Below are 60,948 nucleotides of genomic sequence, written 5' to 3' on the forward strand. Positions count from 1 at the left end.
CAGGGACAAAAAATCGGGCATTCTGACTAGAGACTGGCCCACCAGGTATTAAAGCCATAAAGCCTTTAAATGAAAACAAACGCTGTTGTTACAGTGATGTACAGTCTTGTTGGTATATGTATGATTTCTATACATTTTATGTCAGATAAAAACTTTGTTCGCAAGATTCAGATAATTATTTAATAAAAGCTAGATATTTTAAATGAGAATAAGAAAGAAAAGTATTTCTTTGTGCCCCCCTTTCCCTGTTAATGCCCTACCTGGCCCCCTGGCAAAACTTTCCTAGACCCGCCCCTGCACAGTTACCAGCTGTCAGCTACTTATCCTGGTCCTGATCCTGGTGTTATTTGTCTCTCAGAAACAGTTCATAACTTCCCTTCAACTCATTCATGTCACCTAAAAGGTAAACCTGTTTCTCCATCACCTGTTCAGCTCTGATGATTCAGTAAGGACATCTCCTGGTTTCATCTTCATGTTTCCCTCTCACCACATATCCAAACGAACATCATGACCAGCAGCTTTACAGCTGTGGCTCCAGCAAACATCAGCTGATACTAGAAATTAATATTAAATAAATTCTAACAACAGCTGATCAAGCTTAAACGTGCTGCTGTTGTTTAGCGCGACATCCACTGGTTTCCTCTTTCTGGTGCAAAGTGGGCGATAAACAAACAAGAGAGAAAAGCCGATCAGCTGATCATTGATCAGTTTCATGATTGAAGTAAGAACAGGAGAGAGAGGGGGAGAGAATGAGAGAAGAAGATGCAGCTGACAGCATAAAGACACAGAATAACTCCAGCTTTGTGTCTTTTTTTCATTACAGCTAAAGTACGGGACAAACTGCGTCTCTTCTCAGCTCAATACGAAACACGTAATATTTTCTCTGAATGAGGGACCATTCCATTTTTAAGGAGCCGTTGGCAACTCTACTAACTAAACTTATGAATAAAATAAAGTTCACTATCAGTAACATCATAGCACCCACCCAGCTGTGTAGAAACTCCGTCTTGCTAGCTAGTACGCAGTAGGAGTTATTGTAACTGACTTTAAAAAGTCAGCACAACGAAAATAAACTCCACCTAAACTTGGTTTATATCTGACCCAGATAGACTGCAGCTCATAACTTCTTACCTGAAGTTCAGTTCACCTGACACTCGGACCGGCGGCCGCCTCGGGTCTCTCCTCCTCCTGCCTCCCCTTTCTCTCATCCACCTGCTGGCCTCTGTGGAAGCTCCGCCTTAGCCACCACCAAACAACTGAGTTATTTTTACACATCGGCCAGCATCTGGCCAATCCACCACCTCTCATTGTTCATGCTGTTACAAAAAAAAAAAAAAAAAAGTCATCAGCCCACCGGGCGTATGCCCGATGGCCAGTCCAGCAATGTTAACCTGCAACCAAATCTGCAGCTCCATACAGCAATGTTACGACTTGGATAATATAACTCTTATGTTAGCTCCCCCCAGTAGCCTACTGTCTGAAATATTCGACGGTTGCAATAATTCTTTAAGTGTTATTTTTTCCTTGGTATTCTAATTTCACCGAAGTTTACTAAACTTAATATTACTTACAGGGACATTTATTCTCTCCTCATTTTCTTTCGCCGAAAAATTGTTTTCTGCGGTGCTGTGGTGCTTGGCTCTCCTTCCTTTGCTAACGTGATGCTCATAATGCAGAAGCCGATGCTGCATTCACTTACACTCGGATATCTGAGCTTCACTGTGAAAACATAATCGTACATTTGATATTTGATTGAATTTTATTGTTTTAGCTTCGGGGTGGCACCTGGGGTGGCCAGTCTGGTTGGGGGGGGGGGGGGGAGTGGCCTGTGCCCCCCCCAGGCCACCCCGCTGGACACGCCACTGGATTTCCCTGCAGGACTTTTCTGTTTCTGGTAAAGTTCTGCTAAAGTTTGGACATTTAGTGTCACAAAAATCAGTTATTGCTGTTTTCAGTGAGTCTCAGGTCGCGACAAATTATGGAGCTGGGATGGCTATTATTATTCTTTTTTATATTGGAGACACTGAAAACCATCCACCAACTTTCACTGTTGCAGGATTGTTTTAGATACTGATCTAATCTCAGGTTCTGAAAATGTATTGTTTTTTTATTGTTCGATCTTTGTCGGAGTATTTGTGTGTTTTATTTCTTTGCGTTTTCATGTTTGTTTGTTTTTTAAATAAATGAGTAAAAATGACGGGGCGTGTTCTGACGTCATTACGCTTGAAAAACGAGCCTTCCATATTTGGTGTCGCCTTCCTGGGACAGCTCCACGCTTCATGATGCTGTGCATGTCTCGCATGCTGCGGCGGGGCTCGGCCTTCGCCGCGCGGCTTGCACGGCGGGATCGGGCACTCAGTTTGGCGGGTCTTTCGTGCCGGCACTACAGCACCGAGACGGCTCCTCACATCCCGGGAATGGAGTACCAGGTATGCTGCGTGACCGCCGCCGTTCGTGCTCCAGCCGGCTAACGAGCTAGCTAACTGAGCAGCGAGACTGTTTCCGAAAGTTTGGAGGTAGTTTTCGGGCTGATTGGAGTTTGATGGAATCATGGCTGACAGGAGTGCGCTTTGACGGCAGGGAGAGGGGGGCAGTTAGCTGCAGGCTACCCGGACTCGGCTGTTACACGCTAGCTTGGACAGCTATTAACAGCTCGCGATGAGACTATCAGTGTCAGTGGCTAAAAGTCTGCGCTGGCACGTGCTGTGGTATTTCTGTGTAGCCATGTTATTTCTGTTAGTTTGACTCGTGCCATGCTCACCTGACCTTTTCCTGGATGAACTCAGGTGTTTTTGATGTTTCCTGTAATATTAATGGGAATTTTCCGCAGTTTCAGAGCTGGGAGTGTCAGAGCTGTCCGCAGTCTTATCCCCACTTTATGCAAAATTGAGGAGATAAGACCCTTTTTATCTCCTCGTGCTGCTGCTTTCACGAGCATTTGGCACGTAAAATTTTACACATGGCGTCCATCATGGGTTTCCTGCGGCCAGATATTAAAGAGACTCAATGAATGAGTTTATTGTCACTGCAACAAAATTATCTTTAAGGATTTTCTGAGTCTGTTTCAACTGTAGACTGTATGTGAAAGATGGAAGTAGTTGTCCATTGACCTCTTGGTGTTGTTATGAAACCCGGCAGGCTCAGGGTGGATCAGACTGCCTGCTCTTTGGTTTATGGTCGACGAGGCGCATATCCTGTTTTAGGCTCCACTGTGACTGTAATAATGACCATAATTCATAAAATAACACATTTTCTTCTGTAAGACTTTAAACTCCTGATTGGCCCAGTAAACTGATCAGGAATGTGTTCACTGCCGTCACAAATCAATTAATGCTGGTTTATACACAACCAGAGGAGTCGGCACCTGGTGGTGATCAAACAAGGTTTAAGGCACTTCTGTATTGGTCTCAGTTTCTAGATTCATTTTAGACACGATCTGTCAGAATTCTACAGAAATAATTGCTTAAAAAATAAATTTTTATTAAGCAAATAAACTTAAATATACTTTCTGTAGTTGCCCTCTGCAGGTTTAAATAATTTGGACACTTCTGATGTTTCCAGATGTGTGCTGCTATAAATTAAAACCCTCTATAAAATTTTTACAAAAGAAATTAAGAGAATATGAAGAAATGGCTGCTATGACTTCATATCTTTTTTTTCTGCCTAAATGAGTGTGGACCAAACCACTCTGATTCATACAAGGGTGGAGTTCATTTTAAGTAATTAAAAATGTTTTGTTTTCCATCTATCACCTTTGACCCAGAAGCCTGTAACCACTGAGATTACACCCATGCCTGCAGCTAAACAAGATTTCTCTTTACATTCCTGATCCACTGCTGGGCTCGGCTCCCTGGGATTCACACCTGTTTTTTGTTTTGTTTTTTTTTTGTTTTGTTTTTTTTGTTTCATTTTGTTTTTGGTTTTTTCAGAAAACACAACAACACACCTGAGTTGTAGGAGACACCACCTGGTGGTGGTATGGAAGGGTGTCTGGTAGCTGTTTTTTGAAAGGCTCGTATGCTGTTAACTGTCTCCTGTGGCTGTTTTTAAACATTTCCACGTTCTCCATCTGTCATCTGTTCACCTCTTGTTGCTTTAAGCTGTCAGAACTCTTCCACACCTACTTTTCACAACACCTGTGCTTCGGACTCTGGCCAGGAGAACAGTTCATTTGCATGCAGAAGTGAAAAAGAAATGTGGCGTCTCTGAGACAGGGAAATGACACGGAGTGAAAGCTTTTCGAAGAAAGCAGTGGTTGGAGTCATAAACGTGTTTGTGTTGGTGGTGGATGGGAGCATACCTGTTATAAAAGGTGATCAAACGTTATCAAACTGGAGCCAGTGATCTAACCATGGATAAAGACAGGACTGCATAAGAGCAATGGTGAGCTGGAAGACTTCATTCTGCTTAATTTCCAGCATTTCTGCTGGTGTGTTTTTGTTTTTGTTTTGTTTTGTTTTTTTTTGTTTGTTTGTTTTTCTATTTCTGTGTCTGATTTATATTTATTGGTTTTAAAGTGGAAGGCTTGAGATGTTTTTCATGCTGTGAATCACTATCTTTTAAAAGTACTGGCTTTTATCTTCTTCTTTTTTTTAATTGAGTGTTTGAACTCTGATACAGAGGAATTAGGTAAATGGGATTGCGGATACATGCTGAAGTTTCGCCGTGTTTATATGACGTCTCAGTTGTAATTTGAGAAATCTGTGCTTGTTTTTATTTGCATATCTCAATAACAGTTCATCCGATCTGCTTTAAACTTGGCTGTTTAGTTGTCGGGGTCTCGGCAAACTCGGCGCTGAGATTGAAGTCATTCAGCTCTCATAATCTAAGGAGCTTGGAAAGAAAGTTCTGATGGCTTTATTTTTTTTATCGTTAGGGTGGCTGCTGCTGCTCCACTCTGTGTGTAGGGGGAGGGACTCACACTGACATTAATGCATTCCTGAAATTTTAACTCCCAAAGTTTAACTGATAAGATTTGGATACTGAAGCTGTCATTAATTCTGCTTACAGGTCTGACTATTTCATTGATTCCTGATCAAAGCAAACATTTATCTCTAAAGACAAAGAGATTTGAAATGATGTCAGAACACTCTCCAGCTCTGATTAAAGGAATGAATGAGTTGTTAGACATGTGAATCTGATGGAGTGGACAGTTTGAAGCTGACTCTTCATTCCCATCCCATCTTCCAAATCCAGTCAGATTACAGCGCAAAAAATATCGTCACGTTGAATATTTGCTTTTGTAACAAATTATTTATGAACAGAATCCTTGTCATTGCTCCTGTGAGTCTCATGGGCTTTTTTTGTGGTTCTGAAAAACACAGGATGGTAAAAAAAAAATTATTTCAGTCTGTCTGGTCGGAGTGGCCTGAATTTAATCAGACTGTGAGCACGCTTTCCAGATTTTCATGAGCCTGGGAGTTGTTTAGCTAGATTAAATTGATTTCAAAGAACCTGAGAACAGGAATAACTGCTGGCTGCTTGAATAATCATTTATAAAATAAAGCTTACATTGACCTGCTGCAGCTTCTTCTGGTGCAAACAGTTGTTACATGAACGTACCTGAAAGTACAGCCGGACCCTGGTTCAACTTTAGTTGATATCACTTCAACACAAAACGTAAATACTTTGCACATAAAGTCAGAGCTGCTGTTTCTTCTCATTCAGTTTAAATTCAGTTCATTTTGAATATATGAGACATTTTTCGTTTTCATATATGAGACTGCTGAAACCTGTAAGATGGATCTGACATGAGAAGAGGCTTAACATGTTGCCCAGATGAAGACGGGTGGCTGATGCCATGTGATATAGAATAAATAATACTGTGGCCATGTTTTGATTCTTGTAATTTCCATGTTCATGAGTCCACTTGGGCCAGAGTGATGTAAATTTCATCATCAGACATTAACCATGTGGACTTAGTTGTGAAGAAGTAGCTTTACACTGCACCAGATACTGCCAGTGTCCACGGTGAAGCATGAGCTAAGCATTAGACCCTGCCCACACCCCCACATGCCGCAGGTATCTCTGTTACAGAGTGACAGAAGAGCTGCTGTTGTGCTGCTCATCAGTGGTTGGTTGGTCTCAGCCGGTTTGCCTCACAGGTGTTGTTGGGCTGGTGGTTATACCTCTGACTCTCACTGACCATCTCAGCATGAAAGATTTCTTTGCTCTGCTTGTGTGAGAGTGTCATTTTTACCTTCTGACATGTGCAGAGGAAACAAAGCATCTGTCACTCTTTAAGTCAGACTGATCCTCATCCTTTCATTCAGAAACTCTTTCCTGCAGATTATTGTGATTCCATCCTCAAACATTTTTCTTTCACCTCAGGACGCCATTTGCACTCTGAACACGCTGCAGACAAATGCCAGCGCCTTGGAGCAGGTACGACGAGAGCGCAGCAACCCTCAGCTGCAGCTGAACGCCATGAGAGGCTTCCTGGAGCGAGCCGGCCTCACGGTGAGCCAATCAGGGCGGAGAAAACATTTAGAATTACAAACAGTGTTACAGTAGATATGGCCTTCAGTGTTGTCTGACGTGTGTGTCTGTGTGTGTCAAAGGTGGACGAACTCAACCATCTCAATATCATTCACGTGACTGGAACAAAGGGCAAGGTGAGCTGATGTGTGTTACATAACTGTATGAAGATAAGTATTTCTTTAGAGCTATGTTTTATTGTTCTTGTATATCAGTCTCACTCAATACTCAGTCATATCTTGAAATCAGATTTAGGTCTGAGATAAAGAGGCAGCCTTGTACAAACACACCCTGTAATTGGACTTATCTTAAAAGTAACTCTATAAAATATGTATAACAGTGGGGGGAAATAACCCTCTAAGGTTAAAAAGGGAAAAAAAAAAGAAAAGAGAAAAAAAAGCAAATTTAAATGGATGAAGTAAGATCCAGGAGCTCAATAATATAAAATGCTATGGAAAAAAAAAAATAGAATTTATGCAAAAAAATCATGTCGCTATTTATCAGTTATGGAAAAAATGAAATGGAACAACTTACAATGTTAAACTTTAAATATATTTTATTGCATTTATTTTTAAATACAATATAAAGTCATGTAAATAAAAAAAAAAAAAAAAAATGCAATAAAAAACGTAAAAATATAATTTAATATGATTAAGTTGCAAAAATTATTTAAGAATTATTTTTATTTTTCCGCTGTAAAACATAAACATACAGTCGGGCAAAAGTGCAGGATGTAGCAAAAAGTATACAAGCTATAATTTATGTATGCAATTTTTTTTTTTTTAAATTTTGAATTTGTTCATTTTTTTTTTATGGTTTAAACAGGTTTAATTTAATTAGTATAAAACTGTAAGTAAAAAGTTTGATTTATAGCAGGAAAACATGGTAAAAGTGATGAGTTTATATTTCCTGACTCACAGAGAAGGTGAGGGACACAATTTCATACATTTCCTGGATTGCTTTCTCCATTCAGTTAAATTTGCTCAGTCATTCAGATGTGTCTGGTGTTTTTGGTACGTTTCCTGACTCTAAAACTCTGAATTCATGAGCATAAGCAGGCCTCATCTGTCTGCACACACGTTACCAACAGGATGTGATGCCAAAGGTTTACTGACAGTGCGAGTCCAATCCAGCCCTGCAGATCTTTGTAGGGCTTGTAGTGATGTGTGGGACTCTGTTTAACCTCGCTGTTTTCTGTCCTGTCAGCGCCGAGCTCTCGTTATGCAACTTGAGAGCAGAAGGTCAAACAAACATGTTGGCAAATGTGTATTCATTAACCAGCTCAGTCGAGGGTGCTTTCAGACTTCACTTTTTATTTATTTATTTTTTTAGAGGAAATTTACAACAAAGTGCTGTTCTGTCCCGATGGAAAAACCCAGCGATGACTGTTTTGTCTTTCAGGGCTCGACATGCGCGTTCACTGAGCAGATTTTAAGAAATTATGGCTTCCGCACAGGATTTTACAGGTAAACTCAAATCTAAGTTTTATTCTTATTTTGTCAGGGATTTGACTTAAAGCATCCACCATGTAACATTAAAGATGTGTTGCAGCTTTTTGTGATGTACACACAAGATTTAATAAGAAATAAAATCCATAATTAGCCGTGAAGGATCACTGCCCTTTCCCTCCCGAACTGCAGAGCTGGTCCAGATCATAAAGTGTGAACAACATCCACATGTTGCTCTTTTTTTTTTTCTTTCTTTTTTTTTTTTTTTGGGAGAGACATACATGCCTCTCCAAAAAAAAAAAAAAAAATGGAAAGGAAAATGAAGTTGGTGACCATTTGTGAGCTCCTCTGAAGCTCTTAAAATGTGATCATATTGATGATGCGGGTGGGTGCAGGTGTGTAATGTTGGTTCGACTGGTTGTGTTGAAGTGTTTGTGTGTCTGAAGCTGCGTGTTTGTGTGCAGCTCTCCACATCTGGTGCAGGTCAGGGAGAGGATTCGGATCAACGGGCAGCCAATCGGAAAAGACCTCTTCACTAAATATTTCTGGCAGGTTTACGGGCGACTCGATGAAACAAAGGTGGGTCTGAAAACGGGAGCGCAGACAGTCACTGACCTCTGTGTGTGTGTGTGTGTGTGTGTGTGTGTGTGTGTGTGTGTGTGTGTGTGTATAATCTGTGTCACAGGTTGTAATTGAGTTGGTTTTAAAATGAGGCTCCTCAGGTCAGAATGAGCGTGAGCCTCATGTGATGGGCAGCATGTGTTGGTCACGTTACCGCCCCTCAGTTCTACCCTTTAATGTACGCAGCTGCAGGGTTTCCCACAGAATCAGAAAAGCAGTTTTATTTTATTTTATCCTTTTAATTTTTGCTTTTTTTAAAAAACTCCTAGTTCTTATTTCAGATAAGTCTTTTTTTCCGTCTGCTGGTCCCTGCCAAGGTTATTATAGATGATGATTATTATTATTCATTATGAATATTATAGGTTGTTGTGTTCTGTGTAATAACTGCATTAAATAGCCAAGATTTTCCATAATACGACCTGTCTCCCCATGTGATGTCTGTGTTGTGTATGTAAGGTCGGGGGAGGGGGGGGTCCCATTTCGCTGCAGGGCAACTTGCATGTGGCAAATAAAGGCTTTCTTGACTTGACTTGACTTGACTTGAAGATTAGAATTATGGATCAGAAAGTTCATTATTTTATCTTTTGGCTGTAATCAGGCAGTCTTAGTCTTTCTCTCTTCGATCCCCTCAGGATGCCCACGGAGGGACGATGCCGGCCTATTTCCGCTTCCTCACCATCTTGGCCTTCCATGTCTTCCTCCAAGAGAAGGTAACTTCAGAGACGGCCAATAAACACACTTAAAAAAAATTATTCCTCACTTAAGTGGTATTAATGTGCCTTAAATGCAGACACCTGTGCAGTTTCCTTTGTCAGTGAATTTTAAAGCTCTGATCTCAGATTTACTCCTGGTGTTTTCTTTGGATCTAAACGGCTTTTCTCTTTGCTCAGGTGGATTTAGCTGTGATTGAAGTTGGTATAGGCGGCGCGTACGACTGCACCAACATCATAAGGTGAGATTCTTCATTGAAACTTGAGTTTCAATGAAACTCATACAAGAGTATTATACTGGCCACAGGGAGTTTTTGTTTCTAGCACAAACTGAGCACTTGTAAAATGGGCCCACTGCCAGGCTCATGGTAAATAAACATTAGCATGTGGTGCTATGGCTCTGATTGTGCACACTGGTGTGTACCTTTGATAGAAAGGAATATGTGTCTGATACAGTGGTCCCTCATTTATCGCGGGAGTTACGTTCTAAAAATAACCTGTGATAGGTAAAATCCAAGTAGTCAGCTTTATTTTTTACAATTATTATAGATGTTTTAAGGCTGTAACACCCCTCACTACATACTTTATACACTGTTCTCAGACAGGCATCAACATTTTCACACGTTTCTCTCTTCTTTAAACACTCTCAAAGTTCAAACCTTTGTAGAAAAATAAGGCCAGTATTATAGAATAAAACTAAAACGTTTCATCGACATTGTTGTGTTTGTTGGGGAGAAAACGTACAAACATACAGTACAGCACTTCGGGGTCACACTTCTAGCGATCGAAGATTTATGTAAATTTGACAAGCTGAACACATTCTGTACTGTACAGGAGACACGGCACGAGATTGACAATGGTCCACAAAATTACGGACAAAAAAATCCGCAAAACAGCGAGGCTGCGAAAGGTGAACCGCGTTATAGCGAGGGACCACTGTATTTTGGATTTATGAAAGGTGGACATGGCTGCATTATCATGGTCTCATCTCTGCTTTGCAAAGTCCCATTTTGAGATCTGTGTGGCTCTAACTGGAATCCCTGAGCTGGAATCCCTGTGCACCGTGGTTGTGCTGTTTATGCCTTTTGGAGGATTTTAATGCAGTTATGTAACAAAGAACATGGCTACCATGCAGTTAATTATGTCATCAGAAAACAGTGGGTGACGTCAGAGGCTTCATCCATCATTTCAGTTTTATTTAGATGATTTTTATAAAAACGTGCGAGCCTGTGGGGGATTGGAGTTTCACAACTATTCCTGCAGACAGATTAATCCACTTGCGGTGCTCCAGAGAATAATTTCAGATGTATGCTTGTTGTTTCATTTTTGTTTTGTGGGTTCTGTGTTTCATATGTTGACATTCTTTCTAGTAGGATACAGTTAGTGTTCAGAGATGGAAAATAAAAATAAATAAATAATTGTTGTTGTTATTATTATTATTATTATTATTATTATTATTATTATTATTATACAAAAAATCAACAGATTTGTCAATGAATTGCCAAAATATTCCACCATCAGGAAGCCTCTGCAGCACACACATCTCTTGGTTTAACTGTGCTCTGCTGACTATAGGAGTGTGTGCAGTCATGCAGGTAATATGCTTCTGACAAGAAATGCAAACGTGCACCATTTTGTGCACTTGGTTCATTAGAACTGAACAACAGTGCAGTGAGCCTGAAGGTGAAATTAACACGTGATCGCGTGCAATTTGAGTCCTAATCTAAAGGCAGTGAGTGCCACAGACCTTAAAAAGACTTGGAGCAAAAATTGGGGGCAAAAAGTAGACTAGTCTTCACTTATACGGTTAGACTTCTTTTTCATTTGTTTATTATTAGCATTACTTTTACAATTCGTCTTTCATGAGGTAGAATAAAAAAACACTTTATAGTTGCTTGAAAAACTTTGAGGCGCTTTTAACCAGCGTTTCTCGTCCTGTGCGGTTCCACAGGAGGCCGTGGGTGTGTGGCATCTCCTCTCTGGGCATAGATCACACTCAGATTCTCGGAGACACCGTCGAGAAGATCGCCTGGCAGAAAGGAGGCATCTTCAAGGTGTGTCTGTGGTTCAGCTTGAACCCGTTATTTCTTTTTAGTTCCTGTTTGTAACTCTGCATTATTGTGTTTGCAGCCTGAAGTCCCCGCCTTCACCGTCAGACAGCCAGAGGGCGCCATGCCCGTGCTCAAGGAGCGGGCCAAAGAGATCGAAGTAGGAGTCCACTTTCAGTCACATCACACACAAAAATGAAGCTTCAGTTTTATCTAACATGCTCTAACTGTTGTCGCAGTGCCCACTGTGGGTGTGTCCACAGCTGGAGGACTACCAAGTGGACTGTGGACCTTTGCACCTGGGCCTTGCAGGGCAGCACCAGCGCTCCAACGCCTCCCTCGCCCTCCAGCTGAGTCACACCTGGCTTCAGAGGAGGTGCCTACCAGGTGTGATTAACGTTTATACATAAATCCTAAATATCCCAAATGTACATAAATTGAATACTGCCTGAGCCTCGAAACCATGTAGCTGAACCGTGATTTTTTTTTTCTTATTATTATTATTATTTTTTTTAATTTAATTTAATTGTTTAAATGTAAAATCAGTGAGAGGAGGTTGGTCTACATTGATGTCAGCTGCCTCACGGTAAACGGATCGTGCTGCTGTCACTCACTGAAGAGAGCACAAACAAAGAGCAGTGCTTCTGTGGCAGAAAGTAGCTGATGTCTGTTGTGCTTTCAAAAAAGTTGCTAAAGAAGTCAGAAAAATCTAAATAAAACTGATGAGGATGAAGGGGGAACTTGAGGTTCACAGGGTGAGGACAGGTTTGCATGATGAGATCCACAGCATATAACTTACAGGACTCAGATGTAAAGTTTCTGCCTGAACCCCTGCCTGTATTTTAGCTCCATCTATCTATGACACTGCCTCCATCATGCTTCACAGAGGAGATGGTGTGTTCAGGTTCAGATGCAGTGTTATGTACCCACCACACACAGCGCTTGGAAGTAGGTCAAAAAATTCCTGCTTCCATGTGTTTGCTGTGCTCCCTTCATGGCTTGTTGCAAACGGGACTTTCTTTAGGGGTGTGAGTGAAGGGGTTAGGTGACGAGAGTGTTGATAGAAACCTGTCCTCTCTCAGCAGATCACAGCTTTCCCGTCACCACTGTTGAAAACAACGGTACACTTCAGGCGCCTGCGTTCAGTCCCAGCCCCATCATGGTTAAAGGTGAGTCCTGCTGAGCCAGTCAGCTGCCATTACAACCAGATTGTCATTCAGTGAGGTAACTGTGTGCGTTTGCTCTCAGGGCTGGCAGATGCTAAGTGGCCCGGCAGGACCCAGACCCTGAAGCATGAAGAGGTGACTTACTTCCTGGATGGAGCTCACACCATGCGCAGCATGCAGGCCTGCGTTCAGTGGTTCAGAGAGACTGCAGCTGAGCACGAGAGGAGCGCCAGGTGAGCAAGACTTGTTAAACTGCGTGCCAAAGACCACCTCAGACAGCCACGCTCTCTTTAAATCCTAGAAGTGTTTCTGCAGGGAGGTTTGTACTTCACATGCTGATTTGATGCCTCAACATGTTTGTTTTAGTGGAGCTGTGGCCAGAGTGCTGCTGTTCAACGCGACAGGAGAGAGAGACTCGGCTGCCATGCTGAAACTGCTGGTGGTGAGTACAGCTACTTTAATACACAGACATTCATGTAGAGAGGAACTGATGCCTATAAATAATTCTTCTGCTGTTTTTTTTTTCTTTTTTTTTTTTCTCAGACGTGTCACTTTGACTTTGCTGTCTTTTGCCCAAACATCACTGAAGCCATTGCTTCCTGTAACGCAGGTGAGTACTCTGAATGGGATGGAATTTCTGAAAGGAGAATAAAGAAACTTCTTCCATTCACAGTACATTTAAAAAAAAAAAAAAAAAAAAAAAACACATTTAAACTGTAGAAATTAACTTAAAGAAACAAGAATCCTAGAAACCTGACCCAGACGAGGGATCCCAGAGTCCCAGCATGGAGGTATGCATGGCGACTGGGCCTTAACCCATGAAGCCTCAACTGGAGCAAATCACATGGGAACAGTCATCTGTGGCAGCAGTCCATTAAAAATGACATTTGACGGCCACTCGGTACCCTTCATTATGAACTGTGACACCTCACTATATATCAATAAAGGCGTGGTTTTAAGAACCTTTACAATAGTGTCCAGGTTGTTCAGAGTGTAGCTTCATAGGCAGAGACCAGCCAGACTAACTTGTGATGCACATCCAGTCATTTTGTTCATAAGCAGCATGAAATCTAATAGAAACCACTCTGTTCAGGAAAGGGCTTCAAGGTTACTCCCAGTTGGCTTTCAAGGGGAAAGGGTTAATGGTCACCTGCACAGTGGGAGTGAAACCTAACATGGCGCGTTCAGGAGTGACAGCCTGTGCATGCAGTTTGTCAATGATAAACATAATGACCGAGCATCAAGGTGTCCAAAAGAACACCAGGACACATTAGTTCAATTCTCGATCAGACCTCACGTGTCTAGAACAGTCGGGTGAAAACGGGAGCTGAGCTGGTGGTGCTGTTAGATCAGGTAGTGGGACATGATGCTGGCCAGGCCTGGTGTAGTCACATGGTATAGTGAGGATGCACTGGGAGTGTCTCAGTCCAGGAAACTGACTGGGACATAGAGTGGACCATGTTCCACACCTATTGCCAGATGCCAGAGATAAAAGAAGCTGTTGAGGATAGTCTTAGTTGGCTTGTTGGACTCCGGAGGCTGCTGGCAGCTAACGAGGGCCAAAAACAAAACTCGGGTGCAGGAAGAGTTCAGTAAGGGCATGGAGCAAGAATTTAGTCTTAACCTCTTTCTGCAGATTTCTATACCACAGGATTTATCGGATTTGTTGTTTCCTTCTCAGACCAGCAGAACTTCAACGTGTCAGTGGAGAACATGCTGACTCGCTGCTTGGACAACGAGAGGAGCTGGCGCCTTCATAACCGGCTGGGTGATGACGAAGGCACCCAGCTGCTGATCCAGGACAGTCTTCCTCGTTTACCTGAGCACAGAGGGGACACCTTGGTGTTCCCGTGCATCCTCAGCGCCCTCCAGTGGATCACGCAGGGCAGGGACTCTGTGCTGGCCGACCCGGCCAAGTCGACATTGCCGGTTAAACAGAGTGTCACGGCCAAAGCCGCTCCCCTCCGTGAGGCCGCCGAGATCCACGTCCTCATCACCGGAAGCCTCCACCTGGTGGGAGGAGCTCTCAAACACCTGGACCCAGCTTCCTCTAAGTGACCATTTGCACATGTTTACACTACTGTGGGAAACTTACCTGGACAGAAGAAGGTTTTTTTGTGCTTTTAACATTTCAGACTTGGGGATTTGTTTCTCTGAGAGCTAATTATGAGGACTGAGGCAGCTCCAGCTTCACCCTGAGCCTTACAGCGCAGACGCTCCAGAGTGTCTTCAGTCTTACTTGAAGCCAGATGTATTTACATGAGCTGTAGATGCTACAAAGAGCTGAGCTGGTCAAACGGAATGATTTAAACTGCATTAATTGTTTCTGACCCTGTTGGGAACGTTTAATTATCACATTTCAGAGATCTTTAAAAATTGAGAAATATTTGCACATTTTCCTTTGTGTCACTTTGGTTGCACAGTGTGCTTCGTACATGTGGCCTCCTCTTTGTAAATGTATAAATCTGGTATCAGATGGATTCACGAGTTTAAAATCTGTGTTACGTTTCTACGTCTTATTTAAATGGGCCTTAATTTAACTTCATGGTCAGACTGTGACACATGCAGTCGGTGTATTTAAAGCTAAAAAGTTAAGACCTTCAGCCATATCTGTTCAGACTCTGACTTTTATGAGCACAAAATGAACATCACTGTTTTAAGTTTCACCTGAAATTCACTTCTGTGGAAGCTCTACGATGGAATCCGCTCACATCTTTAAAAACTGAGCCGGTTAGTTTATGGAGACGTTGTGCCAACCATGGTTTAAAACTTTGGTGTCCTTCTTGGTCCTGCTGATGGGAAATGTTTTACAGACACAGTCCACGTCTCCGCAGTGTGATCCACAATAAAAATGGTTACAAAACAACACCTGTGAGCAGTCTCCTATTATTAATACAGGCACACAATTACACACAATTAACTGATCTGAAATCAGCAGGTAGCTCATTCCAAAGAACAGGACCACTCGATACTGTATGCAAGGTTTGTGAATATATAATCTGTACATCAGTGATGTGCAGTGACTTCAACAGAAAAGTTAAGAGTAAGCCCCCACCACCACCACCCCTACAGTTTAACAGGAAGAACTAGACCATCTTGCTGCAATGAGCAGGAACATCTTTACCTTCACGGAAGAATTAGCGCAATTCTTAGAATTGGAGTACTAGAGGGTTTTGTTTTCTTTCTTTTTTTTTTTAAACACCATTCACTGAAAGAAAGGAAAAATAAATCACCATGAAAACACCTCGATACATGCAAAACTATATATATTATATATTATACATTAGTATGAGAGAGAGAGCGCTTAAAATGTCATAAAATCATATTCAGCAAGAAGAAATGGAAGTGAGACCAAATTTATTTTTGAGCATGCAATCTATTGAAAAAACGCTTAAACTGAAACAGGCTTTTTACAGATCAAAAGTTTAGGACCACACTTCCAAAAAAACCCATAACCTCCCCGCCCCCAAAACACAAATCAAAGTTCCAAACATGAACTCAGGAATGAGTTGTCCATTTTTGTAAACTTTTGCCATCCATCCCCAAAGATTCTCGATTGGATTTAGATCAGGGGAACATGTAGGATGGTCCAAAAGAGTGATGTTATTCAGACTCAGAAGGGTAAATTAATTCAAATTAAATCAAACAGAAATAAATTCCTAAAAACAACAAAGAAACTTCTTGGGGGGGAGGGTTTTTTTTTTCCATTCCACTGATTGATTTACTGCCTGGCTTTGCTCCTGGGATTCATCTGGTTTGTCGGGTTAGAAAGATGCCACATAGAGTAGAGATCTGTCAGTCACTACATGCTTCCACACCTTAAACACCATAACACACACATTCTTTACTTAAGTAGAAGTGAAGATATGTGTGTTTAAAAAAATGCTCAGGTGAAAGTCAAAGTACTGAATCAACTTCTTTTCTCAAGTAAAAGTGAAAAAGTACCGGTACTGAAATGTACTCAAAGTAATTAAGTAAAAAGTAGCTGTTTAAAGGACAATGCTATCAGACATTATTATGCAAAGCTAACTGAACCTCATGCTGTATTAATATAATAATAAAATAATATTAATGCATGGAAGTATGAGTGGGGTTCAGCAGGTGGAGGAACCCCAAGTTCACTTGTAGTAGCTCAGTGTGGGGACAAGAATTGCTGCTCAATCATTTCTACTGTGAGCTCCAGCAGATGGTCTTAGTGCACAGCCTGTGATCACAGTTAAATTCAAAAATATTTCACAAGCTATCTGGGCTGATGTCCTTACCCTACACTCACAGCATACAGTTAAATTCAGTGAGTGAATCTCATCATCAGCTTAAGTTTGAATTCATCTCTGCTGTGTAACCGAACTCTGACCGGGAGCTCAGAGCTTTACTGTGAATCCGTCGCAATAGTGCAAACTACTGTTTATCCTGCACTAAACTGCACAGCATTTTCACACAACCTTTGAATAAAACAAAGCTGTAGACCTCAGCTTGTTTTGCAGGACGTTTTACAAAATGAAACCGTATAAAACTTCACACCATACAGACCCGATATCTGATTTAAAAATTAGGACTAACATGCAATCTTTAAATTAGCAGATGATCAAATGTCACTGAGCAGCCCTTACCTTTAAATCTAACCCATCTTCTTCCTCTCCTGTCCTGTCCTTCTTACATCTTTCTCCATCTCTGAGTGAAGTTATCTCTCATTTTGTGAAATCCAGCAGCTGGACCTTTACCTCGCAGACACGGTGTGACTAACAGTTTGTGTGCTTGCTGATTTTTGTTGAGCTGATAAAAACGTTGCATTTAAAATTACCTGCCGCTAGAAAAACGTTACTCCCTTTATGCTTGCTCCTCTTCAACGCTGTACTGCAAACACAGCTTATCAACATCTGCACCAAAAGTGCCGTTCAGGATCATCCCAACCTAATTTAAACCCCTGAGTTTATGGTGCTATGATAATGCATAAGTTATGTGGGTTTTTTGCCTCTTTCATCTTTTTGAATGTGAGACGCCTCGCTGATGGATACACTAATAAATTTGTCTATTTGTTATTGTTACCTCCTTTTAACCTCACATCAGTTTGAAGACTCACAGTAAAAACTTCCTTCAAATGAATTAAAGCTAAAGTAATGAGCCTGATTTGAAAATGTAAAGAGTAAAAATAAAAGGTTGACAGAAAAATTAATACTCAAGTAGAGATACCTGAAAATTCTACTTAAGTACAGTGAAAAGTATTCTTACTTCATTTTACTACACGCCTCTGGCAAAAATGATGCTTTTCTAAGGTGATAAATATCTGAAAGCCCCAAAGACAGAGGCGGGGTCTTAAAGTGGACGGATAAGTGCATACCTGCTGTAACAGAAACTGTCACAACGGTGTCAGACTGAAGCAGCGCAGCCATGGATACAGAAATGGTAAGCTGAGGTTTTCTTCTGTTTTAGTGTTTTATAGCAGCTGTTCTATTATTGTTACTGTGGAGTTGCTGCTTCAAGGCAAAGGCTGGTGCTGTCAGGGGTTTTTGTTATTGGAGAGGGACACGGCTCTCCAAAAGTCGGAAATCTGTGGGAGAATTCTGCACTGGCAAAAATGCTGGAACCTCCAGAGAAGAAAAATCTTGTTTTAAAAGAGAACTTAAAAAAAAATCATTATTATTTTTTTTTTCTTTTTTCACAATTTTGCTTTTTCAACTTGCTGATCATGAAGCATGAATCATTCCTTGGTTCTCCTTTTGGAAAGGTTCCCTTTCCCCTCCTAAAATCTAGTAGGAAAACAGAGACTCTTTCACGTTCTGTCACCGTTTGATTTACGTTTCAATCAGACTGTCCTGACATCCTGATTTTCATCATTTCATGCAGACATTTTTCTGTGCAGATGACACCTTTTTGTTTCTTTTGAACTTTTCTGTCCTTCCTTTTGTACTGTTACCACAGGACGCCATCTCCACCCTGAACACGTTGCAGGTCTATGCTGCCACCCTGAAGGAGCTACAGAGCAAACGTCACCTGCAGCTAAAGACCATGAGAGGCTTCCTGGAACGAGCGGGCCTCACGGTGAGCCAATCAAAGCAGCAGTGACATCAGAGATTACACACAGTTACAGTAATTATCACCTTCAGTCTTAACTGAACTACATGTCTGTGCTTGTATGCATATCAAAGGTGGATGAACTTGACCGTCTCAATATCATTCATGTGACCGGAACAAAGGGCAAGGTGAGCTGACATTTAGGTGTTCTTTATATCAGAAAGGCCCTTTCTGTGGATTAATTAGAATTAAGTTCAATTCAATTTGATTTATATAACACCAAATCACACCACAAGGGGCTTTATACTGCAAGGTAAAAACCCTACAATAATACAGAGAAACCCTAACAATCAGACAACCCTCTTTGAGGAAGCACTTGGCAACAGTGGGAAGGTAAAACTCCCTTTCAACAGGAAGAAACGTCCGGCAGAACCAGGTTCAGGGAGGAGCAGCCATCTGCCTCAACCGGTTGGGGGTGAGGGGAGGAAGACAGGACAAAGGGCACACATAAGAGTGACCTCACGTTAACACACAGAAATCTCACATTTGTCTTCCACAAAAAATAAATAAACAAATAAATAAAAATCTCTGAAACAAAAAATGTGCTGTGTGAAAATCAGAATATAAAAGCTATGTGAGACGAGTGTGTGGTATATAAGATCCTGGCTTTACTTAATTAATTAATTAATTAAATTATATATAACCCACATTTACATCATGAATCCAGATGATGACTGTTTGTCTTTCAGGGCTCGACGTGTGCATTCACTGAGCAGATTTTAAGAAATTACGGCTTCCGCACAGGATTTTTCAGGTAAAGCATGGTGCTTACTGAATCAGGTGGTTACTGCAGTGTTACTGCATAAAAACGTGCTTTGTTTCAGATTTCTGTGCAGTCCTTAGAAAGGTTTAAATAAGCTATAAAATACAAATACACACCCATAGTCAGCCATAAAGTCTTTTTGTTATTTCTACATTTTAATGTAACAGCTGTCCAGATGTTGGGGTTGTGCTCTTCTCGAGTAGTCTGAACAGTAAAATGGGTTGTTTAGTTTTTGTAATCAGATTACTCTGATATTACTCTGATATTTTGAGCAGTTTGAATATAAACACACGCACAAACAGACACAGGAGGAATTAGATGGAGAGACTGACAGGTAATAACAGGCTTCAAATATTTTTCCAAGACCTGAACATGCATTCTTGGGTGCAGCTCTCCACATCTGGTCCAAGTCACAGAGAGGATTCGGATCAACGGGCAGCCAATCGGAAAAGAGCTCTTCACCAAATACTTCTGGCAGATATATAGACGGCTCGATGAAACGAAGGTGGGTGTGAAAAGAGAAAAATAGAAAACTAAAATGCCACCTGACACTGCCCCATCCACTGGACCAGATGTGACACACCCTATGGTGATCTGGTTCTGGTAATAACCTGCCAACCCGAGAACCTGAGTGGTGTCATAGAACCAATATCTCTAAAACTGGGCAAATCACACCAAACCTTTCTAAATTGAAGAGGGAAATGATGTAAATTAACTTTTGGGGATGAACTGACCTTCTAATGTGGATTCAAAGCTGTTAAAGGTATTTTCTCTAATTACCCTCCACAAATTTTTGCCCGAGATTTGACCACCAGGGGGCAGGCTTGTAACGTTGGGTTTGTTGAAAAGTTTTCAGTCATGTTCTGCTGTGGGGTTTTTTTTTTCACTTTTTGATTTCACTTTAGTCCTTTAGGGCGGTGGTTCTAAAACTTTTCACAATGAGTACCACCTCATAAAATATATGACTCTTGAAGTGCCACCCTTATGACCGACATTAAAGTGCAGTAGTATAGGCCTATTTAACACCACATACAGTTTACACGGACACTTTTATTTCTTATATGAATGTTATTTATTTTAACTGTCATAAACAGGATGTGACAAGTGATAATAATAACAACAACTGTACTGCATTAAAACATTCGCAGCAGGTGGGATATTCAATCTTTAAGTGATGACCTGATGAACCCTGCTTCTGGGTCCAAACTACTCTGCTTTTATTAAGGCTGTTGTGTTTTTAACATGTTTTAATGCTTTGTATTGTTTTCTTTAATCTGAACAAGCCTGTAAAAAAGTCAGTGATCACTATCGGTTTTTATCATCACTATTCATTTTAAAGCTCAGTTTTTAAAACCTTACGATGTAACTACAGCCCAGCCCATGCAGCACTATATTAATGACTAACCTCGTATTGCAGTTGTTCTAATGACTGAAGTTTGCTCCGTTTACAGCATCCTGCCATGCAATTACGTTTGTCATTAACCATCGGGAACCCTCATGTTAACTTTTATCTAGTGGATAAAAGTTAACGTTCATCCTACAGCTTCACTGTTTATATTATGCTAACATAGCTGTGTCGCTAGCAATCACATAGCACATCATTATATACCAGCTAGCCCAACTTCAGTAACCCTACAAACGCCACTGCTGTTTAGTTTTCTGTCTTCATTTATGTCAGAAGTGATAGCAGAGCTGTACGTTTTAATTTTTGCTGTGGCAGTTAACCTGCCGGATTTTTGGCTTCACAACCCTCCTTCGTGGTTTGTGCACTTCAAAGCTCAGTGTGCGCTTCGTGGCGTTTCAGCCGACGACACGAAATACCTTCATGCGGTGGCCTCGCTGGATCCGGGATCCCACCACACAAGGGAAATACACGGCTCTCAAGCCGCTGCTGCTACGGCACTACTCCCTCTCCAATGCAGGCCGAGAAACACCTCTCTCTCTCGGGCCTTGGTGATGGTATCGCTCTCGAGCTCATGGAGAGCACGCTGTCCTTGCTAGGAATGGGTGACCAGTGTTGGTCAAGTTACTTGAAAAAAGTAATCAGTTACTAATTACTGATTACTTCCCCCAAAAAGTAATCCCGTTACTTTACTGATTACTTATTTTCAAAAGTAATTAATTACTTAGTTACTTAGTTACTTTTTAAAAACACGATTTACAACCTGAATAGGTGATAAAGCAATAGATCTTTCAGCCCAATTCTACTTTTTCTGCATAATCCATCATACAAAATGTAATCAAATGGCCGAAGTCTCTTTTTAAAACTTGTTTTATTAGTTTTAATCTTTTAATTTTATGCATCAAGCAAAAATTAAATTATATGCAACATTCTCTGACTGGAAGAAATTTGTTTAACATTTAAACCTATTTTCTGCACATTCCAGCACATAAAATAAAATATTTTTTGTGTTTACACTCAGTCTTTCAAATAGATGCAAGTAAAACACAGCAGAAAATAAATAAAATCAAAGACTCGGCGGTCCTGTTGCTCTATTTTCACCTGTAAAGCAGGAGTGGGGTAGGCGGAGGTTTGCCCTGGTGCAGGTGTGCTGCAGCGGTCAGTTGAAGAATCCACGAGTTTCTCTGTGAATTTCCCATTACGTGGTAGCGTACTCGGTGCTTGCTTGGAAGTTCAGGGTTTTTTTTCGCTGTAAAAAGAAGTTTTCTTCCCACGCAGTGAACAGCGGACACTAATGTTTTTGTCACTATTTATGGAATCAAACTCAAAATAAGGTCAGTACTTCCACGCTTTAAACGCTGCACGCTCATACTCTCTCCCGCACTCGATATATTATCCATTGTTGATCTGCACACAGCTGTTGTCACGAACGTTGCACTCGCTTACGTCACTGTCATGAGACATTCTCGCAAAAAAATCACGGTTTTAGTAACGCAGTAACGCAGCGTGCTTACGGGAAAGTAACGGTAATCTAATTACCGTTTTTGTAATAGTAATCCCTTACTTTACTCGTTACTTGAAAAAGTAATCGGATTACAGTAACGCGTTACTGCCCATCTCTGTGGATGACAGCGGATTCCTCTTCACTCACGTCTTCCTCCGACAGATGCCGGTGTGAGCTGGCCTCGCCAGCTCCCTGCTGCTGTCCGCGAAGGATTACCGCTCACTCGCAGAAGAAGCGGATGGCATTCTCCTGGCTACCAGGAGCTTCGGCATCCAGGCAATAGTTCCTGACTCACCGACGGCATCTCCCACACCCCCCCACCAATTCTCCTGGGGGCCTCCGAAAGGCTGCTTTTCATAGAGGACTCACGCTCTAGAAGGCGTATTCTGGTTTACTCCGGCTCCCAGAAGAGCCTTGGGAACTGTCATGTCGTCTTTGCATACCTCCACAATGGTATATTATTTAATCTTTAAAAAAAATTGGAGATTTCCCGCGTACCACCAGAGAGAGCCTAAGTACCACTAGTGGTATGCATACCACAGTTTGAGAATCACTGCTTTAGGGCGATTTCTTCGAGAGGTTTTGTCTTTTCCCAGGCTTGATTTGCCTGTTTTAGTAAAGGTTACAATGACTCTTTGCGCCATCTTGTGGTATAACTCGGTCTTGCTTCAAAGTACAGTTTTGATCTCTTTAACATAATACAGACATGCTTTAGATATGAAAATCAGACCAGCCCCTTCTTCACTTCTGTTACTTCTAGAAGTTTTAAAACTATATTAAACTCTGGAATTTAAGATAAGAAACTTTAAATGATGTTAAGATTTACCTAAAAGTGAGCAGGATAGAAAATGTCATCAGAGGGACAGCGTAGGATATATTGGACAAAGGATGATTAAATGGACCTGCCAGGCAGGAGGAGAAGAGGAAGACCACAGGGAAGATTCATGGGTGAAGTGAAGGAGGACATGAAGAGGGTTGGTGTAACAGAGGAGGATGCTGGGATAGGGTGAGATGGAGGCAGATGATCCATTGTGGTGGACCATGAAAAAATCAGCTGAAAAGAGAAGTAGAAGAAGCCATCACTTTTAATAAATTTGAGACCGTATTTGAAAGGTAACATCTTAAAATAAATTAAATTAAAACCCTCAGACTTATGACTATGTGATAATTTAGAAAAAATTAGATAAAATATATAATCTTTGGTGTATAAACAAGTAGATTGAAGAGCCTTTACTTTTTTTCCCTTTAACCTCCTCAGGACGCTCACGGAGGGACGATGCCGACATATTTTGGTATCCTTACCATCTTGGCCTTCCATATCTTCCTTCAGGAGAAGGTACATTGTCAAAAGCAGCCAGAAAATGTTTATATGGAATTTATTCCTGACACATGTTATGTATGCATGTATCTGCCCTACAGGCAACATTAACATTAGATTTCAAAAGTTTATCCAGAAATGAGCCCTTCTGGATGTGTATAAGAAAAGCTTGTGTGTAATTCTCAGAGCTCAGATTTACTTGAACGATAAGTCCTGTTTATTTCACCAACAGATGGTTCTTATTTACTATAAACACTCCTTGGATCTAAATGACTCTTTCTCTTTGCTCAGGTGGATTTAGCTGTGGTTGAAGTTGGTATCGGCGGAGCGTACGACAACACCAACATAATACGGTGAGATGTAAACTTAGCAGAGCATAAGTCTTTGGCATAACATGCAAAATATCACAAACAATGGAAAAGCTTCCAAATCAAAACATAAACTAAAATGGTACCAAGTGGACACATTTAAAAAGCCTTTGTCATTAGAGTCACTGGAGTCTGTCTTCTTACACTTTTTGCTGAAATACAAAATTATTTTTAATGTTCTCAAAATTACGTCTGTTAAAAAAAAAAAATTGACACTATTTACATTTCTCATTTATATAGGATTAGATTTTTCTTATCGTTGTGTGTGTGTGTGTGTGGGGGGGGGGGGGGGGGGGGGGGGTGTAGTTGATTTCTCCATCTTGTGGTACTTGTTGCTGTTGCCGGTGCTCATTTATGTTTATGTCTGCTGCCATGCTCAGTGTACAGTCTCGGTTGTCACTATGATCCCTGCGTGTTTCAACAGGAGGCCGTGGGTGTGTGGCATCTCCTTCCTGGACATAGACCACACTGATATTCTGGGAGACACCATCAAACAGATCGCCTGGCACAAAGCGGGCATCTTCAAGGTCTGTTCACATTAGGAGTGAGTCACTGTTTCAGTCTGAATGCGTGATTCTTTTAGTAATGCTGCATTTTTGTGTTTGCAGCCTGGAGTCCCCGCCTTCACCATCAGACAGCCAGAGGGCGCCATGCGTGTGCTCGAGGAGCGGGCCAAAGAGATCGGAGTAGGAGTCCACTTTCAGTCACATCACACAGGAAAGTGAAGCTTCAGCTTTCTATAGCTCTCTCTAACCTGTTGTTGCAGTGTCCACTGTGGGTGTGTCCACAGCTGGAGGACTACCAGGCGGAATGTGGACCTTTGCACCTGGGCCTTGCAGGGCAGCACCAGCGCTCCAACGCCTCCCTCGCCCTCCAGCTGAGTCACACCTGGCTTCAGATGAGGGGTCTACCAGGTTGGGCTGATGTTTAAACATATATCCAGAAATAAATAAATAGTACAAAATAATGCAAATAATAACTGCAAGCTTTGGTTAGTGAACCTTCAATGTACCTGTCCTCTCTGAACAGATAATAGGTTCCCCTGCAGCACTGTTAACAATGGCGGGATGCTTCAGGCGACTGGGTTCATTCCCAGCCCCGTGATGGTGAAAGGTGAGTCCCGCAGAGCCAATGAGATAACAACAGGACCCACCCAAGGCCAGCTGATGTAACAGTGAATGCGTTTGCTCTCAGGGTTGGCAGATACCGAGTGGCCCGGCAGGAGCCAGACCCTAAAACATGGAGCGGTCACCTACTTCCTGGATGGAGCTCACACCCTACACAGCATCCAGGCCTGTTCTGAATGGTTTAGAGAGACTGCAGCTCAGCACGAGAGGAACGCCAGGTGAGCTAAAAAAAAAAAAAAGATGTGCTAGAATTTTTAATTTAAACATTTAGTCTGGTCTCCTTTGTTAACAATATGGACCAGAGTGTGTGTTCCAATTGTAGGTGGATCTACAGGAATATTTTTACATCAAATGCTATGTGATGTGACACTTTGATGTGTTTGTGTTTCAGTGGCCCTGTGGCCAGAGTTTTACTGTTCAACGTTACAGGAGAGAGAGACGCAGCTGCTTTCCTTAAACTCCTGGTGGTGAGTAGTTCTTCGAACCTGAATGCATTTGTAGGTATGTTGGCAAGGACGTGACAGTACGTATAGAGTTGAAAACTTTTTTTTTGCATGTCTTGTTTCTTTGCAGCCGTGCCACTTTGACTTTGCTGTGTTCTGCCCATGCATCACCGAAGTCGGCACCTCCAGTAGTGAGTTTGCTGAACCTGTTTGCACCTGTACAGATCATTCTATATGAAATCAGTCTGGACGCAGTATCAGAGTGTCCAGAGGTGTGCAGTTGTAATCTAATCTTATCTGAAGCACATTTTTATAGTTTACTTGTGTGGAGTTGGTGTTGGAGTCATTGTTTCCAGATGCAGATTATGCAAGAAGAGACGATTTTATCCAGTGAATAATTCTGAGCCAAAAACCTTGAACTTATTCTTTCACCTTCTTCTTCCCCCTCAGTTCAGGAGAAGAAGTTTGACATGTCTGTGGAGGAAATGCTGACTCGCTGCTGGGACAATGAGAGGATCTGGCGCCTCCATAACCACCTGGATGACAATGGAGATAATCCATTGCTGATTGAGGACAGGCTTCCTAGTTTACCTGAGCACAGAGGCGACACCTTGGTGTTCCCGTGCATCTTCAGCGCCCTCCAGTGGATCACACAAGGCAGGGAAACAGTGCTGGCCGATCAGGCCAAGATGACGCTGCCGGTTAAACCGAGCTTCACGGCCAAAGCTGCTCCTCTCCGCGAAGCTAGTGAGATCCACGTCCTCATCACTGGAAGCCTTTACCTGGTGGGAGGAGCTCTCAAACACCTGGCCACAGCTTCCTCCAAGTGAACAGAAGTGTTTTTATTTGCACAACTGGGAGGGATTTGCTTCTAGGGAAGAGGGTTGGGTGTGGTGTTAGTTTTTCTAGACTTAGTTTCCTGAATCTGATTATTTTCTCTGTACGGTATGAAGGTAACTTTTGCGTATATTTTTGTAACAGTGGCCAAAACTCAAGTTTGTAAGTGTGACTGGATTGCAAATAAATGATCTTTTAAAATGTAAAGTTTTTGATCACAGACTGGATAATCTTGCCTTCAAAACTTTTCTCTTATTTGCATCACTAAATGCATCGGCTTCCTCGTTGGTTCCAAGTCACAGAGTTTTGCAAGCTGGAGTCTATGGGTAATTTTGACCTTGAATCCCAGTATTTGATCAGAGTAAACATGAAACTAGACAATATGCTGTGATACACGGATGTAAGATGACATTCTGCTGATCTGCAAACGTTTTCATTCACCCATCCAAATGATTGAATTCAGGTGTTCCAATTACTTCCGTGACCACAGTTATATAAATTCAAGCACCAAGGCATGCAGACTGCATGTTCTCTGCAGTGATGAGTCAAGCTTCTCTTTTTGGAAATCCGATGGATGAACCTAAAATGCTGAGCTGGTTCAAAAAGTGCTTACAGTATGAACTCGAACATTTAAGAAAGGACAGAGCTTCATCTCCATCAAGGAGTTGTACCTCAGCCTCCTATTTGCAAGGTCTTTAAACACCCCACTATACTAGATACCATGCTGTGCCTGTGATTAACTTCATGAAATTAGACAATTCTGCTCTACATCTGAACCACAGGGGACACTCAAACACATACTCACATTAAACATTTGTGCAAAACAGTCGTATGAATGCTTAGTTCTGAAACTCTTCTTAACTCACTCTAAACTGAACCTCATTAAATGTTAAACCCTGTTTGTCGGCAGCGCTGAAGACAGAAAAGTGGAAAAGGACCCCGAGTAACAACTGGGTGACAATGGATCAAATCTGGGTGCTGGGTTACTGGCAAAAATGCACAACACAAACACACATTCTTCCAAAAACACACACACTGGAAAAGAATCTGAAATAATCAACTGATTAAAAAAACAAGTGGTTCAAAAGCACAAAACACTAAAAGACAAATCAACACAGGGAACAAACCTAAAGCAAAAAATGCAATGGGAAAATTAAAAGGTACCAAACAGGTGCAAAAAAAGAAGAAAGAAAACATGGTGTTCCACATATGATGTGGGGTAATACTGAGGTGGTACATTAAAAGTAGTGATGGGGGAAAACAAAAAGGTTGAAGCTTCTAAACCAAAGCAACCACGACAAAACGGCACAATATAAAACAAGGTAAAAGTAAAAACAAAAAACAAAACAGAAATCAAGTCCTGAAGGTAAGTCCAAACTTTTCATGTAGTGTAGAAACAAATAGTTTTCTTTACCCTGAGACATAAAAGCAGCTTCAGAGCTCGGCCCTGCACTCTGAAACTAGCTCCACATATCCAGGATCTATTTTCTTTGTCCAGGTTTTCTTATCCTAACATCAGCAGCCACGTGAAGCTCGTCATGAATGGGATAAGTCAACCCAGGGTTTGTTAACCTCGCTGCAAGAGTGCTGACATGAAAGAGATGATGCTGGCAGCATCTGACCAATCAGAAACAAGGACAGAACTGGTGGCAGCAGAGGCTCATTTTACAAAGGAAACTGTAATACCAGGACAGTGTGGGACACTGATTTATTTATTACGACGGTCAAATTTGATGTGTAACAGTGCTACACTGTGGTCAGAGAGGGTATTAAATTCTTACTGAAGAGAATTACCATTGATGATCAGTGGGAAAGATTGAGACAGTTGAAGTGCCTGGAAGTATCCACATGATGAGGGTTCAATCTCTGCATGGGAAGACAGTTATTCAGATGTGTTAACCACTAGACCCACAAACAAAAACCAAACTGTTCCAGTTAAAGTTCCAGCTAATTCTGTTTACTTAAACCCAAATATCTGATTTTTTGTCATTTTTCAGCACATCACTAAATCTTTGTGATCTTCTTTCCACCTTAAACACTGAAAATGTTGAGTGTGACCTTGAAGAGCGCAGAGCTGACAGAACTTTTGTTTCCTTCTGGTGGGGAGCTCTATCTTCACCATCTTTAATCCACCATCCCATCCCAATCTACCATTTTTGGTCGATTTGTGTCAGTTTCATGATAATTGTGAAATTTTTTTTTTTTTGCTTCTTGTCTTCCTTTTTTCTTAATGCACCTTGTCTTCTACCTTTTTTTGTATTTGCACTTTGTTTTCTTGCTTTATTTAGTCTTTTATGCCCCATTGACAGATGGTTTTTCCTTTTGCTTTCAATCACCTTTCTATGTTAGGGTATTGGTGACGGTCCCCACATGTCACGTGGGAGGCCAAAGTTCAATTCTCTGATGAGGTACTGTTACAATATTAACAAATATGAGTTGACTCTTGGGGTAAAAAATCTCCAAAACACTGACATGGTATTTGTTGCCATGTAGACTACAAGTTTAAACATGAAACAGAGAGAGAAACATGGAGCACCAGACTCTGTTAGCTTTTTCCTCCTTTATTCTTAGGGCAAACTGTTTCTGTTGTGTAGCTGTCATTGCGGTTATCACACATGGAAAACATTCTTTGTTCAAACGCAGATGGAAACAAGGTTGTTGGGTAGCTCATGAACCAGCTCAGTTTTCAGTGGTTTCTTTCAGAGTCTTAAGAACAGATTTTGTTCCGTGGAACAGGAAGCAGAGTCCCATTGAACAGACTGAGTGAGCTTAACATGTCAGAGGTATTTAACAAAGAAGAGATTAAAAAATGTGAGTTTCACCTACAACAATCAGAAGGAAAGAAGGATCCTCCTCCAGAGGGGAGAAAAACCATCATCGAGAAAACAGAACTCTGACCGACCACAAGCAAGACACTTGCCTTTCACTATTAAATCACTCATTCAAGACACTGAAAATTATATAATATAATTGTAGTTCTGATGCTTTTTATTTCATGGTGTCTTTGAAATTTGTAAATAATGAGAGGTTACAATAATTATAATATTGATTATTAGTAGTATTCAGTTTAAAGACGTCTTTAGAATTGTTACCTTTTAGCAGCAGTATTAAAACCATGCTGTTGATGAAGCAGTCATATCCCAGCTGACATGTTCCCCTTACGTTTTCTTTTTTACTTTTTAAACGTTGTTTTCGCTCAAGTGTAACTTGGAAAAAAGCGAGATAACGGTAACATTTCTTTTTTTTTACTTCGTCTTTTTGTTTGGCTTGTTAAGTTGATTGGCTTTTGTTTGGTCCAATAGTAAGAGAGAATGCCGCATTACCGCGAGATCCTCAACCAATGGAAGCGTCGGTGGGCGGGGCTACGTCCTCCATCTAACGTAAGCGTCGTTAGTAGGAAGAAGAAGCCGATTCTGGAAGCCATTACGTTGCGCACATTACCGGAGTAAATCCTACTATTTTTGCGTACAATACGCACAATTACCTGCCGTAAAGACGCTTTTCTGCACTTATGGCATCGGTGGCCAAAAAGAGAAAAATGAATTTCTCGGAGAGGGAGGTGGAAATTATAGTGGAAGAAATAGAGAAACAAAAGCACACACTGGTTAACCACTTCAATGCCGGAGTCACACACATGGCCAAGAATAACGCGTGGATGGACATCCTGAAAAAGGTGAACCAGGTCACCACCTGTCCGCGCGAGCTGCCCGAGGTGAAGAAGAAGTGGTCCGACATGAAGACGGAGGTCCGGCGGAAGGTGGCCCAAGCGCGGGCTGCCATCGAGGGAACGTCCGCGGACTGCACTCCAGTTCCCGTCATCCTCACCGCCATGCAGCAGCGGATCTGTAACCTGCTGGGAGAGGCCACCATCATCAGCCTACCTGCCGGAGACTCGGATGCTGAGATAACCTTACCTGTGACCGTCAACGCCGCCGCAACCGTCTCTCTGACGGAGGGTGAGTGCCGCACGGTGAAGTACGGAAAGTGAAGCGTGCCGAAAATAACTGTGCGTGTAACACTGTAAAAAAAAATGAAGTGTGAAGTTTAAGTATTTTCTGAAACAACTGAAAATTCAGACAGAAAAAGTGAATGACAATGTTATTAAATGTCACAGTAAACATTATAGTTTAGTTACATTTATGTTTATACCTGAACAATAAATGTAAAGTTAAAAATTGGTCTGTAAGTTAAATGTTTACAAGTATGGTTTAATATTGCATTCTAATCCAAAATACTACATGAAATGCAAAATAACTAAAACTACGTAATAACAACACAGGCTTAATATTTAATGTAAGTATTTTTAAATGTATTATTACATGTAAACAAAAAGCTAATAGCTTATTAAATTTACATTTAAAAGTTAATAGGTTAATGAAATCTTTTAATTAAATCTGTGAGATACATACTAAAAAGTAGGAATTACATTCAAACTGCATTCAACCACAAATGTACTAAATTCTAAATATTAAATTTAAATTATTATCTATTATTATAAGATACTTTTAAACATAATATATAGTGTATAATGTATGATTATAAAAACATTTAAATATAAATGCAAAATGTTAAATCTAAATATTAAAGACACAGACTGGATACTACCATAGTTAGCTATTGAAAGCCAAGTGGGCAACATTTGACACCAAAAATTTAAAAATAATGTAGTAAATTTAAATTTAGAGTTACATTTTTAAAATAAAAAATACATATTAAAGATTTGCTGATAGTTTCATTGAGGTTTTAGCTTCTTCCTCTGTTTGTCTTTCAGCTCTTCCAGCCGGTGCCGGGACAGTCTGTGACGACTCAAAGCTGAATGGTACGTTTCATTTCTTTGCAAATGTTCAAACTTTAGCCGTGACACTTGCAGAGCCATCAGAGTTTCTAATCACAACTCTACTGGACTGTCTGGTGTTGAACTGCTGCGCTTTAAAAGGTGCGTTTTGTAATTATCCTACAGATTTAATCACTACCAGGGGTCGACATTTTAACTTTTAGCTCTCTTACCATTAAATACCATTTTTTTTTCTTTTTGCCTGGTTAAAGGAATAAAGGTTACACTGATTCACTGCGCCATCTTCTGCTGCTTATTGGTATTACATGACAGTACAGCCAAGCCCTAATTCACTTCAGTCGATATTTCTTCAGCACAATAGAAAGATGTTTCAGACATGAATTCAGAGCAGTTGTTTCTTCACGTTTTCTGTGAGGCTTTTAATAAACGTCTGAAACTGATTCCTGCTTCCAGCTGAGACGACGTACCACACTCTGGAGGATGGCGGCGTGGTGGAGTACTGCACCACCACTGAGGGCGACTCTGCCCCAACTGTGGTGGCCACGGTCGAGGCTCCCATGGAGATGCTGGCCTCGTCTTCCGTTTCCCCGCCGCCACCTCAGAGTCAGGCCAAACCGCAGGAGCTGAAGAGCCGCATCGCTCTGAACTCCGCCCGCCTGCTGCAGGAGCAGCGAGTCACCAACGTGCACATCCGCCAGATCGCCCAGCACCTGGAGGGCCAGAACGAGCTGCTGCAGATGATGCGGCGCTCCCAGGAGGCGCAGGCCTTTGCCCAGGAGAGGCAAGCTCAGGCACTGGAGGGCACACAGGCCGCCCTGCTCGCGTTGGTGCAGATGCTCCGACCGGCTCTCAAAGACCTGAGGAAGTTTCTGCAGAGCGGGTCTGAGGCGGCGAACGCCAGCAGCTCTGTGGCGATCCCGGCAACTGGAGCAACCATTGATGGAGCAGCAACGGAGGAGCAGAGCAGGCCCAAAACACCTCCGCCTCCTACTCCTACACAACAGGCTGAGGAGGCGCAGTAGACTCTGTGCGTGCTTGTGTGTGTGTGTGTGTGTGTGCGCGCGTACGTGTGTGAACCATGATTACACTTATGCCTTATGAAGAACATGTACAGAACCAATGGAGAACTGTTATTTTTATTTTTTGCCACGATTTGATGTTATTTAATACCCTGAATCTGGTTTTCTGATCTTTTTTATGCAAATATTTCATCAGTGTGATGGAAAATTAACGGGTTGGTTTTTTTAGACCGTGGTGAGCCGGGTTTGTGTGTGAGCTGCACTTTAACCAGCATATGTTCAGACCTGAATAAAGTGAAAAAGAGGCCAAACTCTTTATTTCCTGTCACATCTCTCCTGTCCCAGGGGCAGATGTTCATGTTAAACATGGTAAAAGAAGTCAGTGTGTGAACCAATGATCCCCATGAGTCAAAAGTTTTAAACACACAGTTTTTTCTACTCTTGGATCTGTATCATGTCATAGAGAGCAGGCTTTCTATAAAATACTTGAAACACGTCCAAAGTTCCACTCATCTCTTGGTATCGTCTTCTTGTGCATCTCTAAATTGTTTTCGGAGCTTCCATCCGCTGTGGTGCTGTTATGTTCCTCCTGTACTGTAGCTCTGCAGTGTGTGATGGATCTTGTCCAGTGTGTCCAAATGTTTCAGGGAGGCGATTGTGATGGCGTGCACCACAGTTCATTTCCTCTGATTGTTCACTATCAGATGCCTCAGAGGACTTCACAGCAGACCTCAGCAATGATGGTCTCACCCGGGGGATGATTTCATGGTGCAAAACTCGTTGAATGTTCAATAAAATGACGTGCTCCTGAAGGCGTGCCTTCAGGCTGGAAAACTGGATTCTGGGTGTATAATTCGATATATACTAAATAAAGTTAACTATGAAACATAAATCATGAAAGCCTACTCTAAAAAGCCAACAGTTTGAAAGATGGAGATGGAAATATACAGAGCAGGTTGTTTTTTCTGCTGGCTGTAGTGCTTACAACCAGCCAGCAGAGGTCAGTGTAAGTCAGAGTTTCATTACAGGTGTGTGAGCAGTGAAGTTTGAGGTCCTGAGAGGGTGAGAGGAAGGAAATCCGTTTGTTAGTATCAGTATCAGATTAAATTTCACAAATGAGTACTGCAGGGTGTACTGGAGTTTAATTTGATGTTTTCATTTAAAAACCCTTAACAAATCAGTTATTCCTGAAATAATTAAAGTATTATTACTTCATAGTTCATCATTTCTACTTCAGGTTGTTTGCTGAACCTCTTTTTCCTTTTCCAGTCATGTGACCTGTCCCTAACAAAGAACGGTATCTAAAAAAGCTCAGTAAAGCACATTTTACAATGATTATTTCTGAGTTCAGAGCAAACATTGGCAATAGCTCCTTGACCCTGTTGGCTGCTGTCACCATAAGATGAGATTCATTGACGTTAGTTGCTGATATTTATCAGTCTTTAATCAATTTTTTTAAGAAGGCGTCTTCATTTCCTGAAGCAAAGAGGGCACGAGGCAAACTTATCACCACAGTTTTGTATTTCGTTTAATTAGTTTCTGTGTTAGTCTTAGTATTATTGCATGGAGGGCATATGTCAGAGGGAAGATTTAGGAAAGTTTGTACAGGTATTACAATAAAAACAGTTTTTAAAGCAGTGACTCACAGTCTTGCATCCAGAGTCTCAGTTAACACGTCTATCAATGTCTCAACAGGGAAGTTTTTATCAAACTACTGATGTACCAGTAGTTCTGAACCAGTTGCATGTGACACCCCTAACAATGCAAGCTTTGTCCCTGATGTAATTTAAACAGGTGAGTTTTTAATAAATTCACCCCTCTAGAGATGTTATGATCATAAGTTCCTACAGAATGAAATAGTTTGTGTATCAGGCTGTAAAAATGTTTATTCCTACTGTAACGCTAGACATTTTAACATGGGAGTCTACGGAGGAGCAACTCACTCACTCAAGCAGGACATTAGAGGAACTGCAGGGTGGTTTTTTTGGTGTTTTACATGTTTATAGAGTCAGGTCTGTCCACAGTTAAAGCCATTAGATCTAACTGAATTTTCAGACGGTTTTATTTAGGATTTATTCTTTTATTTAGGATTAGAGCATCTGTGAAGGAAAAAAAGTGGGATCTTTTGGAAATTTCTTTCTAGAATTTTGAGAAAAAAAATCTGAATTGTGACTGTGCTTTTATACTATATTTTTTCTATTTTTCTAAATATTCACAATAAATAAGTAAAATTAAAATCCAAAAGAGCCCCCATTCCCTTCCAGTGGCCTTCCTCTTCATGTTTGTTTTTAATGCAGTTCTTGGCCCCTCCTCCTCTTCACATGCGCCTCTGCCCAGACTTTGCGGACGGTCCCTGACTTCCCAGTGAAGCGTTCAGGGAGCCGCTCAGACTCACTGCCTGTCGAAGTGTGAGCAGCAGGAGGGGAAAGTTGGTGTGTTGGGAGAAACCACCCAGACCCCAGTCCTCTGCAGCGGTGTCCAGCTGTGCTGTTGTGGGCTTTTTATTTTTTTAACCATGCATGTGGAGCAGCTGATCGTCGGAGCGGTAAGCTTTGTGTGTGTGCGGAGTGGTGTGGGTGTTTGCGTGGCAGCTGTTTTCACCGCGAGAGTCTGATAATGTTAGAGAAAAGGCACAAAAATAAAAAATCCACACATCTGAAAGTGTTTAAAATCACATAGTCGTCAGTTAGGAGCGCGTTAAATTGTATTTAAGGAATATTTTTGTGTTGTGGAGAAGGAAAAAAATCATTAAACTTGATATTTCCAGTTCTAAAAACCTGTAATTGAAAGCGAGAGACTTTCTTCTTCTCTTTCTGTTTCAGAAATGATTAACCTGAAAGCAAAGAAGGTTGTTCCTCCTCCTCTTTAAAGCCCGAGTGTTTGTTGTTGTTCATTCATCTTCAACCATGAGCACCCTCCAGCAGCTGGGCACCATGGCCTTCCTCATGAAGAAGAAGAAGTTCAAGTTTCAGGTGCACTTCACTCTGGAGGAGCTGACAGCGGTGCCTTTTGTGAACGGAGTGCTTTTCTGTAAGATCCGCCTGATTGATGGTGGGGACTTTGCCATCTTATCGTCCAGGTATGTAGGACACCTTCCTCGTTGCATACCACTGAAAGCTGCACTGCATGAACTGACTGCTGTAAATGTAATCCCTCTTCGAGTCTGAGTGGATGTCTCCGCTCTGCCTCTGTTTCTGCCGGGTTTTCCACCTCAGATGAGCCTTAACAGACCTTAAACTGGCAGCCATGTGTTACTTCACCCTTGGCTGTGCTGGGAAAGTCTCCCAACTCCACCTTTCACTACACTCACACTGGGATTTACCCAGAAGTAACACACCCTTTGGTCCTTTTGGCTCATCTCTGGGGTGGTGCAGTGGTGTGTTGTTAGTTTGCTGAAGGGCTCCTGGGCAAAGGGGACTGAGGAGCGATAACGTCAGAGGCTGGAAAATGATGCCAGTGTAGTGGAATCCTATAACAGCCACTTCAGGTTCCAAAAATGAGTCACTCCCCCATAGACTATATATTTAAACGATGGCTGTAAATAAATTCTCCTCCCGCACATTTGCACATTAAGTTGGAAATCTTTACATTTTTTTTTTATTTCTGCCCCCAACATCTGTCACAGCAGATGGTTGGTTCTGCAGGAGGTTTCTTCCTGTTAAATAGGATTTTTTCCTTCCCACTGTCGATATGTGCTTTGTCATAGGGAGTTGTCAGATTATTGGGGTTTTCTCTGTATTATTGTAGGTAGGGTCTTTACCTTACAGTATAAAGCATCTTGTGGTGACTGTTGTCGTGATTTGGCACGATATAAATCAAACTGAATTGAATTGCTGTAAATTTGGACATTTTAACATGGGAGTGTATGGGGACTGATTCACCGCTGGAGCCAGCCTCAGGTGGGCATTAGAGGAGTTGGAGTTTGTGGGTCTTCCAGGTTTACATCAGTTTTGAGCAGCTGAGGTTGCTATTGAAAGATTTGCTAGACATTTTAAAAAACCCACTTGGTCACTTTGTTTCTCAGAGATAGTTGAGTAGAACATTTCACCTCATGTTTACATATAAAAGGTGAGACTGTATAGCGAGCAGGTGAAAAGCTTGTCTGTCCAACAGCCTGGCGACCTGAAATGATCCAAACTGGTTTAGTCAGGAATTAAATCTGCCAAAAACTCCCCATCAAACCACACCTCTTCTTTATTATTCTGCTTCTCTGTGTGGGTTAAACAAATGAAATAAAACACTGTAGTGGATACACAATGTGTTGTATCCAAGCTGTAGCCTCTGGGGCTGAAAAAGTGAGACAGTCTCTGTAGACTCCTGTGTTACAGTGTCCAGCAGAAATAAACATGATTCAAAAAACTGATTTAGCCTCTGTGGATAATTTCCCCCTTCATAAAAACTCTATGGGGGTGAATCATTTTCTAACTCTTCTGATTGGATACTGAAAGTGGGAAAAAAAAGATTAGAGGTCATCGGCAGTAAAAGCACAGGTTTAATCCAGTCTTGATTTATAGCAGAGCTGGAAAAGACAGAAGAAGACAGTGACATGCTAAAAATATGCCGAGCTGAGGGGGAGATGGACAGAATGACATAAAGAAACACAGAGGAAAGACTTTAACACTGAGACTTTGAACCTTTGACCTGGAAACAGAGAATGAGCATCAAGAGGTTCAGACAGATATCTAGGCCAGGTGGATAAAAACCCTTTAAAGTGATCTGTAAAATCTGCAGGCCAGTGCTGCAGTGAACTGAGAGAATGCCGAGTCAGCATGTTTACTGCATGCAAATAACTCTGTTACTCTGAGTTCCAGGTATTCATGTATGACAGTTACCTAACTTCCCTGTGAATGTAAATGGGTGGTGCATTAAGGCTGCAAGACAAACAACAGAGCAACAGGGCAGAAATGTTATTGTACAAATATATTCATACAAATATTTGGATTGGAGGCTTTTATTTTAAAGCACTGTTTGACTGTAGTTTCAAAAGTCAGACTTTTCTTTTGAGTCCCTGATTGTATGTATGGGCAAAAAACCGACTATTGCACGCTGCAATGAAGCGTGCAATAGTGTTAGTCTTTTTGAGGTTTTCGTAGCACATCTTCCCACTGTAGCCCTTATCAAACCACTATCAGGACCCAGCCTATGAGGTGACGGAAAACATGTCAGATAAACAATAATAATCTGACATATTCTGTTCCTGCTGCCAAAAGCCCAAAGAAGGAGGGCTTGTTTATCCTACCACATATAAATGTCATGCATATATACTGTGCATCAGTAACACATTAATGTAGGCCAGTAAAATCAAAACACTGCAAACAGTAAACAAAGGAGCATACGTGGCCTAAGTTGTATGTAGCATTATTAACATGGATATCTTATCTTTGGGTTAATTTAAGCATGTCAGTAGACTGCATTGGTCTGGCCCTTGATGTGTATCCTGCAAACATGGCAGAATCAGCGATGTTATCACTGACGTCAAAACTGGTCATAATGTGATGGTAAAAGCTGCACGGCTGCTGCTGGTGTTTCCATGCAGAATAGAGGTCAAGAAATGAATGTCAATCAGATCCTTTCAACAGCCAAAACAAATGGAAATGTCTTTGTTCTTGAAATCAAATTCACTGGCATCCACAGGCTTGTATTGCCGGACTTTTACGCTACTTACTTATACCAGCGTGTAAGCTTTGTATCATTGTGTTTTTCATGGGAAACTTACTTATCTGGCCTTTCACAGCCATCACCTCTCAGCCTTTGTCAGTGACATAAACACCATGATGCCCCTGGGGTCAGTGTCTTTATCGGCAAGCTCAGGAGGAAAGGTCAGGGTCTCCAGAGAAAGAGGTCAAGAGTTTCTTACTCTGCACTCAGTGGTGGAGAGTGTTTTGTTTGTTTCATTTCATTCTAACTGATAAAAGGACAGCACAACAACATTCCTGTACATACTTTTGCATTTGACTAGACTAGGAGAGAGATCTTATTAACTGCTTGACCAATTTAGAGTAATAGAGTGACTCGACCCCGTCCTGGTGAGGTGAGGTAGACACCGGACAGGCCAGTAAAGCCATTAAATGTACACCTAACACCTGCCCACTAAAAGAAAATGGTGAAGAAAATGACTGCTCTTGGAGTCCTGCCACGGGATTCTTGCATGCATTTTCACCATAAAGTTTTTTCATGATAACCTTTGGGTGTAACAAATACGTAAAAATTGCATATAAAAAGTAGTAGACGTGGATCTGAACCTAACCCTGAACAGGTGAAGGCCAACCTGGTGCGTGCGAGGAGCTCAAGGAAGCCTCCCACATTAATTTCCAAAGAACAGGCTGAGTAATATCAACCACCCTCCAACAATCACATAATCCACTCATCATGAATCAGAGTAGCCATGAATGGGCCATTTTATTGCACATTTGTACATGTGTGGAACGTATTTGTATTTTGGCATTATATCAAGTCCATTGCTCACCAAGTAAATACCTGTGGAGGTGTACTTGAAGGAGGGAGAGCATCAGTCCAGTCCGATCCGTGCTTTTGTCCTTTTGTGAGGCATGTTTTCACTCGCTTTCTTTCTGTGTTTGCTGGTTTTTGAATGCATCCTCTCTCACAGAGGTGTGCCTCTGTGCTCAGAAGCTAAAAATCCTACACTGTTATTGATTCTTTGAACTCCTTACCAATTATACAGGGACGTCTTGTACTTGAAGGCCATTAGGGGTGCACTATGCGTGATAATCAGTTACTCTTTGTTCTTTGTGATTTGGCTGGAAATTAAACGGTTATCTGTTTGTGCCGTTTATCAGCTGCCAAGAACCAAGTCAAGCTCACATTTAAAGAAATTCCTCTCTTGTACTTTAAACAATGGAAAACAGGCGTCACCCGAGACTTCAGCCAGTGTTGCACAATCGACAAACAACTGATTTATTGAAGACCTCCAGCTCCACAGCACAACAAGTGGCTGATTTTATCAGCAGGGTCCTTCAGTGTTGTTCAGGCATTCCTCTGTAGCCTACAAGGTTAATACTCCAACACCGAGACATACCTTTATATTCACAGATTTGTTTTTCCTACAATCTGCAAAGGCACCAAATCTTTTGGCACTTTCAGCTTCGCTGAGATAAAACAGCCATGCTGTCTACTGCTGATAAGAAAGTGAATTAGACCTCTTTATCTTTTGAGCCCTGTTATGCACCTGACCACATATTCATTTTTTTACACTGCAGCAGCCTCCAAATATCTCTACACCATTGACCTGGAGTGGTACTCCCAATACACTGTATTTCATTTAAAATGCCCTAAAGTATCTTTAAGATTTGCAGCTATGTGAATAGACCTAAATTGAATTGAACTGAATTGTTGCCTAAAAGTTGGTAGGCACTTCCTTAGCATGAAAGCCAAAAGCATGGTGAATGCTTAAAAAAAGCATAGCTATACCTAGAAGCACCATGAAAGCTCGTAAATATAACCACAGACTGTATATAAGAACAGCATCTACTGATTTTTGGACTTAAGGTTTGAAGTTTCTGTGACATCCATAGAGATGAATTAGGATGTTTACTGTAGTTATTAGCTATTAGCAGTTAATGCTACTTTGGTTCAGCAAGCTGCATGTGTAAACTTTCCATAAAGTTTCTATCACCGGAGCACAGATTTACCAAAGGGGAAGATTATCTATAGAGACTAAAGTATTTTATTTTATATCAGGATGCAAACACGTTGATTTCTGCTGTAAATCTGGACATTTAAACTTTGGAGTCTATGTGGACTGACTCACTTTTGGAGTAAGCCTCAAGTGGACATTAGAGGAACTGCAGGTTTTGCCACTTCTGTGTTGGCTGCCTTTTGTTATCACTATTTTATCATGTCTCATTTGCTTTATCTATACAACCAGATAAATGTAAAGTGAGGTGTTTCATGTTGGATTCATCTATTGACCGGATTAGTTCCAGGTCTTTTCAGGTCACTTGGCAAAAAGTCATGACTGTTGGACAGACAAACTGTCTTCTGTTTCCAGTTGTTAGCTAAGCTGAGTGCTTGCTGGTTAGAGCCTTGCCTTTTGCATATAAACATGAGGATAAATGGTCTATCTAGAAAAGTGACCAAGTGGAAGTTCATGTGTCGTTGGTTGTCTTGGAATGGGATTATAGTGCGATCAACCCAAATAAAGAAGACCAAAATGCTGACAAAACAGAGAAGGGCTAGCAGAAAGGTAAACAAGAAAACGCTTCTCTTAAACATGTCACATGAAAACATATCAGCTTCTTTAAGGCTCAGTCTGATATGAATTTAATTAATTAATAAATCTTGAATTTATTGTCCCACAGCTACTTTTTAGCCTGTGGTGTCCAGCATACAGTGCTGTGAGGAAACCTCAGGAGGCACGGTTTCTAGTAGAAGTACTCCTTAAAAAAGGGAAGTGAGAGCTGTCTGGTCTTCTGTCTGGCTTTACTAGAAATAGTCGTTTTTCTGTTTGACTGCTCAGCGTCAGGTGTGTTTCAAACTGCTGGAATACAACAAACTTTAAAGTTCCTACAAATACGGCTGGAATTGGGAAGTTTGTTTAAATAGAGACATACATGGAAACATGTAACGGTAATAAAAAAATGTACTGGAAAAAGGAACTAAACTCAGTGAGTTTAGCATACTGGGGCCAAGCTTAGTCATTTATCATGACTGCTGTTCGTAGATGGTATATGCGTTGTGTGCTGTAAAAGAGGTACCTTTTATAATTAACATAGTTTTTGAAGGATGTGGTTAACAAACCTCTGCCTTTAGATTGTTTTTTAAGTTCCTCTTTTCTGTTTTAAGATCTGGAAGTCTCTTTAGATTCTCAGAAAACCCAGAGTACTCCCTGCATCACTGCACTGATACCATAAGATGTATAATCAGGTTGTGCCAATCTCGCACTTGTGCACGGCCTGTTAAACAGTCAAAATGCATGAAATACTGCGGGCCTGGATGAGGCTTTGTTTAATGTTTTATAGAGCACTGTAAATACACTCATGTGTTGGTTTATTACTTTCAGAGCAGAAATATAGCTGAAACCATACATCAGGTTCATCACATGGGATTTTTCTTTAAAATTATTCCTGTAAGTATTCTCAGAATATTCCTGGTTGACTGTCTGTTGGTTGGTTTGTTTGGAGATAATGATAGCTGTTATGGAGAAAAACTTCTAGTTTGATTACTAGAAAAGGTGGGACGCAGACTACTGTCTACATCCCACCTTTAGACACACCTGCATTGTTCCCTTGATCTGCTGACATTGGCTTCCAAGAGGGTCCTGTCTTACAAACCCATATTATGAGGCTAGAGAGGTGGTGCTGGTATTTGGAAGGATATGGTTTAATAGCCAAGAAACATCTAGACTTTTTGTTTGGTTTTTGCACTTCCCTTTCAGGATGATGATGATGGAAACCTGCACGTGGAAAAAATACGTTGATAACTTGCTAATTTCCAGCTCCATATTCTTGTGATGGAATGTGTCAGAGTAGCTATGCATGATTCACAATTCATAATAATGTTTGTTCTTAAGCTGACCCTCAGTTCATCTGCTGTCTAAAATCTGCTCTCTAGCTCCTCCCTCTTTAAGACAATTTTTATCCATCCATCCATCCATCCATCCATCCATCCATCCATCCATCCATTCATCCATCTTTTCAGCAACTTGACCATTTCCTGCCAGTTATCTGAATTCGGGTCACAGGTATGGCAGCCTAAGCAGAGCCAAACAGCAGCCCAAACTTCACCCTGGCTACCTCCTCCAGCTAATTTAGAGGAAGACCAAGTTGTTTCCAAGCCAGACAAATATAATCTCTGCAGTGAGTCCTGGGTCTGCCCCAAGGCCTTCTCCTCAAAACACGCCCGCATCACCTCAACTGGCTTCTTTCAATGTGGAGAAGCAGTGGCTTTGCTCTGAACCCCTTTCAAATGACTAAACTCTTCACTCTGTCTCCAAGTGAGAGTCCTACCACACTTTGTGGATACAAGAGTTTCTTTCAATCTCATTCCTTAAGTCAGTACCCAGAACTCGTATGCATAGGTGGATGATCTGATATCCTCGTGTCAGTGTTGTTCCCACATCATCATAATAAATGTTGTTCCAGGTTCAACATTGCAAGTGACCAATCACATTGTTGTGACGTCATACTTTTGCAAGCCAAGCCATTCATTCATTTATGAAATTCCAATGTTGCAAGAACAATATGTATAATGCTTACCCTTTATTAAAGAACAGTATCATGAAATGCAAAGAATTCAAATTGCTGGATCGGCGGACAGAGGCGGTTTCTCGCAAGTTAAGTAGATTTTTTTTAAGGCATTTTTTTCTGAAGTTGCAAAAGTATGACGTCACAACAGTGTGATTGGTCACTTGCAATGTTGAACCTGGAACAACATTTATTATGATGATGTGGGAACAACACTGACACAAGGATATCAGATCGTGCATGCATAGGTAAGGGTAGGAATGTTGATTGACCGATAAAGCTGCAGCTTTGCTTTTATACTGAGCTCTCTCTTCACCACAACAGCCCCTATCCATCATCAAGTTCACACTCCACTCTCCTGTTACTGTGAAAAAGACCTCAACGTACTTAAACTCTTCCACCTGGGGTAGTAACTTATTCCGGACTTGGACTAGGCACTCTACCTTATCCCTGAGAACAATAGTCTTGGTCTTGGAGGTGCTGAATCTCAACCCCTGATGAAGTCAACAGAACCACATCATCTGTAAAGAGCACAGATGAAATCCTGAGGCCACCAAAGTGGACACTCTCCAACACTGGGCTACACTTGGATATTCACCTAGATACACCTAGATAATCAGTGACACAGGAAAGTGGTGGTGGTAGCCTGACTGCCTCCCGGAAAAAGAAAAAAAATTGAACAGAAGGTGGGTGTGGCCTGGGGTGACCATATTAGGGATTATCCTCTCACTGTGACATCATACATGACCAACGGACCAAAACTGAGGTTTTGGCTCACAGGGATTACTTTTACATACACTGAACTCACGATTAAAAACTTCATTAACATGAAAATAGATAGTGTGCTGAAGCAGTGTCACGATAGTTCTAATCCACTGACTGGTTAGGGGCCTCTTTGTGGTAGTGGTACTCTGGCCTCCCACAGTCCAAACACATGCTTGTAAGGTTAACTGGTGGTTCTGAATGTTTGTCTCTCTCTGTATTAGTCTTTTGATGGATTAGTCACCTGCTGAAGTCTACCCTGCCTTTTAAACTATACCAGCTGGGATTACTGAATAGGATGGATGGATGGATGACATGAACATCCACCAGTGGAACAGCATATGTGTGACAGAAAAAAAGGGAAGGAATAATAGATGTGCTTTAAAACCCCATCCATTGTTTACCTCGATGCTGGGATGGGCTCCACAGGTTAATACCGGCTCACTTTGTTACTCTACCCTTTTTGTTGTGCTTTACATTCCCTAACACAAAGTTGAGGTACAGACTTGCACATTTGGGAGCAGCTCAATATATCACCGCCTGTGTCTGTCCCACCTTAAAGCTGCCACCACCCTCGACATACATCTGCTAACCACAGCCTGCTGTTATATAACAACTTATACATCACACTCTGCCAGGTCATGCAAACACACTCCCAAACACACATATACACAACCTGTCACGCTGTCTTTAAATGATTAAAAAAAAAGTTATGGCAGGGCAGAAGGTCAGGGTTTGTGTGTGTGTGTGTGTGTGTGTGTGTGTGTGTGTGTGTGTGGCGCTCATTTGTAACTCGGCCTCATTCCTCAGATTCTTTCTCCAGAAAACAACGACAGAGAGTAATCAGGGAGAGCTGGTTGAGTAAAGGTTTTGAACCCAAACACAGTTGTAGCAGCACTTCAATGTTCATGGAAAACACTCGACTGATTTAACTCGACACAAGTGAGCACTTCCTGCAGTTTGTAACCAAACAAGCTGCAGTGGAGACAAGGCTTTACCGGGCTATCTGTAATGCCTCATTTGCCTCATTGTACACAGAAACTGTCTCATAGTAAAAACCACACAAAGAAATGATTTACATGCAGCACAACAGTTAGAGTAAAATCTAGATTTATATACTTATCCATGTGTATTTCACCACTGACATCAAATCTTTCTTCTTTTTTTTTTTGAGGTAGAGCTAGTCAACACACATAGAAACTCAAAACAATGTCACAAATTTGATGCCAAAAATCAAGAAAAACAAAATGATATGCAATTAATCCTACTCATAGCCTCTCATTCAGACATGACAAATGCACTGAAGATGTGAGAGAGATTTTAGTGTATTTTTGTATTTTCACTTGAGCCATAAATACTTTATTTGTTTTTATATGATAAGTGTCAGAGCAGCCATAGATTTGTCCTTTAATGTGTCAATGACTCTGTAACCATGAATTTTGTGCAGGGTGTGGAGAATGGCCTGGTCCCCGATGAATCTGTTAACGGACCGTCTTTCCTCCAATAAACATGGCTAAAACTTAGACATGTTGACTGATTGCTTCCAGTCTCTGCACTAAGTGTGATTCAAGATGACTTTAAAGCATCAAAAGGACTGCAGCGGAATTTTGATTTGAATTCAGATGCTGCATGGATGCAGATATAATGCACTGAAATGTGCTGTGTCATTCTAAGTGTTTGTATTTTCTGAACTTACTTAGATTTTGTTGCTCCACTCTCCATAGTTGTCACAAAGTGACCATTTGACCTGTGCTTGTATCTACCTGTCGTACAAAGGTGCGTTTGTGAGGGCGGACGGGCTGTAAGAATAGAAGCTGCAGAACCAGTCTGACCGTTTCCTGCCTCCGTCAGGCAGCCGGCCGCCTCCGAGAGTTTCATGAGTTGCAAATTTCAGGTCACCCTTCAGATAAGTGAAGTGGGAAAAGTTCCAGCGATAAAGCTAACGTGGGAAAAGAATGCCTCAGATACTGAGTCATGTACTTATCATGGATTGCATTAAAGCAAGCAAAAAAGTAAAAGTTATGTAACGCAGTGTGTGTTTCTCTCTGGGGCTGTTACTCAGGATTATTAGGAAGAAAAGAGAGGACAGAAACGGCATAAAATACCAAAGAAATTAGTAATGACATGTCCCAGCATGCAGTTTATCTGTTTTTCATTTCCTGTTTGTCTAAAGTTGGAGTGATGTTTTAAACAGTTCAGCTTTTGTATCACACGATGTATAGGGATTTTATGTAAACTAAATTTCTGTAAACTAAACCTCAGCAGGCCTTAATAATAGATAAAATACCACTGTGTGTCTCTTAGCTACATTTTTTCATGTATAAAACTCTTATTATTACCAATAAACAATAACACTAAATGTCCTTTAGTCCTTTAACAATAACATAACTTAAAAAGATAAGACTGTTTCCAGCTCCCTCCGTTTGCGCTAAAGGCCAACAAACTGATTCTAAGACTTAAAAATCTAAAGGGTACAAGGATTTTGATGCAAGTCAGCGCAGTTAGGTTATTTTTTGCCTCTGCGCACGGCCACGGGGGATACATGAACCAAACAATCAAGATGTGATTGAAGTGCAAACCTTCAGCTTTATTTCTAAGGGTTCAACACAAGTATTAACTGACAGAGGATCAAAATTAGTGTGGAACCCATGGACGTCATGAAATGCTGTGTTTCCTCACTTCAGATGCTCTGCCAGGCCTTTATTATGGCCACCTTCTGTTGCTGCTTGTTTGTGTCTCTCTGTAGTTTTGCATATAATAACTGAAAACTGCTCTGTTAGACTGAGATCAGGCGACTGCCTTGTTCCTTGTCTGTGCCTTGAGAATCTCTAGAGTTGCTTTTGCAGTTTGTCTGTTTGTTAGCAGTCTAGCCTGCACAGTTTTCATGATATGATTTTCCAATTTTGTGTGATGGTAGATACCAATAACAGCTCAAAAACTGGGTCAAGGTCACATCAAATATGAAAATCAGTAAAAACTCAACATGAGTACTTTGGTTGGCTTGACACTGACTTTCATTGTTAGCGCCCAAGGTCAAAGATGACCATAAAAAACAATTTCACTAGCTGGGCCCACGTCCTCATTTTAAGTTTGACAGCGTTTTAGTAGGTAAAGGTGAATGCTTGGACATGAATTGAGCTGCGGTTTGGGGAAGGCCTCGAAGGGGACTGGCGACGGCTCCCGGGCCTGGCAGTTCCCCGTGTACTAAATAGGAGTGAAGAAGTTAAAGAATTGAGAACAAGGAGGGAGGGAGGGCGGGGCACGTAAACGAGAATGAACAGCTTGCAGAACTGGGGGAACCTATATAGATGACAACCGGAAGGAGCGTGTTTGGAGGCGTGGTCCCGCTCCTGAAATTCCGATACATAATCTCCAATTCAATTATAGCACTTGCCTTTGGGGTGTACCTATGCTCTTGTTTGCACTGTGAAGCTCTATGTGGAGAGTTTTGCAGAGTCTTAGTATTAATTCATCCTGCTGCTTCATCAGTAAAACCAGTGACCTGGGTCCACTGGCATAATGCTCCCTCCACCATGTTTGACAGATGATGTGGTGTACTTCAGATCATAATCATGTTTTTCTCCTTTTCCAAACTTTTCAAGTTAATCTTGGTTTCATCAATATAATAAAATAAAAATATATTTTTTCCAGATCCATTATGACTCTTTTAGATATTTTCCACCGGAGTCTAATCTGATTGTCCTGTTCTTGAGTGTAACCAGCGGTTTGCACCTTCTGGTAAACCTTGTGCATTTCCATACTAACCAGGCTAGCTAGCTGATAACTCCGCCCCCTCCAAATATGGCCACTTCTGTATTATGGCTAAAAGGTTACATTTGTGGTGGCTATGTCCATCTTGGAAACAACTCAGAGAGCCGCAAGTCAGATATGTTAGAGACGTGTGTTGGTGTACATAAAATATAGGGAAGGATCAGCTGGAGCTGCATGGTTTTCATGTTCCAAAGGGCAAAAATACGGGACTATCTGTTCTCAGCAGTGCAGCCGGCTGAGTCTGCATATGTGTATGTTGTGTAAGTGGACAAATCTCATGCGGCGTTTCCTTTGACATGAGCGATGCAGGGAGAGATAACAACAGAGTTTAACTTTCAGGTTGAGACAAGCCCGGCATGCAGACGGATGGCCTGCGTGCAGAAAAGTGAGCTCAATTCATTGACTGCTTTAGTGTTAGTTTACACTGCTGCAGTTTCTTCCTCTTTGTAGGTTGACAGCGTGTCTGCACAGGAGGGGCAGTGTGGGCAGCAGTGGCTTCACTTCACAGGTGCAAAGCTAAACTACTGTAGTTAAACACAAAAAATAGAGGTGGGCTTTGTTTTTGTAGACTCTCAGACATGCAGCTGCAGGAAAAGTGCATTTCTGTCCCAGCAGGTTCATTCTACAATAATGTGTCCCCTTAGGCCTAATTTTTGGAAACCATGTAAAGGTCCCCAAGCTGTAAAATGTACATATTTGCACTGTCAATTAACCAGATCAACAGTGGCCCTTCCAGGTTATCCATGTGAGAATCATATCACTAAACCCTGCAGCACAGATATCGAAGACTGTCTTTTCTTACAGGATTTCTTTGTGTTGCATCAGAGTTTGTACAGTTTGTCCAACCCTGTTTTCGCCCCTTCGCTTTGGCTTATATTTTAAGTTATTTATGACACCTATAGTGCTGTTCGACTGGAAACCGTGAGGGCAAGAAATAAAAACAATATACAGATAAACACCAAATCTGTTTCCAATCAGAGTAAGTGGAAACCCCCTCAGCAGAGTCTGACGTGCCACGTCCCGGGATGAGATCATCTGGGCCATCAGCTGCTCGGCCTCGAGGACGTTCTCTAGAAAAACAGCCAGAGAAAACAGTCCGTGTCGTCCTATTGATCCTGCAGATAATAACACTTCTAATATAAACACATTTGCTCTTTCACATGCTCAGCCTCCAGCATATTTCCCCAGCTGTTACAATACCCACAGTTCACTTTGTGCTAATGGGCCAATAAATCCGCTGCAGCCTTGTTTGTTTTCCCCTGCATGATGAAGGCTGGGGTTACATTATTCTGTCTGACAAACTGAATAATGCTGGAATGCTTTTTAATCAGAGTAAAGCATCACATCAGTTAAACCTCTGGGATATCGATTTGGAGGGTGGAAGGGTTTTACAGGTGGGGGCCACTGATTCTTTTTGCCTCCTCATCTTTTCTGGCTGTTTTTTCACTCGTTTTGCATTCAGTGAGCATCAGTGTCACTGCTGGTAGCACGAGGCGATACCTGGACTCTACAGAGGTTTCACAGGTAGTCCAGCTCCTCCAGGAAGGCACAGAAATACATCCCACTGCCAGAAGGTTTGCTGTGTCTCCCACAGTCTCTAACACTTTGATTTTACCTGTAGATTTGATCCTCAGAACCATTCAAATGAAGGTCTCCAAAGATAAAATCATAAAGATGATAATATTTGAGCTGCTTTTTAATAGATGTGTGGTAAAGAGAGGATACATAGGCCATAAACAAAGTCCAAGAAGGTGAAGTGAAGCACAACTATGTGTATATTAAGAAGTCCGATTAAAGCCTTAATTCTCTGCAGTTTGGCTTGTAGGGGGGAAAATTGAGGTAAAGGTGCAAACATTTATAGTATAAATTCCAGGATTTACTCTTTACACCTGTTTACACTGTAAACTGTGTGACAGTCTACTACAGCAGGTACATCTGTGTGTGTGTTTGCAGGGAGGAGGTACAGCAGAACTCCGTCCGATGGAGGAAGAAGTTCTCCTTTGTGTGCAAGATGAGCGCCAATCCGATCAGTGGAGTGTTGGACCCCTGCATCTGCAGAGTGTCTGTACGCAAGGTAAACTACAACTCCCATGCTCCTCTGGGACATAGAGTGCCTGATTACCTCAACACAAAGCCAAACAATTTTTTTTTAGATTATTGCAGAAAATTAGCTCTGTGGGAACATTTAACTGACACTAAATTTTTAAATGAACTGCATCATCAAGCTTTTCAGGCGAGCAGCATCCTCCTTAATTCAAAGGTGATGCCTGCACCTGTCCCACTTTCAGCTCCATACTGGAACCATGTGACGCGTCATGAGATGGTCAGCAGGGTGAATCACCAGTGTTTCTGTGTTTCTGTGTCTCTACAGGAGCTCAAAGGAGGAAAGGCCTTCTCAAAGGTGAGTTTATAACCTGTTTATGTCCTAAAACTGTTGGATGAACTGTTGGACTCATAAACTTTATAGTGCACAGATTTACAGTGCATTAAACACAGTAAAGTCTTCATCTGACAGAGACATGTGACGGGACAGTCAGAGGGTGATGACTATGAGCAGTAGCCAGTAAAACACTGTGTTTACTGTCTGCTCATGTAGGTTACAGTCAGCTGTTTGAGCTACAGTAGCTGTGACGAATGACTGGAATATTGTCACCTGACTGCAGAGCCATTTTATATCTGCAGGTTGACTGCAGGGCTCCCTCTATGCTGAGTAATATGTGTGTTTATCTGTTTGGGGTCCTTTGCTCCCTCTTTACATGGTTTAATGTCTCCCTGGGGTTGTTTTATGGCTCTTCACCATTATTTCTTGCCTTTATTTGATTCTTTCGTGCAGTTTTGGTTTTGATTCAGTTACACTTTGAAGTGTTTTGGCAGCTTTGAGGTTATTTGGTGTTGTTTTGGATGGGTTTCTGTCTCCATGGGGTGGTTTTATGCACATTTGAGGTTTTCTTGTACTTCTTTTGGGTTGTTTGGTGTCTCTTTGGGGTCATTGTTTGCCTCTTTGGTGGTTTAATGGTCTATTTGGCGTAGTTTGTGTATCTGTGTTTTGTGCCTCCTTAAGGTTCCTTTGTGTACCTTTGGGTTCATTTAGTGGCTCTGAAAGGTTTAGTGTTTCATTTGGGTTGTTTTATGCCTCTTTGGGTTTTTTGTGTACTTTTAAGTCTTTTAATTACTTTTTGGATGTTGTTGTGCATCTTTAGGGTTGTTTTGTGCATCTCTGTAGCTTCATGCACCTCTCAAACGACAAGCATTGGTTTTATTTGATTATTGTCGGTTTGCATCCAGTTTTTTTGCACCTCATAGTTGTTTTACATATTTTTGTTTCGCTCTTCTTTGTAATTATTCAGTTCCTCCTTTACTGATTGAAACCTCTTTGTAGTTTTGGGCTTATGTATCTCTTTTTGTTTGTTTCCTGTGACAAACTGTGGGAAAGACAGACCAGTCAGATAAAAGCATGGTTGTAGGCTGAGTGAAGGAACAACTATTTATTTGGTCTGGGACAAATATTGATGATATTTTCAGATTCAGTCCAAGCAGAAATTAGAATGTGCGGCAGCACTTTTGCTGTTTGTGTAAACTCACACACATGCAATCCACCACCACGAGTTGTGGCCCGTCCAGTAGGAAGTAGAGCTGAGTGGGCAGAAAACAGTGAGTGAGGAGGTTAAAGGAGGTCATTGACTTGCACATTAAGTCACTCTCTCCTGTTTTCCTTCATTGACTTCCTCACATGAGGGCATGGATTGTCAGCGGCAGACAAAAACAAATGTTTTTAACCAAGTGGTAGAAGAAGAAGAAGTCCTGCTGCTTCAGATCTGTGAGGGGAACAAATTAAAAGCCCATGAACCACACCTGATGGAGACCGTGGTCGTTACAACATGGCTTTTTCATTTTCTGTTGCTTTCTGACGTCTGTCTGTCTGTCTCCAGCTGGGTTTTGCTGATCTCAACATTTCCGAGTTTGCTGGTTCAGGCTCGACCGTCCGCTGCTGCATCCTGGAGGGCTATGACACCAAAAACACTCGGCAAGACAACTCTATTCTCAAGGCAGGAAAACACACACACACACACACACACACACACACACACACACACACACACACACACACACACACACACACACACTGATCTGATTAGTGCTCTGTTTTTTTTTATAGGTAACAATTGGGATGACCCTTCTGTCGGGGGATCCCTGCTTTAAAACGTGAGCTCCTTCAATTTGTCTGAGCAACACATGTAACAATTAAAGCTGTGGGGATTTTTCTCTGTAACACATAAATTATATTTCCAGGCCTCCCAGTACGGCCAAATCCATTTCCATCGGGGATGAGGACCCCAACCTGCAGCTGGACTGTAAGGGGGAGAGCACTGACGCCACTTTGCAGCCACCAGGGGGCATCGTGGAGGGACCTCGGTCCTTCAAACCCCGACAGTCATCAGTGCGCAGCTCAGGTAAGTCGTTGGTGTAGATGTACCTTGATTAATGTAGCGTATTTTTAGGGATCCTAAGGATGTTTTCACGGTTCGAGGTGTTAATGCCGGAGCTATGTTTGTGTGTGCAGGGCTGCCCGAGGAGGGAGGGAGTGTCTCCAGTCCGGACGAAGTCTTTCAGATCGGTCATTTTCGCAGCTCCAGCTATGCCAGCCAGCACAGCAAGATATCAGGTCAGAGAGCTTTAACTTCCTCGTGCTGTAGGAAACGTGCAAAACATGAAGGAAATAAACACAAATAAACATCTGTTTCCATTCTTTCCTTTCTATCTCATCCACCCTGTTCACTTTACTTATCTTTTTTGTTCCTCTCCTCATCCCCTTCCTCTCATTTTTATTCCTTTCCACTTCCCATTCCTTTCCTCTTTCTTCTCTTCCTATCAATCTTCTTTTTCTTTTCCACTTCCTGTTCCTGTTCCTCCCTTTTTTATTTTATTTACAATTTCCATCCACTTCCTTTTATTTCCTCTCCTTTTTCTTCTCTTTCCTTTTGTCTTTCCTTTATCCTTTCCTTTCTCATGTCCTTTCCTCTCCTTTTCCTGTTCTTCCTCTGTTCTTTCTCTTCTCATTCATCTTTTTCCTTTCCACTTCCTTTCCTTTCCTTTCCTTCCCTCAGGTTACAGCACCGGTCACTCTCGCTGCTCCAGCCTGAACGATCTCAGCCACCACAGGAACGCCTCCTCTAGCAGCGGCGCCTCCTGCGGGCTCGGCCACCCCTCCCAGCCTCTTCCCTCCACCCCCACTGAGCCGCACCGCCAAGCGACCCCCACCAAGCCAGAGAGACCTCCTCCTCCCTCTGCTGTGGCCATCTTGTCCAACAGATCCTCCAGGTAGATAGACTCACACACAGCTGCGCCTCAGAGGAAACCCACCTGCCGCTGCATGTTCTCAGCCTCGCTGTTGTCATGGCGAGGCATGTCAGGACTCCGTGGCGTCGATAAAAGGCCGGAGATGATTCTCAGGCATGTGTGAACCTACATGCCTGAGATTCTCTGGAAGAGTGTGAAGCATTTGGCTGGAATTCACACACACCGATACATCTGCTACTCGGAGACCTGCAGTTTTCAGCTTCATCTTGCTTGCACACACTTGCATATATTAGTTAAAAAGTTAACAAGGAACCAGCTCCTAGCAGCCAAACCCTTTCCCCTCCCCACTGATTAAAAATATTAATATGTTGATTTTATTTTTTTTAGTAAGATATCAGTAGATGATTCATGAAGGTGAAACGACAGGTGGGGCAGGTGTCACTACAGAAGAATTACAACCCACAGAGCTCCAGAATGAATTTGTCAGCGCTTCACTGTGAAGCTGTGTTTGTGTTTCAGACGTGACTTTTTCTCTGGTTTTTGTTCGGTCCAACAAACAGGAGGAAGAAGGAACCCGTGGAGAGGCAGCCCAGCTGTGTGGATGACACCCGCATCGATGCAGACGCCATCGTAGACACGATCGTAAAGAGCCAGGACTTTGACAGCAGCAACAACGAAGGTCGGCCAGAGTCCCGCTTATTTGGACTTAGTTTCAGCCACAGGATGAATATCAAAGGCGGTATCAGCTTCTGGCTCTGAAACATGTGTCAAACTTGCATTAAATCCTCCTGCTGGCCACCAGAGGGCGACTCCTGCAGCAGCATAAAGATGTCAGATAGCACAGAACTCATCACTTTCCTGATGAAGTCCTGATGAGAATCAGGTTGAACTGGCTTCAATATGATGCTCATCTTATAATTTAATGTCCTCATGAACGTCCAGGAGGACAATTAATCTGTCTGCTGCAAAGCTCACAGGATGATTTTGGTTAAGAAGTGTCTGACACTTTTACACTTTCCATTGTTACAGTGTACACCTGTAGTTGAGTCAGAGCAAAGTTGGGTTAAGCTCTCATCGTACGAGAAACACCAGAGTTTGGAACTAGCTCAAGGCTTGCTCCTCCAAAGGGTTTTTGGTGTGCTTGTTTTGGTTCACCTGCACAAGTGAGCCACACTAAGGGTGGAAAAGACCCAGAGTTTGATTTACACTGACTAAACAGCGCAGGTGTGAAAACAGACTTTATCCACTTATAAAGAGCCTGGAAATAATTCCACTTTTGAACCCAATTTAACATAAAAGGATGTTTTTTTGAAGACTAACGAGTGGCCAATCAGATTTAACTCAGAAATCAGTGTTGAGGGACCAGCAGCACGAGGCCTGATGGCGGTGATGGTATGTGTGGGCTCAGTTTCACTTCACGACAAAGAAATTCTTTGTGTATTGTGACCTCAGTCTTCTTGAGTACTCATTACTGGACGTTCCACACTTTAGGATATCGCCCCCTGGTGACTGTACACAGCTACGACATGTAGACACTCGCTCACATAAATCAAAACTTGTAAAAAACTGTAAAAAGTAGAATTTTAGAAAAGATGAAAACTTTTTGAAAGAGTATTATGTTGGAAAAAAACCCTTTAACTTTAGCCTTTGTGTCATTGTGGGCAAAGCTGTGGAAATATTTACAAGCAAAGTAATGGGCTACTGTATGTCCATCCTTAATATGCAGTCTGTGGTTTTGGGACAACATGTGAGCGTCACTGCAGTAACGTCTCTTCTGGGCTCATTTTTTTCAGACAGCAACTTGAGACTGTTTATCAGCAAAGATGGGACCACAGCCCTCAGCGGGACGCATCTCGCCAACAGGTATCATCTCACTCGCTGTATCTTTCTCTCGACCATGATCATCTTTCATAAAAACCCACCTGTTTCTGTTCTTTTCACAGAGTAACTCCTGGCATCTTTGAGCCGGTGGTCATCGAGACTCACTGATACCCACACTCCTCTCGCCTCATTGCCGTCTCTCTGACGTCCGATTGTCTCCGTGTGTGCAAACATGTGCACAAAACTTTATGTGTGATCACCGTGGTGCAGATGTTGAGCCTTCTAGTGTTTTTAATCAGGTGGTGGGACGGGTGTAACACACGAGTACAGTGTTTTCTCAGACAGTAGACTGATTTTAACTTGTTTTTAACCTCTAACGAAGAAAACCGGCCATCATTTCTAATTTTACTGGTTCTAAGCACTTTTAAAAATGCTCCAGCCTGCTTCTATGTGTCGCGTTATGTTACAGCTCTTTTGGTTAGACTGTGCCCTCTGTTTTAAAGTAAAACTCTTCCTCGTGGAGTAGCCTGTCTTTTAGCGGCGGAAGCCTCTATTTTGTGTTTTCTGCAGGAAGTGCTGATCAGGTTTAAATGTGATGTTGAAGAGCCTGATGAGTACCAGGGGGAAGCATGCACAGAAATCAGTAATTCATGCTCTCAAAGAAACTAGGTTATGGGCCTAAATCTACAATTTAACCTGTAAACCCAGCAGTCAAACTGTAACAAAAGTGAGGCAGATATAAAATAACTAAAAGCAGATCCAGAAAACAGCTTCCAAATGACAACAGTCGGACGTAAAACATGAAATGAGATCCAAGCATCCCGAAAGAGATTTGAAATAAAACATAAAGAAACATAAAATGACCATAATAAGCAAACATTCAAAAATTAATAACAACGCTAAAGGGTCTGTAACTGCTATAATCAGCTGCACAGTTTCGTAAAACAGCCTCAGAGACGCAAAGACGTATCCTGATTCCTACGTCAGGCTTGTGCTCAGAGGCGTGTTTTCTCATAATCCGTCCATGAGTGCAGTGCAGCAGCAAGGGAGGCCTAACATATATGAGGCCATGGAAAACCTCAAAGTGAGCCACTTGCATTCAGACAGAATTCACCTGTTAAACATTAATCAGTGACGCTGACATTCGAGAAAACCTGTTTATGTTTTCTTCACTAAGCTGGGAGCATCAGTTACTAATTTGTGTGCTCAGGTTAGTTTTTATTTTTCCCTTCTGTGACTTCAGGACTTTTTCAGTTTTTCACTCTGTTGTTCGGCTTTTCTTCTTTTCGCTACACTGGGTGTGTTTCAGACGAGTCCCCGAGGACGTCTGTAAAAGTTGTTGACTCTGTGACATAATCAGTCACTGAACACTGGTACCAGTGAGAAGCACACCCAGTCAACCTCTGACCAGGGCTTCGTGCACACATTACTTGAACAACACCTTAGGAACCACTGAATTCTGGGAACTGTAGTGCGACACTGAAACAAGGGTGCTTCTGTCAGCTGGTTGGGACTTTAGAGTTTCTGAGAAAATACAGGACAGAAGATAAAGTCAGACTGTGAAAGCTTCCCTTTAACCAGTGGACAGATTTATGGTTTAGTGTTAGGTTGTATTTTAGCCACATGCTAAATAGATATATTTTCAACTTTCAGATAAAGTGTCATACTTGCAAGGACGTATTAGGGCTATTGGAGATGTGGAAAAAGTATGAGGCTGCGTGAGGTTTGTCAGGGGTAAAATTCAGAGGTAAAAAGTGACAAATGTATGAGACCAAACTGAAAAATTTACGGGACAAAAATGGCAAATTTGAGAAAGAAAAAGAAGGATAGATTAACAACAAACTGTCCAGTTTACAAGAATTAATCTGGGAAATTTTGGAGAAAAAGCAGGCAAAAACTAGAGCAATCTTGTCAAATGTAATAGGATAAACAGGCAGATTTATGGGGAAAAAAAATTAACAAACTTCTGACACATTTAAAGAAAAAAACATATCAAATTTATTGAGAAAAACAAAAAAAATGGTGATCTTTAGTCAAGGATACATTTTGTTTCATTTTTCAAGGTTAAGTTTGAAAAATTCACCAACAGCATCACATATTAATATAAAAGCAATCGATCTACACGCTTGTTTTGATGGAAAAGGTCCCTGAGCGCTTGTCCTGCAGCTTTTTCCTCTGAATTTTACACCCCTTACATTTTTGTCCCTTCAGTGCTTTCAATACGTCCCATTTCATTTCTGTGTGAGAAGAAATCGATGCTAACTTAACCCTGGATAGATTTGGTAGAGTAAATTTGAAGGAAGTCATGAACAACATGTAGAGGCAGTAAACAGGAGCTGAAGCATCACTTTCACCCCTGTTATGACGCTATCTCGTCAATATTTCTGCCTTTGGATTTGATGAGGACCCAAAAGTCCCCGAGAGACGCTCTTCGTTCAGGCTGAGCAAAAATCAGCCTGGAACTGAAACTAAAGCTTTTATCCTTTTATTTTATTTTAATGTTATTTGATCACTGTGTTTTTACTTATTTACACTGTTTTGCACATGTGAACTCTCCGAGGAGAATTAGAAACCACTAGAAGGAAACAGAGGTGGCACAGTTGTCCGAAACAACATGAAATCTTCTGTTTTTAAATTTCTGTTGGCTTAATGCCCGCAGAGCCTATGTTCATATGGCTGGCCATATGTAACCATCCATCCTCTGCACTTACTAAGTACTTATTAACTTTTAAATTCCAGTGATCTCATAAACCTGTCATAAATGTGAGGTTTTGTGGGGGCTTTACTTCCTTTCTCAGCCACATTTTATTTCCAATTTTGGCCTTTCTCTGATATTAAGTACACACAAATAAGCTGAATCCAGAATGTGTGCATTTTAAGGCAGGAGATCTTTATTGAGGGCCTGCTCTGCTCCACTGGAGTAGCTTTTAATGGTACTAGCCCCTCAGTTCATCCACTCTCTAAGAGAAATAGTTTAAGCACCTGTCTCTTTATGAGAACCCTCTTGTTATAAGCCAACTTTCCAATGACTGGTCAGCTTCTGGAAGCCTGCAGAGGAGCAAATCAGGGTTTCTGAGCTGTATTGTCTATTTCGTGCAAAACTGACATCAGCACATCATGAGAGCAGAATGTTTATTGGCTCACAGGAACTACTCTTATCAGTGTTTACCTCATTTTTGTAAAATATGTAACATTATAATATTATATATTTAACAGAAAGTAAGAAATAAACCCTTTTTAACAACAAGTGACATCACAACAAGCTAAGAAATTGACGTTAGCAGGCAAAATGACTATAATCACAATATTAGCATTGCCTATTTTTGCATCCATCCATTTAGGTGCTCATTCACCTTTGGAACCATAATCAATGTCGTTTTACTTGCTCATTGCCTGCCATCGTTGTGGCTTCACACTGTCAAACAAAGCAGTGTTTTTACCAAAAAGATTAACTTCAGTCAGAACTCTGCATTTTGTAGCTTTGGGCAGTTTAAGTTTTGTGCATGTGCTGCAACAAGGAAAGTAAAACTCCTTTTTCCTCAGTGCTTTTGCAAGGCTTGTGCAGACTAGCTGTTGAGCTAGCAGTGATACTGTGGGCTGGTGTTGGCTGTAGTGAGGTCAGTCCCACAGCTGCAGCAGCACAAAGCCTCTGTTGTTCGAATACTGACAGTATACAATAGATCTTCACCCCCCCACGGGACTCATTTGTGCATTTGTGATTATGTTCATGCTGCAAGATGTGCATGCGGGCCATGCATCTCTGACTGATATGAAAGGATGTACTGTATAATAGACAGTTTTTTTAAGCTTTCTGGTGCATCAAGTCATGCAAAAGTATAAGTAAGTTGTAAACAAGTACTGGATACTTGGGACATCTAGAGTTTTGTTAGGTTCACTACTCCTCAAAAGTTAAGGATTGCTTAGAAAAGTCCTTCTTTGCTGAAAATAAAGTAGATTTTTTTTAATTTAATATAACATTAAATTCATGTTAACTATTTTAAATAAAAATTTGTGATTAATGAAACCGGTTATTATAAACCCTCCAATATTGTGTTAACCATTGGAAGTTTATCATATTAAAAAGCCTACTAATCATTAGATAAAGTCGTATCCGGATGTTATCCACAGCTTTCATAATTTGTGGAATATGGAAGCTTATTTCTGCCACTGAAAGAATAAGTTCTTTTCTCAGATGTTTGGCTAGTAACTTAGATTTTTTAGATAATAACCTGAAATTTTCACTTAATCTGGCAAAAACTGTTTTTGTTTTTGTGTTTATTTTCAATAATGGGACAGGCAGAGGTACAGGCAGACATTTTCATGCAGTCATGCGTACTACTCCCTCCACAGAACACAGTAACTGGCTGTCACCAGAAAAGAAAGAGGTTCACAACTGATACAGTCCATAAGGGTGTTTGGATAAAAGAGGTGGCAGGTGTTCAGATTGCGGCTTCATTAGACGGTAACCATAAAAGTCAGACTATGTTTATTAATGAAGGGAGTAGTACACACTGTTGCATTAGGTAACAGTCTGTCATAGATACATGTATGTATAATACATTAATTTTTTGAAGCACTTTTCTAAGTGATCCCCAACTTTAACCTGTACTATTTAATAATTATACACCTACCTTTATCGCCATACTTTCCATTAACAGTCCATGTTTGTCATTGTTGTGTGTGTGTGTATGTATGTATGAAATGTGTGATGTGGTAACCATATAGTCTATTTTCCTTTTATTTTCAGACCAGCAGGCTGGTCTACAGCACAGATCTGTGTGTAAAAGCTTATATTTTATGGTAAGATGTGACTAAACAGTAATTATTTACAGTGCAGCCTGGGGTTACTGGGGAAAGTGTGCAGTAAAGGGATCTGTCTGCTACTGTGATTTGTTCTAGAAATACTTACTCTTTCTTTGTACTTGACCATATGTAACCTTGTGATCTTATTAAGCAAGTGTTTCTATTTCTGCATGTGGTGAAATGTTTTTTATTATTATTATTATCATTTCTGATGATTTGAAATTAAATTGTTGGGGCCAGGGTTATATTGCAGTGGTAGCTGTGGTACTGATTTAACAAGATGGGGTTTGGTAAAGGGAATATATACTTCACAAAACATTTTCCACCATATTTTAAAATGTATTTATATTAAAGGTAAAATCACTAAATGTGTAGAAATATAATAAATGCATATAAAATATCTAATATAAGCATTAATGTTGGGTGAAAATAATTTTGTTGAATAAATTGGTGCATTTCTGGATTTTTGAGAATGAAAAATCAGTTGGTTTTTTTTTGTTTTCAAATGCTTTCTAACTCCGTGCACACATATTTTCACTCCTTGTGTTAAAATATTGGGAAATATTCCAAGAATAACTACAATGTTAATAAATAACAGAGGAGTTGTGATGAACATGAAAACCAAATAAACTGTCAAAGTCTGGATTTATCTTCTTTCTTTGACTGCCGAGGATTTATCTCTTTGTTTGCACATGTCACGTGATACTACACCTTAACACAAGTGTTATTATATACAGTCACACTGGAAAAGTTTGTAAGTACATGCAATGAAAATATGGAGACAAACAAAAGTTGAAACGATGCCTTCAGGAGACAGTGGTATATTTGAACAACAAGAGGGAAACCTGACTTTCTGATCATCAGCCAAACAAAACTATTATCGTTTTAAGTGAAATTATTCTATAGAAAAGAATAACTACACCTCTGGCATCAGAAGTCACTTTTGCCATCTTTAGCAGAAATTACTTTTTGGCATTTTGCATGATCGTCCACCAGTCTCTGATGCTAACCTGCCAAAATCTTTCATCCACTTTTCAAAAAAAAAAAAAAAAAGGAAAAATTATCTTTACTTCTAGATCTGTGCTTTGAATAAGGCATTATTATCCAGGGTGCCACAAACTCACCGTACATATCAACCCTGCAGCTGGGGAGCTGTGGACCTGATTGGACCTTCTTGATTTGCACTTGGACTCTCTTTTCTCACCTACTGACCTCCTTTTTTGCTACTCACTAGGTAGGTTTAGGCCCTGAGAATTGTTTGGTTTAGGCACAACAGCACCAAAGGACACCTTGTGCATACCTGAAACATGCAAGCAGCAATGCCAAAACGCTGTTATCTGATGCTCCAGGAATGAAAGGAATCTGGTTCTCATTCCTTTCTTCTTTTTGAGTCCTCCTATGGTGGATTTGTCGTACTAAGGATCATTAGTAGTGTTGAAAAGTCCAGTTCTAATTCAGCTTTGAACTTTCAGATGGTTGGCCTCACATTATCCTGTGTCACTGTTTACAGAATTCACAGAGTGGTTCTTCCTCTTAAAAGCTGTCTTTGCTCTGCAATAAAACATGTCAGCTGTTACTGTGATGATCCATCAGGACATCAAAGGCCTGGTCTTGACTTCTAGATTTACTGTCAAACTCCAGATATGGAACAAGAATGGGGAAAAACCATCTTATAAAAAGCATCTCGAAGAAAATCAGGGGCACTTCAACTTAATGAAATATGTAAATGACCTGAAACCAAAGAGCTTGAATTTTCTGAAGGACAATGAGAATTTTTCATTTCATTTGCCCCTTACTATTTTTCACTTCAGTGCAGGTATAAAATGATTATCTAATTATTCTGCTTTTATTCACATTAAAATGAAGCAAAAAATGATTTTTATAATGTCTGTCAACAGTATTTTATGGTTTGTGGGGTGATTATAAAATATTTTTTAAGATTCTGAATACAATGTGTCAACCAAATGAATTTTTTTGTTTGTTTTGTTTCGCTGTTTTTATGGTTATTTGCCTCAAACATGCGTATGTGATGCTGTGATCTATGAAGCTGCAGTAGCAGGTAACCGCAAGAGGGCTTAACAAGGACATGGTCAAGATCATCCAACAAAAACTATTTTCCATGCTGGGAAAAAGAGAAAAGAGAATTGAAGAACCTTGGGTTGACAGGAAGCAG

General features: G+C 41.3%; 5 protein-coding genes across 6 annotated transcripts in view; 4 read left to right on the forward strand and 1 right to left on the reverse strand.

Annotated features, from left to right (window-relative positions):
- Window positions 1-1,682, reverse strand: part of cdk9 (cyclin-dependent kinase 9 (CDC2-related kinase)) — a 12,715-nt gene extending 11,033 nt beyond the window's left edge. Inside the window, exons 1-2 of the mRNA XM_063464557.1 lie at window positions 1,572-1,682; window positions 1,132-1,316 (exon numbers count right to left, since the gene is read on the reverse strand). The gene's annotated coding sequence lies outside the window, so the exon portion shown is untranslated. The remainder of the gene's footprint in view (window positions 1-1,131; window positions 1,317-1,571) is intronic.
- Window positions 1,683-2,259: 577 nt separating this feature from the next.
- LOC134618427 (folylpolyglutamate synthase, mitochondrial-like) lies at window positions 2,260-15,328 on the forward strand. Of its 2 annotated transcripts, none has more exons than XM_063463811.1 (15): window positions 2,260-2,429; window positions 6,331-6,459; window positions 6,561-6,614; window positions 7,879-7,943; window positions 8,390-8,504; window positions 9,179-9,256; window positions 9,437-9,498; window positions 11,208-11,310; window positions 11,387-11,464; window positions 11,544-11,691; window positions 12,387-12,473; window positions 12,553-12,703; window positions 12,837-12,912; window positions 13,014-13,080; window positions 14,152-15,328. In XM_063463811.1, exons 1-15 carry the CDS (start codon window positions 2,280-2,282, stop codon window positions 14,526-14,528), a joined length of 1,740 nt encoding a protein of 579 aa, XP_063319881.1. In that variant the 5' UTR covers window positions 2,260-2,279; the 3' UTR covers window positions 14,529-15,328. The 2 variants fall into 2 exon arrangements, with proteins under 2 accessions (XP_063319881.1, XP_063319882.1); XM_063463812.1 differs by having other exon boundaries at window positions 12,390-12,473.
- A 2,530-nt stretch (window positions 15,329-17,858) lies between these two features.
- Window positions 17,859-26,297, forward strand: LOC134619208 (folylpolyglutamate synthase, mitochondrial-like). The gene is made up of 16 exons (XM_063464980.1): window positions 17,859-17,873; window positions 18,315-18,509; window positions 18,617-18,670; window positions 19,232-19,296; window positions 19,696-19,810; window positions 23,470-23,547; window positions 23,821-23,882; window positions 24,322-24,424; window positions 24,506-24,583; window positions 24,664-24,811; window positions 24,927-25,010; window positions 25,092-25,242; window positions 25,416-25,491; window positions 25,598-25,658; window positions 25,824-25,834; window positions 25,926-26,297. The coding sequence occupies exons 1-16, from the start codon at window positions 17,859-17,861 to the stop codon at window positions 26,295-26,297; spliced, it is 1,668 nt and encodes a 555-aa protein (XP_063321050.1).
- A 2,524-nt stretch (window positions 26,298-28,821) lies between these two features.
- On the forward strand, window positions 28,822-32,957 carry naif1 (nuclear apoptosis inducing factor 1). The gene is made up of 3 exons (XM_063464111.1): window positions 28,822-30,260; window positions 31,076-31,123; window positions 31,553-32,957. Exons 1-3 carry the CDS (start codon window positions 29,816-29,818, stop codon window positions 32,119-32,121), a joined length of 1,062 nt encoding a protein of 353 aa, XP_063320181.1. The 5' UTR covers window positions 28,822-29,815; the 3' UTR covers window positions 32,122-32,957.
- A 1,569-nt stretch (window positions 32,958-34,526) lies between these two features.
- LOC134619168 (early estrogen-induced gene 1 protein-like) lies at window positions 34,527-59,399 on the forward strand. Its single transcript, XM_063464941.1, has 12 exons — window positions 34,527-34,663; window positions 34,941-35,197; window positions 48,807-48,927; window positions 49,225-49,254; window positions 50,783-50,899; window positions 51,010-51,056; window positions 51,144-51,304; window positions 51,415-51,516; window positions 51,959-52,172; window positions 52,712-52,830; window positions 53,945-54,014; window positions 54,095-59,399. The coding sequence occupies exons 2-12, from the start codon at window positions 35,025-35,027 to the stop codon at window positions 54,138-54,140; spliced, it is 1,200 nt and encodes a 399-aa protein (XP_063321011.1). The 5' UTR covers window positions 34,527-34,663; window positions 34,941-35,024; the 3' UTR covers window positions 54,141-59,399.
- The last annotated feature ends 1,549 nt before the right edge of the window (window positions 59,400-60,948 follow it).

The sequence above is a fragment of the Pelmatolapia mariae genome, linkage group LG20 (genome assembly GCF_036321145.2).
Source record: "Pelmatolapia mariae isolate MD_Pm_ZW linkage group LG20, Pm_UMD_F_2, whole genome shotgun sequence".
Taxonomy (NCBI): Eukaryota; Metazoa; Chordata; class Actinopteri; order Cichliformes; family Cichlidae; genus Pelmatolapia; species Pelmatolapia mariae.

Excerpts from the sequence above, each read along its gene's own strand:
- LOC134618427 (XM_063463811.1), top strand. The coding sequence starts at position 2,280 with ATGATGCTGTGCATGTCTCGCATGCTGCGGCGGGGCTCGGCCTTCGCC. Across the intron at positions 2,430-6,330 it reads TCCCGGGAATGGAGTACCAG|GACGCCATTTGCACTCTGAA; the intron begins GTATGCTGCGTG and ends CTTTCACCTCAG. Across the intron at positions 12,474-12,552 it reads CAGCCCCATCATGGTTAAAG|GGCTGGCAGATGCTAAGTGG; the intron begins GTGAGTCCTGCT and ends GTTTGCTCTCAG.
- LOC134619208 (XM_063464980.1), top strand. Across the intron at positions 24,425-24,505 it reads ACAAAGCGGGCATCTTCAAG|CCTGGAGTCCCCGCCTTCAC; the intron begins GTCTGTTCACAT and ends TTGTGTTTGCAG. Across the intron at positions 25,011-25,091 it reads CAGCCCCGTGATGGTGAAAG|GGTTGGCAGATACCGAGTGG; the intron begins GTGAGTCCCGCA and ends GTTTGCTCTCAG.
- naif1 (XM_063464111.1), top strand. The coding sequence starts at position 29,816 with ATGGCATCGGTGGCCAAAAAGAGAAAAATGAATTTCTCGGAGAGGGAG. Across the intron at positions 30,261-31,075 it reads AACCGTCTCTCTGACGGAGG|CTCTTCCAGCCGGTGCCGGG; the intron begins GTGAGTGCCGCA and ends TTTGTCTTTCAG. Across the intron at positions 31,124-31,552 it reads TGACGACTCAAAGCTGAATG|CTGAGACGACGTACCACACT; the intron begins GTACGTTTCATT and ends TCCTGCTTCCAG.
- LOC134619168 (XM_063464941.1), top strand. The coding sequence starts at position 35,025 with ATGAGCACCCTCCAGCAGCTGGGCACCATGGCCTTCCTCATGAAGAAG. Across the intron at positions 51,305-51,414 it reads GTCATCAGTGCGCAGCTCAG|GGCTGCCCGAGGAGGGAGGG; the intron begins GTAAGTCGTTGG and ends TTGTGTGTGCAG. Across the intron at positions 51,517-51,958 it reads CCAGCACAGCAAGATATCAG|GTTACAGCACCGGTCACTCT; the intron begins GTCAGAGAGCTT and ends TCCTTCCCTCAG.